General features: G+C 44.9%; 2 protein-coding genes and 2 long non-coding RNA genes across 10 annotated transcripts in view; 2 read left to right on the forward strand and 2 right to left on the reverse strand.

Annotated features, from left to right (window-relative positions):
- Positions 1-398: 398 nt before the first annotated feature.
- Positions 399-32,415, reverse strand: MPP3 (MAGUK p55 scaffold protein 3). 4 transcript variants are annotated; one of them, XM_075036662.1, is made up of 19 exons: positions 32,257-32,415; positions 28,339-28,453; positions 26,992-27,110; positions 26,443-26,520; positions 20,272-20,352; positions 19,600-19,737; positions 18,553-18,634; positions 16,978-17,063; positions 15,471-15,545; positions 14,231-14,427; positions 12,380-12,444; positions 11,199-11,219; positions 9,437-9,478; positions 8,830-8,994; positions 8,050-8,130; positions 6,591-6,684; positions 5,715-5,796; positions 4,683-4,805; positions 399-3,739 (listed from the first exon to the last, which is right to left on the reverse strand). In XM_075036662.1, exons 2-19 carry the CDS (start codon positions 28,361-28,363, stop codon positions 3,557-3,559), a joined length of 1,737 nt encoding a protein of 578 aa, XP_074892763.1. In that variant the 5' UTR covers positions 28,364-28,453; positions 32,257-32,415; the 3' UTR covers positions 399-3,556. The 4 variants fall into 4 exon arrangements, with proteins under 4 accessions (XP_074892763.1, XP_074892761.1, XP_074892760.1 ...); XM_075036660.1 differs by having other exon boundaries at positions 399-3,736; positions 5,688-5,796; XM_075036659.1 differs by having other exon boundaries at positions 5,688-5,796.
- A 6,379-nt stretch (positions 32,416-38,794) lies between these two features.
- On the forward strand, positions 38,795-50,639 carry LOC142034839 (G protein-activated inward rectifier potassium channel 1-like). 2 transcript variants are annotated; one of them, XR_012651755.1, is made up of 4 exons: positions 38,795-39,464; positions 44,123-44,203; positions 45,991-46,207; positions 48,046-48,065. XR_012651755.1 is itself a non-coding variant. In XM_075036664.1 (3 exons), the coding sequence occupies exons 1-3, from the start codon at positions 38,814-38,816 to the stop codon at positions 48,645-48,647; spliced, it is 1,470 nt and encodes a 489-aa protein (XP_074892765.1). In that variant the 5' UTR covers positions 38,795-38,813; the 3' UTR covers positions 48,648-50,639. The 2 variants fall into 2 exon arrangements, 1 of the variants encoding a protein (XP_074892765.1); XM_075036664.1 differs by lacking the exon at positions 44,123-44,203 and having other exon boundaries at positions 48,046-50,639.
- A 2,873-nt stretch (positions 50,640-53,512) lies between these two features.
- LOC142034843 (uncharacterized) lies at positions 53,513-67,113 on the forward strand. 3 transcript variants are annotated; one of them, XR_012651757.1, is made up of 4 exons: positions 53,513-53,593; positions 54,128-54,468; positions 54,551-54,660; positions 63,464-67,113. It is a non-coding gene; the product is annotated as an uncharacterized LOC142034843 (long non-coding RNA). The 3 variants fall into 3 exon arrangements; XR_012651756.1 differs by having other exon boundaries at positions 54,128-54,447; XR_012651758.1 differs by having other exon boundaries at positions 54,128-54,443.
- Positions 67,114-69,589: 2,476 nt separating this feature from the next.
- The window catches only part of LOC142034844 (uncharacterized), a 7,112-nt gene continuing 6,694 nt past the window's right edge, over positions 69,590-70,007 (reverse strand). The window contains exon 2 of the long non-coding RNA XR_012651759.1: positions 69,590-70,007. This exon is cut by the window's right edge and continues 1,201 nt beyond it. This is a non-coding gene — a long non-coding RNA (uncharacterized LOC142034844).

A 70,007-nucleotide genomic window follows, 5' to 3' on the forward strand; every position in this document is an offset into this window, starting at 1 on the left:
CAAAACAAAGCAGTATTTTAGTGCATTCTTAATATCTCAAATATGAGGTACCTGGAATACCTGGTTGTAAAAGTAGCTGATGATGGACACTTTTTGAACTTACATACTTTGTTTCCCATTCTAGACAAACTAAGATATGTTTATTACCAAAAAAAAAACCCAAAAAACCAGCTAATCTTTATTGTTTAGAAAAAGGCAATGATGGCTGATCATTAAAATACTGTGTATTAAAAATCTGTAGGTATCACTAAGATAACCTGTAGCATATTCTCAGGCAGGAGGTGGAAGAAGAATGTACAGTCCATATTAACAAATAGTGTTATGTATTCTCCTACAGAAGACTTCACTGAGAACGCTAGTAAGTCATTGGTGTACAAAAGGAACAGGATGTGTAAGAGTAGGGGAAAAAAGGATGAAGTATACTTTTATTAATTACAGTTTTCTTACAGTGCCTCATTAGCCCTGATGACAAAACCCATAGCAATTTTTTTTTTCATGGCAGAACACCAGGCACTTTAAGCAGACTGCTACAAGATCCCCATCTCCTCACAAGACAATTAGGTATGCTGTTTTAACACAGGTTTCACTTTATAAAAGCAATGTACACATCATAAGAAGCTGGGTTAGATGTATCAGGGTTCTAATCTGTGCGGATCTCGTAGTCGTATCGAAGGTACTGTTATCTTAATCCTATTGCAATTTGGTTGGAGAAATGGATTCTTCAAAACCATCTGAATGTATGTTTGAACTCACTGACTGAAGCATGCCCTGGATGTACTGTACACAACTGATTTTTAGAAAGGGAGGCAGTTTCAGATACAGCCAGCGTATGGAAGACCACCTGAAAACTGTAGATGTTAATCAAGGCTCATCCTTCAGTACTACAAACCATAAAAATATGAAAGACTTCATAAATTTTAGGTGTGAGCAAGATGAAGAGAGGGGTAAGCGGGAGGAGTTTCAGTTTGCTGAAGTACTTTGACTTAGTGTTTTTGGCACTATTTACAAAGCAGGACTTTGAATTAAAGTAAATTTGCATTCTGATTTTCTTTAGAATCTTTTTGTACCTTTTTTCTCCTTACTGGGAGGAGCGTATACCAGGCATGGCTAATGCAGCAGGGACTCAGTATCTTGTTGGAATTGGAGTCTTGTCCTGATAACAAGCACCTGAATGTACCCACTTCCTAGGATTTTAGAATAAATAGGAGCATTGAATGTTTTCAGGGTTTTTTTCCCCCTACAACTGAAGCTCATCTTAGCTACCTGCAAACTTTAGCATATAATACATAGCCTCTCACCATCCTTTACTTCAAACCTTAAAAAATGAAACAACCATTTCTGAGAGTACAGAGTACCTGCATACACTTAAAAAAAGATTATTTAACTCATACTGAATATTTCAGTTCACTTTTAATAGCAATATTGTATCTTAATATCTTAAGTTTTCAGTTATTGTAACTTCAGGTGTACCTGTATGTCATTTGCCTTACTTCTCTTAATGTGTATTTCTACTACTAGACTGCTAGATCCTAAAGCATACAAATTAGTTGATTTACTGCTAGTCATTTGGAATATTCTAAGATGTTAGATAGCAACCCTGCTTTAAGTGAATCCTGGCCTTTAGATAGTATCTTACCTAGTGTTCTTTAAATCTGTATCCTCTAAACATGTTTATGTCTTGCAGACTGTAAAAACCTGCTTGTAATCTGCTATATAGATCTATGGTGAGATCAGTCTGCCCATTTCATATTTTCGTAAAATGACTTCGTTTGAAATGTTGTTACTTAAATAGTTTTTAAAATATTACACTCAGGTTTTCATAGGATGAAGGTACATCTATCAGAAAATTTACTTGGCAATGTGTCTCTCTTGTAAGCCGTATTACTTTTGGTGGCTGTGCTAGGACAAGATCGTAGAGAGTTAATGGCAGAGCTGATGGGCCACTTGCATGCAGGGAGTCCTTGCACATTTGCTGAGGCCACCAGTCTGGCAGTATATCTGCTCTGACAAACCAGAGCAGATATCTGACTGTGGAAATTGCTTATTCTTGTAGGAATGGGAACCTCAATGCCTATAGGCAGGACAGTAGAAGAAAGTTGCCAGGGTACACGTTTGGAGAAGATAGGTAAGGGTGACTGTCCTACACAACTTTTTGGGCTAGAGTTAATGTAGATTCAGTGACACTGGTATGTAAGAAATGTGCTTTTAATATGCAGTGTTGTTAGTTTTGCTAAATGCAGTGGAACAAGAATAACATCATACCGTTAAGATGCAAAGAATGAGACTGGTGCACCAAAAGGTCTTGTTAAAGGGCATAGTACACAGGAAAGATTAGACCTCACCAGGCAACAGAAAACAGGAACTAGTTTCAGCTAACATGCACCTGTACAATACTCAGAATTTTTCAAATAATTATAAAGCATAGGTGCTTCCAGAATCTTCTCTCTGCATTTTCTTATTAACACCCATCTAAAAATCCTGTATATTCAAGTCTCCTGAAATACATACAAAGTCCTCTAACAGTTAAGATTTCTTCTTCAGGACTTGATGTAGCCAATTAGAGGCTCTGGAAGCCTTTACCTGATTTGGAACAAAGGTAGTCATAAATGCTGGAAGGATGAAGATTTGGACCTGTAGCTCAGCTACTTGGTACTTCAGCCTCCTCCTTTTAGCACCCTTTTTGGAGCTGCTATGTTGGTGTCAAGGTAGTATCCCATCAGGTGGCATTTGCAAAGATGTCTTGTAGAAAATAAGCTTCTTAAGTCCTATTTTAAATCAGATGCATTTATTTTCATGTAGACTAAAAAATGTCTCCGGTTATGAGCTGGCTAGTTATGCAGGTGTGTTCACAGGTTGTTTAATGTTTGTCCTGTTGTCAGTAGGAAGAGATTGGGAAAGTGGGCATAAGCTATAGATGAGCAGACTAATACCTGTGCAAGACAACTTGGAGGCATTAAGAAATGTGGGATGGACATAAAAAAAACCCCATCTCTCAGCCACTAAAATATCTACAATTTATATAACTGTCCTAGTTTTAGTGCCTAATTGGAAAGGATTTGCAGCTAATGATCCCTAATGAAGGGAAACATGTTTTGTCCAAAGGAAAGCCCTCCCAGCTAGCTTAAATAGCTTGTTCTTTAGGCATACTGGTTCCTGAAAGGTACCTTGTTCAGCTGCCTTAACTCTAGCCACAAAATCTGTGGCCAAAGGATGAAAATTCCAGTTTTTTAGTGTCCTAGCACTACTTAAGTGCTTTGGAAGTGTGGGACCCTCTGTGAAACTTCACAATATGCACTATTTACACTCTGAAAGTCACTCCAGTCTTTTACTGATCTGTTTAGTCTGAGTATTCACTATTAAATGACAGCTGCTATTCAATATTTTGATTCAGGAAAGCAGTGTCAGCTTCTGACTTTGTTTTTCTCATTCAGTCTTTATGTATTTCCTTCTAGATAGACCAGCAGTTTTGAAGTGAATTTGACATATTTCCCTTTTCTAATCCATGTATTTACAAGACATTTTTATACAATCTTTCCCTTAAACAGATGATAACAAGCTATGACCTAACCCAGTTGACTGGCACCCAAAATGAATCCTTGTTTAGTTTCTCTAACACAGTTTTCAGCTGATTACATGCACTCTGGAGATCTTCTTTCACCAGTACAGTGTCAATTAAATGGCCATACTGCTCTTCAATGAATGCTGCTGAATTAATAATTTCCTGCTGTTCTTCATCCTGCTGATCAACCCAAGAAGATGGTATGAAATTTACAGCATGTCTTTTTAATTACTAGCATTTTAAAGTATATTAGCACAAGTCATTACTTTGAAAGGAAATTAAACGAGCTGCTACCATTAGGAAAAGGTATGTACGATATTACAACTGAGATCAAGGAGCCGTATGCTACTGCTGGAATTTGGTAGGCTGTTTCAAAAATGCAAGAGGTGATAGGGAAGCAGGGAGAAAACATGTTACAGGATGGACATAAGATGGCGACAGTGCATTTTAGGAAGTTAGAATCGCTGCCTAATCTAACACCTAGAAATCATACTCCTCAAAAGTTGAAAAGGAATGCTGTACCCACTGTACCCAAATTCAGTAATTTTAAGGGCTTACATGGAAACTTACCAAGTGAACTAAGTTCTGTTCTGCATAAATTCAAGCTCAGGTTACCCAGCGTAATGAGATTATGCACTCTTAGTACTTTTGTTCACATTTACACATCACCAGTTTGCAGCTGGTCTAGGTTTGGTCCTTGTAAGACATCCACATGCTGCATTTTGTGTGTACCTGATTAATAACCTGCGTGGGTATCACCCTGGAGGTATCAGGAATAGGTGGCTACCCTTACCATTTGGTGGGGCTGCTCATCAGAAATGTAAAATTATTACTAGTTTATCCGAGTTCAGTAGGAGCTTCCCTGCTGCAGCCTTGAGTGATATACAGAGATCCACATGGAAGACCTGCACTTTGCTTGATGTTACTTACATAGTCAAGTTTTAAGGGAGTCAAAAATCTAGTTCTAAAGTTCCAGCTGAAAGGCTCTATGTGCACAGGACCCACTTAGTCCCCCACTCTGACTCTCGCTGTCACAGAAGAGGAGCTCTTCCATATCATAGAAATGCTAGCCCAAATACTTCTTTCATGTCTAAAAGAAAGAGATTAAAGTTAGAATACTTACAAGACTGGCTGAGATTTCTTCTGACATGGGAGATTTTAGGACATGTTTTTTCTTTTCTGGAATGAGAGGCTTCACAAAGATAACATAAGGCTTAAACTCAGGAGTCCTCAGGTGCTTTACTGCCTGTGAACAGATGTTTTTTTGTTACACCATTTAAATTTTTTTTTTGTGTTTGTTACATGTCAATGATCTACTCAAGCTGGGTTCAACAGTTTCACTAGTACACAATGTGGTGTGAAGTCCTGTGTACTATATATCTGACCACAGTAACCTCTTGCTCTTCAAAAGAAAGGTTAATGTCAGTGTCCTGGTTAGCTTACAAGAGTATATAGCTTCATGGAGCATGGTCTTAACCGCACACGTGCCTTGCTATGCATTGTGATACCAGGAACAAAAACATGGCAAAAGATACTGAGAAAAGTATAAAAAAAAAGTTGACAGGCAAGTTATGGTTTGCTTAAGAGGCCAAACACTGGAAATTTTAAACCTGGAATTTATCTGAGGTAGTATAAAAGTCTTCTCCTAGCTCAGTTACAAAATCTGAATCAAAATTTCAAAGATTAACTCCCAGTATAGAGGGATGAAGAGCAGGTATACTGGCACTGGTTACAATGCTAGTAACACTTCAGAGGCAATAGGAAGGAACAAGAATGAAAAACCCATCCATGCTCTTAAGTATTCTCTCTAGGACTTGAGCAGGCTACGACAGTGATGCACATTTCTACAGCAAGAGAAAGATAACCACAGTGAGAACTGATAAGGTGTCATCTAGGCTGTATCAAGTAGACATCTAGGAATTGTAAACACTGCACTGCTTTCTGAAGTGCCCTATTCTGCTTGACTAGCAGTCAGGCCACCAGTTAGAAACACAAGTTCTGAGAGCATCATTGTTCTTTGCAGGGCAAGTAGCCACAAATGGTGAAACAACATCAGTTACTTAGGCTGGCAGCCTAGTAAGAAATAACTTAAATACTTGCTTTCTTTAAAATAAGCTGCAGAACTTACTTCAGGTACCACATCCACCAAACAAACCTTCTTTTTGGCCATCACGGACCGGATTGCCTCAAGACTTGTACCGTACAGGTTTTCTTTGTATTCTCCATGTTCCACAAATCTAAAAAGTCAGTACATTTTTAAGTACCATCCACAAACAATATTTAACTTACAACATTGATAGCTGTTTCCTGAAGTCACAGTAGTCAAAGGAGGGGGGGCAGGGAGGGGGCAACGGTGGTTCTTTTTTCTGATTATTTTTTTCCTTCTGGTTGCTTAGTACCAATAGTTGTCTTTATATGTCAATAATAGCTAATCAGCACTACTGACAAATAGGGGAAGAAGCTGCATTAATTCAGTTGACTGGTGTTCAAGCCTAATAGAAGAAAGAGGATGTTTTTCACAGAAAATAGAACAAAGCTGGCAAGGAAATGGGACTCCAATTCTTCTGTCTTCTGGGAGACTAGCCAAAAATCTGTACTTTCAGGAAGCTCACTCAATCTTACAGAAAGTCCTTTATATCCACGGATTCAGTCTACAACACACTTTAAAGTGGACTTATGAATAAAACTTGTTACCCATCATATTAAATGGAGAATAAGTAGGCCCAACTAAATATCTGTTACTTTCACTAGATTCAGTTCTGACCAGTCATACTACTTACGATATGCAGGCTTAAATTCTAACTTGTGATGCTCCTACTAGTCCTATGTTGTTTCTAAATGGCTTCTTACTAAATTTCTGAGTTCACGCTAACAGTCCAGACTGAATAAAGAGCTTTTTACTTGGGAAGCTGAACCCTTCTAATACAGCTAGTCCAACTTTACACCTGCTTTTGGTATTCATATGATGTAAGATGTAACTAGCAGTATTTTTGAAATAGTCAATTATGCCAGTATTTTAAAATTAACTCACTTGTTTTGCTGCACATCTGTCTCAAATGATTGCTTAGAGACAAAGTTGTATTCTACTCCCTCCTTCTCATGACTTTTCTTTGACCTGGTTGTATCTAGAAGAGAATGGAAGCAGGACATAGGAGACAGATCAGCCTTTGCAAACAACTGTATTTTCTCAGTTTAGTTCCAGTTACGTTTTCATGACCTCAAACAAGGTAGTTAGTTACACACTGGCAAATTCAAATTAACATAAAATAAACTTAATCTCAAAAATTTTAAGACCAAAAATGAAGTTGTTTTGCTCCCAAGCGTGGTATAACTAACACATTATTAGGAGGCATACTTCTCACACCTGGTAGAAGCAGTAGAGTATGTCCTACGGAAAAGAGTATCTCTTAACTCTTTGGAATATTGGACTCTGATTTTCCTTGAAGTTTAGAAAATAAGAATAGGAAATACATAAAGTCCTATTATGTTGCCTCTGAATTTAGAGTAAAAATATCCCTGGCTGTTTTCCCACGCTACTGTGAAACCTACATAATTATGTGTGTCCCTTTTGATGTCGTAATTTCCTCTAATAATTGTTATTATGTAGGACAAGCTTCAGTGATCATTCTACAAATCTATGCCTAGCCATAAAAGTGATGTCTGCAGTTTTCTTGTGTACATGTTTAAATTCAAGTAAAAATTACCCATATGGTTTCTACTGCTAACCGATTAAAGGTCTGCCTGACAGACGTTTATTGAAAGTCTTAAATAATGTATAAACAGTGCCCTCAGTGTTAATTTTTTGGATTGCAAAAGTAGCTTGTTGGGGAAGAATTTTTTTTTGTCTTTTTTTTTTTTTAAGAAAATAATTCAGAAAACAATTTTCAGTGTAACTCTAGCCACAAAACCATGCAGCAGAATCACTAATTTCTCTGTCACTGTGACTGGCTTGTTTGAACAGCCTAGATATGCTAATCAACAATTTAAAATCTTGTAAGAATTTTGACTTGATTTATTGCTGTCTACTTTTTTTCTTTTAACCTTTAGCTGGTATGATATTCCAAAGAAAAATCATCCTCTTTTAAACACACATAATGTTTTGGCTGAATCTTAAGATACTAGTTTTTCGCGCTAGTTCTTTTTGCAATTTACAATCTTATTTTTTTCTTCCTGTATTCAGTTTCTCATTTTTTTAATGGACACTGAGACAATGCAATCTGTTCACTTGGGAAAATACAATTCAAAAAAATCAACTGAGGTGACAGAATTCCACAGTGCATATGTGCCAAGTTACATAGTGATCTATTCAGCTATTAAGGGCAAACGCATTATATTACAATAAGAAAAATAATTAGAAGTACTTCCAAAATATGCATATAATCAATAGTCAAAACACAAATTACCATTCATCAATGCAACTAGCACTATACTATTACACAGCATTTATGGAATACAGTGGCGACACGTGAAAGTCGGTAAATTTTACTCACGTGGAACTGCAACACCGTACTCCTGTGGGTTCTCTGACACAACCTTCTGCTTGAGCTCACTTAATTTGGCCCCCAAACAACCTAATAAAATAGAACTGACTGACAGATTTCTGTGTGGAATGAAATACTGCAAAGAGAATAAATAATATCGATTTCACAGAAATAATAGTGATACAGGAGTGTGCTTGAAGAAACCTGTACATGAGAGACCTCACCACCTGCCACATTCTGCTTTAAAGAACATCATCAGGAGCAAACTGAATCCTTGAACAGCTGTTGGACAAACATTTGTCAGGCACTAAGTCAGAAAATCTGTAATCTTAGCAGTCAGTTTTACGAGATACCCTTGATTTCTAGGACATCCTGTGAAACTGGCTTAACACAAAGCTGTTAAGCACACTGAATTAAAATTGCATGAAAATTTTGTTAGATAATTCTAACATCTACCTTTTCATCAATTGTTCTGACAGTGTAAATGTGCACATGTTTGAGTGAGGACCAATGGAAAGTGAATCAGAAAAATAAGAAACAGTCCTGCATCATTATTTTTAGAAGGATTTGGTGAGTTTGGTTGTTTTGGGGGTTTTTTTTTGGTTTGGTTCTTTTTTAAATGTCATTTAAAAGAAAAGAACAACCTCTGACCAAAATTAGAAAAACCTTTAAAAAAACCACCAGAACCACAAAAACCAAAACCAAGCATCTAAAGAAAGCCTCTTGGAGTGCAGGTGGTAAGGCAAGTGGGAGATATGTGAAAAATTTTGAATCAGTTGTGTATCTTACCAATCAAAACCACCAGCCTCTGCTGTTCGCCAGGCTGCTGCTGATATTTCGTGACTTCTTCATACGTTAGGAACTCTGCTGCGTCTGCCTGCTCTGTTTGCTTTCCTTCGCTCATATTGTTCTCCTTCTCTTTACGACTTAATCTAAAGCTCCTGCGTAAGCCAGCTGTAGAGGAAAACAAAAGATACATTAAACCATGTCGCCACTTACCTAAATTTTCAGGCTTGTTCAGCTAGAGGTTCCTCTGTCTTTGAATACAAGTTACTCTCACAATTTTTTTTTTATAATCAAATCAGTGCATATATGCTAATCTTATAGATTAAAACCTTGCGTATCAGGTAGAAAACCAAGCACCCAATCTATAATAAACCCCACCCCCGTATCACCTTGAGTTGCCAAGTGTTGGCTATGCAAAAGTCCAATTATGCCTCTGCACAGAGATAATCCAGTTTATGAATGTATGGGAAATTAAGTCTAATGTAAATAAGCTAGTTTTTCTTTTTTAATGTGGGGGTGGTTTTTTGGGGTGGGTGTGGTGCAGTTTGGTGTTGGTTTTTTTTTTCCGGGGTGGGGGGTAGGGAAGAGGAAAGGGATTTTGGTTTCTCACCTATGTACTGTCCGTTGAAATATCCTTCACAGTCACAGTCTTCTGTAAATTAAAAAGTGGGGTGGGAGGTGGGGGGACACAGGGAGGGTAAGGGCACAGGGGAAAGGAGAGTGAGAGGGGAGGAGTGAGATATATTAAACAATGCCTGCAGTACCAGTCTGGCTCATTGGTAAAGGAAGGAGTTTTATATCCCGCATTCTATGCACACGCTTTTCTAACACAAATATTAATGATAAAAAAAATTATTTGCCTTGGCTAGTGGTTTATATTTTAAAAAATCCTTGATGTCAATATTGCACAAGAGAATTTTACATCTCAGTATTTACAGTTCCCAGAATTTATGCTCTTTAGCATTCATTACATTTGATCAGTGCTGCTGCTAAAAGTGTAATATTCAGACTTAAGTAAAAAAGAAGACTCTGCAAACACAGAGCTCTTTTTTTAAAGTACAACTTTATAAATGGGTATGATTGTGTAACAATATTGCCTCTTCTGACATTTCAATATCATTTGGGCTTGAAAAAGGGCGTCAGAGATGACTGAAATATGAGCTCTAAACATCTTCATTTTGGCTAAGTTAAATTATCATTGCTTATTAATTCTTTATTAAAGAGGTAAAGATTTGATGCTTTTGTCATACACATGTATGTAAAATAACATGCAAATCTATGTTAAAAAAGCCAATCCACCCCTCCTCAAACTATGACCTCCCCCAAGCCCCCTAAAAGCATGCAAAATAAAGCCATGATACTTGGCTGCAAAACACTATACTGCAATCCTAAGACAAATATCGAGTTCTCATACTTCCTGAAAGAGGGCTACCTGGCTTGTTAAAATTTAGGTACCTGAGCCCTGCAATACCCACAGAACTCTACTCATTTTAAGAAGGAGGTGTATGGTTCTGGGACAAGCCCAGCCATAGGCAAAAATATATGCAGCTTAGATGTTTAACAAAATGCACCAATCCAGAGAAGGAGCTTTGTTTTTTAATGAATAGTTGCATGCAGGTATGTAATCAAGCAATGCCAATGTGCACTTATAAAACATTATGCCTGCATTAACAGAAGATACTAGTAGCAATATATGCCTATCCATAGCTAAGATAAGAGCTATTTTCTGTTGTCAAAGGTAGGCTCAAGTTGCATACTTGTGCTTTGGATAGGGTATACCAGTCACGGCCAGCTAATGATAGAATATGATTAGTACCTTCACCGAAGTTAATGGAATAGCAATACTTCTCAAGAAGCATGTGTAATGTAAAAAAACCACAGCATGCACAACTCAACAGAAAATACCTGGTATTTGGAAAGGTGTGTGGTACAGTGACATAAATTGCATAAGCCCAACACAGTTGCTCATAATGAAAATAACAAAACAGTCCAAATGAACAGTGAAGAAAAATCAATTTGGATTGATACAGGTGCTCTAAAATGTTAAACCCCAATATTTCTTTATTTTTTCTAAAAATACCAGATACAAAGACTGCATTTAACTTGCAACTCTTTCAACCTCACTGAAAAACCTACAGCACATATAAATGCATGTCAGAAGGCACAAATCTTTTCTCTTGAATCGGGAATAAATTTGGAAGTTATCATGACCCAAGTCCAAATTAAATTAGTTTAAATAATAACTCTGAAAGAAACTGCTGTAGGAACGAGCTATATCTGCTATTCCCTTTGCTTGGGGGCTTAGCAAGTATTTTAGAAAAATGCATTGGTTGTTTATATTGAGACAGCAAATGAGTTAGGAGAGTACCTACCTTTATCAGAAGACTGATCATCTGTAGGTAGCATGAAAGGCAGAGTTGGTATGACATTAAAAGACTGGCAAATGATTGAGTAAAATTAGAGGGAATGGAAAGGAAGGTTCTTCTGGTCTGATTTGCTTAACAGGCTTTTCTATCTTAAAAAAAATAATGCAGTAATGTACCCTTATCAACTGGTTAAAGACTTTTTTGCTAAAATTTAGTATTATAACCAGTTATCAGCTCAAGAATGTCTCAGAAAAAGCCTAAGTAGCAATCCTCATTACATGCCTCCTAACATTGAAAGTAATGGAAACTAATTTGGAAAAGCTTAATTTAAATCAGTAATGTTATTTTATAATTTGGTTGATCATCTTCCTTCCTCTTTGTATCAGAAGAATACCTGTATCTCTTCATGAGATATGCCATGCACCATGGATCAGAAGTTCACTTATATCACTGAAGAAGGACAATTTCCAGATTCTGTATGAGAGTGACACTCCTAGCACAATGTCTGGCTTCACACAGTCACAGGGCTGCCCCACGCATCAATAATAGCTGTGCTGCGGTATCCAACAGCAACAGGAACATTATATTCTGGGATAATACAGAATGTCTTCTGCCTTTCATCACTGACTAGCAATTTCATCACAAGTAGCAGTTTTTGTGTGAATAATTCACTGACAGAGGCTTCAGAGCTGTAAACAAGAATCACTTTAAAGTCTACTTAAGACCAGCTCTGTAATGCTAAGCCTGAAATGCAGATGGTATTGCCAGCTCCAGTGGTTTTTATCCTCCTTAAAGCTACCGTTTATTTTCCTCCAAGCTTAGACTCATTTCATGCACTTATGTAAGAATTTCAAGAAGTGTGCATTGGGTTACTTTTGCAGCTTTCAAGTTTCAAACCGTAGAAAAAATCTGAACACTAGCAAATTTTAAAGCATCTGAACAATGTGTAAGGCCTCATGTTCTTGAAAGTAGGAAGAGAGGTACAGCCCTGTTCCTTGAAAATGGGCGCTAGCAACACTGGATAAAGCTTAAACCCAAATCCTCTCATGTGGCAGCTTGTATCCATGCAAATCAATTAATGAGAGATTACGCAAAACACATTCAAACACATCATTATTGAAATAACAGAAAAATACTGAGAAGTTCATATGAACTAAGATGTTACTGAACGAACAGAACAGACTTACATAATGGTTTCTTCATAGTTCTGGGGTTCTGCAGAGTGCCTACTGTTCTTCTGTAAGTCAATCGTCTAAATAGAAAATAATTATATTTTAGCCTTGTAAGCTCAGAATTATAAAGAATTTATAGCAGGTTATATGTATAGCATTGAAAATGAATGAAGTAGTGCTTTTCCTTGAAAAGTTCCTTTCCTTGAAAAATAGAAAATGTCTCTGATTCAACATTTTAAAAGACTTTTTCTTTAAAACTATGATGGTCCCAGATTGCTACTGGTAAGTCACTGAGAGAAGATTCTGAAACATTTTAGGCTTTCATACATCAGAGCACAGAAATCAACAGCACGTTACTTTTATCAATGTAATTTTTTTCTATTTGCCCCCCCCCCAATCTTTTTTGCAAGATTAAGAAAACAACTATTCTAATTCTGCTGAGAATCCAACTTTTATTTGCCATTTTTACAAGGGATGGGCAAAATTCCTGTCTGCTGCAATCCTAAAACTACTAACCTCAAAGAGTACTCAAAAGTAGGTAACAATTGTGCAAAATGATCACTGCAGCTACATATACTTAGAAATTATCCATTGCCTTCCAGATCAGTTTGGAGTTTTCTGTTATTTAGTAGTAAACAAACCAAGTTACCCAGCTTGTGTGAAAATGTAAGAACAGAGAATCAAGCAAAATTTTCTGAACTGTTAAAATCATGACCCAGAGTTCAACTCCTAATCTCCCAGTCTTGAATTTGCTCAACACCCACTGCCCCCCACTGCTGCCTCTAAAAACCCAACACCAACAAACCCCCAAACAACCCAGCACAAAAATCCAACCCCCAAGAAACCCCTCACTGTTGGCAAAGGAAACCACATTTTCTTCCCAAGTGTTTTTTTGCAAGTGACCAACATTCATAACAGACTAAATAAGATGCTCAGGCATGTACACAGTCACTCAGGGGAAACACACTGAAGCACCTTCTTTGTTCTTGCATACATTGAAATGTAGTTTACAACATCTTAAGAAAAAGGACAAAGAAAAAAAAAAGACTGCAGTGCAGCAGCATCTGTTGACATATATGCATTCACAGGAAGAGAGATAGAGCTGTTCAGGCAGAATTTGCCTAGTATTTCAAAAGAGCATTCATATAGTGGAGCGAAGTCCTCTGTTAGAAACCTTATGCAAATCTTGGAAGCCAGCAACAGAATCAGACCTGTTTAATTCTTTGTGACACCTACAATCCAAAGAAGACATATCCAGCAATTTGGAGTAAGAATCACACAATGAGACCAGTGGCCTAAATCAGATTCCTTCTTAAACAGAAGACTTCTGTACTGTAAATACAAGACATGAGGGATATTTTTACTTTAGAAGATATACATATCTTGCTGTGAAAACAGAGAAACTTCAAGCTCTAGAAGGTATCCAGGTTCAAGCTAAATACTCTCTTAGGAGCCAGAATAAAGATCAGATACACTTTTTTTTTACTACTACAACATGCATAAATTAAAAACTGTTACAATAAATCATCATTTCCTCTTATACTATGGAAGTATAAGTCTGTGAAATACTGTGTCTCCATAAGTCAAGAGGGTCAAGAGACTGATCTTCCACATTTCATTTCAGTCATGTTTGTTTAGCAAGTGCTTCTGTCCTCATGCTACAAAGCATAAGTCAATGGCAAACTAGCCAAGGAAAGCTAGGAAGTTTATTATATAATTGGAGAAGATGGAGCTTTTTAGCACTTTCCTCTAAGCATCTGGTATTCAGCCTGGCATGATCCTGCCCTTTTCCTGTGAAAAAAAGCAGCATAAAATCAGTGTGACACTGTATGTGTGAAAAAAAGTCTGTAATCTTCATTGACAAACCTTTCTTGGAACTGTTTTGAGGGGATCAAGCCTGCTCTGAGGTTGGTATCTCCAACACGCTTTGCTTGCCACCATGTGGGATCATCTTGGCTTACAACTTCTAGGACGTGTCGTCTCTTAAATGGCAGCCCAGCCTCCTGGCAAGGAATGGCTCTGTCTTCTTTGGGATTATAGCAGAAAAGCGCCCTCATAAACACCTTTAAAAGAAAGTAACACATCCTTTCTTCTTGTCCTATTTAGAATTTCAAACTACCTTTAAAAGGCTTCCCCAGTACTTACACTGCTATCTATATATAATCTTCATGTCTCCTTTATGCTTTACGGTACTGAAAAATATTGAAAACTAGCAAGCTGCATCTGTATTTTGACTTACAAAAAATAACTTTCAAGCAGATACCCAGTCATTATGTATTGGTATTGTGGAACATGGGACTCAAAGATCAAAGTCACAAGAAACACAGTTCACAGTCTACGTAAGTACAAAATGCAACAAAGGAAAAAAAAATGAAGGGGAGGGAGAAAACAATAAAGAGGGATTTATGGCAAAGTTGCCCAATTATAAAGACTGTCCATAAAATGTTCTTTTAATGCATCAAAATCTACTATTCAACTTTGGATTTGTATCTTACCACTATTTAACAGATCACAGTAGAACTACTTTTAAAAGTGATTTGCAGGGCTTCAAGGAAAAATTTGGCAACTGAGAGCACGGAAGCAGAAATAGAGGTTGACAGAGGAATCCTGTAAGGGACCAGTTGAACAGGAAGTCATTGCTGATCAAGGAGGGCAAATGAAGCACTCGTAGAGGTGTGTTGATGTTTGCAGTGGGCTAATGGGGTCAAATGATGAATGCAGCTCTGTTTGCCAATAGGTCTGTTTTGACTCAAGTGAGTGGCAAAATGCCCAGAGATAATGGAGAGATAGCAGCTGTCATGGTAAGAGGCGACTGGCAGGAGCATCAATTTTAATTACGTGAACAAAAGGAAGAGGCTAGATTTCAGAAACGCTGTGAAAGAACATGTGCCAAGATGATGAAGAAAAGAGAAGTCATCTGAGTAGTTCTACTGAATAAAAGGGCACTGCATTTTACAACAAGAAACTGCTCTACTATCTTTTTAGTTCCATTATGGGTGGGTCTGTGACACTCCTCACTGAAACAACAGGAATCTTGTATTTACAGAGATGCCAGAATTGTGTAAATATGAAAACACGTGCTTCAGTATTTCACTAAGTTGCATACCTTGCTGTCTTTTAGACGATCTTCTTCTTTGATGGCTGGAATTATTTTTAATGTTATTGATCCCTGAGACTGAGCCTAAGAAAGACAGTAATGTTTTTTTACTTTGAAAGCAGGACAAGGACACAATGCAGACTATTCAAGTTCCAATTTAGGAGCTAGCATCTGTCTCCTCAGAACTTTAATAGGCCAAGCTAATCCACTGTCTAACTTCATTACAAAGACTATCATAATGTTCCATGAATCCTTCACAACACTCCCCATGGAAACATCCACAGTAACTACTTGGCTAGAACACATTAAGACCTGCATTAAAATGCCTTCATTTGCTTTTAGCAACTGCATTAATTTCTGGATTACAGTTCACAGGACATTAAATAATTCTGTGGCTTTTAGTATGACATTAAGTTTTTTCAGACTAACCATTTTAAAGTGCTCCTTTGAAAAATACTGCTGTGTTTTCCCACATAGTGACTAACCAGTAAACATCTACAAAGTAAACATCTACTTTCACTCTAAAAATCTTTGCTAGTAAATTTCAGTTATTAGTTAGGTGCTTTGGAAGTCTAGAATAGGTTTATCTAATCTATTTTAGATGCCTTATTTTGGATGAGATGAACTGTGTCCTAGAGAAGCCTGCTGTTCTGCACAGATTAAAAAGGGAACCTGGACAATCAGCTTGGACAAACATTTATAGCTTTTCCTCAAAAAATAAACTGTGAAAAGGAAACTATTACGTTGCAGGCACTTAAAACAGGACAGATGAACAGCATCCCAGAGTCCCCACAAATAAAACTTTACACAGTATTTCAAAATACAATTTTTGATCTTCCCTCCTCCAAGTTAAAAGCAGTCATTCTCCTTATGCAGGATTTTTTTGATCTAAATTTAAATTAGGTGATGGAACCAATGCCAGATACTTCAGTCTCCTAGTGTTGCTGTTCTTGTTACTGTGTCCCTAACTCCACTCCACACCAAGACAAGGGGGAACCAAGCCACAAGAGGGGAGTCAAGAGACAAATAACCGTAAGAACTACGGCACTTTCTACCAAGATTTGTGGGCATTAATGTTAGAGAAGCTTGAAGCAAGAATTTGCTAATGTCACAAGGAATCTGCTGGTAACGAACAGATTGACAGCTCTATTGGACACACAGCCGAGACTTTCCTCAGCTTCCTAACATACCTTGTTATGAATAAACTGCTTATCTTCTAGGAATGCACTTTTAATTTGTAATCCGTTTGTCATAAAGCATGAAAGGAATATTCTTGACAGAGCAACGTGTAACTTTATATTCGTATCTTACTTGTACTGATTCAGTTTGCAGAAGTTTTTGAAGTCAAAAGGCGAACACTAAGCCACTGGGAAAAGAAAAACTTAATGCAAAGACAAGCACGGATTGTATCTTTTAGCTCTACACATATTTTAAACTCATGGTTGAATTTCATCATCTATTTTAATTACTATATCACCCAACAGAAAAAGATCTTGAAATTAAAATCAGTGCAGACCAAAATCTGACTTATTTCTTCTGGTCGTTTGTGAAGCACGGTAATACCATTGACTTCTCTTAGTTCATCTCCAACATGGACAAGACCTGAAAAGATGGTAAGTAAATTAAAATAAGTCTACAGACTGGAAAGCACCACTCCTCTGGTGTCCGACCTAAGTCAATAGCATGTACCTCCTCTCCTCCCTCCCCCAGCTTAATGGATTTCCTACTAGAGTGAAGTGCCTTTGTTGGCAATGTGCTCTGAAGTCTCTCGCCCTTATTCCATCTGGTATTTTTTTTCATGCAGCACAGTCTCATAGGAGACCAGTATGGAGACAGAGAACACATGGCAAGATACTCTGGAAAATCACTGCCTCTATATTTGGATCAGCACTAAGAATGCAAAACTGGAATAGTTTCATGAAGATGATCAAATCTTGTAGTGTCAGGACACACGCTGCTGACTATAAAGGCAGGGATGACATGGCCATCAACTGACAGATCAACACTACGCAGTACCAGAAAGAATGTTGGACTATTTTTTTTTAACAAGCTATGAAGAGGCCCTTACAAGTTTTAGGTTTGTTTATCCAGTTCAGTAAGAAATGTTGTACTTGTGTTATATAACCACTGTTAACTGACATAAAAGAATTTCTCAGGAAAGCAAACAGAATACCACATGATACACTAAATAAACCAAAATAGTGTATTTAAGGTAAAAAAACATTACTTTCTTTTCTTTTTTCTAAAGCTTAGACCTACTTCTCCTATCTCTGTTGGTATTTTTACCTAGTGGCTATTTTAGAGAAAAACGTATCTAATTAAATGAATAGATTACTGATGAAATACAGAAATGCTAAGCGCACATTCTAGTCATTTCACGTGACATTTATCAGATTACACTAATTTGAAGAATGATAATGAAAAAGAAGAAAGCTGTAATTAGCTAATATTTTTTCATCACAGTAATTAATTAATTTGGGGATTGCATTACTTGTGTACTAAAAAACGTGCATGAGGCTCAGAGTCTATAAATCTCATATAAGGCCAATTCAGCTTATTTAATAAAATCTGGATGATCACCTTCTAGAAAATGGAAGGTCAAATACTGCATGAATTAACCCTGTAGATCCTGCAAGCATGCTCAATGACAGCCTACACACGGAAGTCTCTCCTGCCACTAGACACCAGAAATTCAGTTGTCAAGTGAGTTCACCATGTAGGCTCCCTTTATAGTCAATAAGGAAGAAAGGCAATTCCAGCAGTGACCCATCCCATTCTAAATCTCATTGGGATGATTTGTTCTCCAGCAATGTCCATCTCCTTCCACTGACTACACACTGGTTCAGACTTGACATCTAACAGTTGCCTATTAAGATTTCAATAGGCTGTTATCTCTTTTCTACAAAGTAGTGTATACATATATTAAACACCCATGTCCGAAGGACTGGTTTTCGAATTAATAACCATCAGATTTAGTTACAGATTATTGCTCTAGGTGTGTGTATACAGTATGTGTGTGCATGCATAATTTTGGAAATTTTAAAACCGTTTATAAATGCAATTTTAAATCCCTGTTTCTTCAGAAATTTACCACTGCGATCAGCTGCACCACCTCTCATGATCCTTGCTACAATCACAGCTCCTGTATGTTCATCTCTTCTGATGGTAGCTCCCTGAAATAAAACATACCCCCCCCCCCAAGAAACCATTATAAGAAATCTGCTTAGAATACACTGAGCAGTGAAATAACATGTAAGCTGATGTATCTTTTAAACTGGAATTAATTTGTTCTATAATTTTTTCTTCCTCCTCGACAATTTTCACTGTTACTCAACTTTTGCCTGTGCCAATGTCATGTGATTGTGGGAAAACGCACACACCTTCCTTTCTGCTGACTTTGCCAAGTGCTTACACTACCTACATTACCGTGGTGATCAAAGTCACTCAAGTGTGCAAAACAGAATTTCTTACAACAAGCTTTCTCTATGTGTCTTCTGAATCTTTATACAATACAGCCAGCACTTTTACGTACAAAAGCAAGGAAAGCCAAGTAACTAGTTTTGGGGTTTTTTTCTTCTCCCACCTCTGCCAGCAATATAAAGCTTTAATCGGGAATTAAGCAAGTCACTGCCCGCTTCTACTACCTACTGTCATATACAAAAAGCACTTTAGCAGATTTCTTCCCTGATGCAACCGTTTTTTTCTTAGGAAATCAATTCTTCCATTTCCATTTGTATAAAATTAGTACCTTGTCAATATAATGTTTACATACAGCTATCAAACATACTCTTACCATACATCACTGACTTTCATGCAAATGAGAGTATTAATTGGATGTTAGCTACAATATGAAAAGAATTAATATTAATAAAAACATAATTGCTTCAACATATAGTTTCCTCAGAGATCGTGTTCCCTGTGTTAACTGGCGTTATAAACCCATGACTATAAGATGTCTCACACAAAATTGTGAAGGTGTATTTACCAAAGTTTTCTTTTTATGTTACTTTACTAGCTTCAGAACACTCCTAGTTTTTGCAGACTACTTGATGACATCTTCAAGTATCTCCTCCATACTCACAATAACGTTTTTGCATTACAGAGTTTTATGACTAGAGATAGGTTATTTTATATGTACCAAGGGTTCTTTATTTTTCACTAGCCGAACAATTTTCACTGATTCCTCATCAAAATCATCATCAAAGTTATCAGGTAGAGGTGGAAGAACTGGGTCAAAGTTCTTCTGTGCTACCGTGTCATGTACTACAAGCATTGCCTGTGCAAAGGAAATAAGAAACAGTAATGTAATGGGGTAATATTAGTTTCCAGTTCTCGTGTTTCCAACATTACAGCAAGCTTAAACCACCCCCTTCCCACCCTCACCATAAATCCTCCCCCAAAAGATTTACCAATTATCTTACACATCATGTAAATGATTTATTTGTACATGTTGACATTTAAAGTAAATCCAGGCAATAACAAAGCTCAGCCTAAATAAACTTACAGAATGGAGGTCGACTATGGAAAGCAAAAATTTGAGAAATGGTATTCTTCTCTTTTGTGCTCCCTCAGAAAATATTAAGGGGGGACGGGGGACAACATGGTGCATTATACATGAAAGGCCTAATCTGTGTCTTCTCAATCCCCTTTGCATCCTAAAGCCTGTGCAGGAAATCAGTGGAATAGAGCTACAGTTTGTAGGAGGGTTTTCCTGTCTCTTAGGGAGTCTCCAGTATAACTTTTCCATTACAAAAAGTTCTATTGGAATTCTGCAAAGGAATTTTGTTAAGGTCTCTGGTGTGTTTTTTACCCTGAGATGTGGTGTTGACAACAGCTGAAGTAGCTCTTTTTCTTCATTATTCACTGGTGTGGTCTGCAATTCTTCTATTACCTTTAAAATAAAAATTAACAACCTCAAAATTAAAGGAGTCCACCAAACAAGATCATATATTTGCAAGTGAGTGTATCTGGTGAGTGTTTGCAAGCTTCCATCATCCTTCAAAGTAGTGTGAACAGATCAAAAACAATCCCAATCAATAGTGCATGAATCCTAAAAGAAATAGAAGCTTCTTCATCTATTTTATTTTTATTAGATAGTGCAGGAAGACATCATCAGAAATCAGGATCCTAGCCCCTAAACATACATTTTAAGAGTGATTCTGCCAATATAATTTCAGGAATGAGTTCTGAAATTTTAAATTCTATATGGAATCCATAAGTGATATGTGAAACAACACTCTTGTGCTTGTACTATGATAAAGGAGTTTTATCCTCTCCATAACTAGGTAGCATTGTGTGGAACATGCAACAGAAGATCCCTTGTTCCCCTGCAAAGCCTCAATACTAAAATATGCCCTGGAGTCTCAGGCCTTCCAAACAAAAGATTAGAGAAATAACGGAAGCACTTTTGCACTCGACTGGCTGGGTGGGAAGAGAGAGGGAGGAGGAAGAGAGAGGGGATTGAGGCAAGAGGGATTTCCTTTCACTGTAAAGGGTTCTCGATAGGGAATTCATAGAGTCCCATATAGAACTTCTCTGCTGTTTAGAAGATGGTAAATTTTTATGACTTGACAGGCAGCAATGCCAAAACTTTTATGGAGGCAGTAGGCTATTTGTGGGAAAGGGGAGGTGGGGTATGCTGCAGGTTAAGATGGAGCAGTGGGATCTCCTGGCTTTGCAGAGGAAGGAATTCTAGCTCCCAAACCTTCCACAGCCCTTTGCTATGGTTTGGAAGGAAACAGGGGCAAGCTACTTGTAAAGGGCTGTCAAATGCAGTATAAATTTCACTTTTTCAGGCACGTGGCATGTTACAAACACATCTAAGATACAACTTTGCTCTGTGACAGACTGGGTGATAAATTGATTGAGAGCAGCACTGTGGAGAACGACTTGGTGATACCGGTGGATGAAAAATCAGATACATGGTGGCAATGTGCACTTGTAGTCCAGAAAGCCAATCATATCCCAGGCAGCATAAAGAGAAGGATGGCCAGCAGGTCGAGGGAGGTGACTCTCCCCCTCTACTCTGCTCTCATGAGATCCCCCACCTGGAGTATGGCATCCAGTTCCAGGGTTCCCAGTACAAGACAGACATGGACCTGCTAGAGCATGTCTAGAGGAGGACCACGAAAATGATCCGAGGGCTGGAACACCTCTCCTATGAAGAAAGGCTGAGAGAGTTGGAGTTGTTCAGCCTGGAGAAGAAAAGGCTCTGGGGAGACCTTATTGCTGCCTTTCAATATATAAAAGGGGGCTTAAAAGGAAGATGGAGAAAAGCTCTTTACCGAGGCCTGTAGGGACAGGACAAGAGGCAGAGGTTTTAAACTGAAACAGGGCAGATTCAGATTGGACATATGGAATAATTTTTTTACCATGTGTGGCAGTACACTCCTCCCCCCCCACGCCCCATCCCGCCAGCAGGAAATGAAACTTCTCCAGGCAGGGAGAAGGGGAAGGAAAACCCGGAGGCCGCAGGTTGAAATTTGAACTGGCCAATCGAGACGCGGCAGGTACACTGAGGTGACCCTCTTGGCCAATAGGATTAAAGTCCACCGGTCAGATTCGACAGGGGTAGAAACGGGGTCCCGCCGGAGGACATGTTGGAACCAGCCCTCCTCGGAGCAGCGGGCCTCCCCCTCGGGTCGGGGCACCGCCTGAGGTAACTCCTCGAGGGAGAGAGCCCTCAGCTTTCGGGTGAGTGATACGCGCGTTTTGAGCCATCACTTTAAATCTTGGGGATTCTTAAGTCGGCCGTGTAGTATTAATTCTCTTTACATCATTGAGCCTGTGGTTTTATAAAATGTTACCGGACTTCTAACTAACTTTTGCTGAAGAATAAATCTGAGTTTTAACACCTGTTGGATTTGGTTATGCGTGCATCCGTAACATTTTAAATTGGAGTAGTCGGCAGGATGGTCTTACTAGAGGAATTATTACGGAGGCACGGCTGCAGCCCTTCTCCCCCAGGTCTGGACTGGGCGAAGAAGTGGTCCGACCCGGCAGCGGTCGTGGAGAGAGTAGAGCTATGCCGCGGAAGTAGTCGAGCCGGCAACGGCAGCGTGTGTGCCCCCCTGGGCGCCTGCTTGATTCAAGCACAAAACCAAAAGAGTGATTCTGCTAAAAGGCAAGGGGAAATAGATTATCTGAAGGTGGAAATGGAGAGGGACGTGCGATCCCTTATTAAAATAGAAAGGCACGCGGGTCCGCATGGTGGGAGTCCCCGAAACACTATTGGCACAACCCCTTGGTCGGGACCCGAACTCCCGAGCTACAAGCTAAGTTTTCGCGCAAGCCGGGCGAAACCGAAACTGAGTATTTGTGGAGAGTTTCTCTAACGGGGGAGGATCGGATACGGTTGAGTGATGATGAAGCGAGAAATTACTGGGGACCGGGAGCGTTACTGAGTGCTGGACCGGCGTGTGATCAGTCGATAACGTCCCGAGTAGCCTAGTGGGCTGGGGGTGCGGACCCCAAGGAGAGAGAAGAATGTGTTACTATCCGGGTAAGGGGACTGTCGGAGTTAACGGAAGGCAGCAGGGAGGTCCGCCCAGCCGGTTGTCAACCCCGCCCCGAGCAGTCTCGAACTCGCGGTCGGTCGGGTCGAACTGCGATCCCGGATGGGACGATCTCTGGCGGAAGGCACCGGCACTGGGGTCAGCCCGAGCCGTGCTGCAGGGGCAGTCCGCCGGCGGCATCCGGGAGTGGGATTGCTGGAGGGGAAAGCTAGAGACCAAAGGGAAGCGCCAGCAACCCCGCCCCATGGGGAAGAGAAACGGAATCCTTTCGCATCACTGCGAGAGTAACTGGAAGGGCTAAAAACTAGAAGCTGCGGTTTGGGGTTCAGGCCACCCAATCCGCATGGTGAATACCTGCTAATGGTCTGCTGATAAAGAGCCTTATATACACATTCCCCCACTATCGCCCACAATGCTTTAGCCAAGCCCCTTGATGCTGTGGAAGTACCATCAGGCGTTCGCATATATCAATATATAGATGATATCCTAGTCGGTGGGGATAACAAGGAACAGGTAGGGCAAGTGGCTGAGGCCATCTGGAATCTGTTAGTCAAGAATGGGCCAGATGTTCCATTTTCTAAATGTCAGGGTCCTGGACAAGAAGTTGAATTCCTAGGGGCATGGTGGATAGCTGGAGCAGTTGTGGTCCCTGACGATACTCTTAACAGCTATTGAAAAGGGACAGACTCCAGGCAATAAAACAGAATTACAACAGCTGTTAGGTACTTTGGACTGCTGGAGAAAACATATACCAGGGTTTTCAGTGATTGCCCACCCTCTCTATGACTTGCTCTGAAAGAATAGGAAATGGGATTGGACTTTGCAACATATGGAAGCCCTTAACACTCTGAAAGATGAGCTTAAGGCTTATCAGAGACTAGGCCCATTGCACCCACGGGATCAGTTAAGGGTGGAATGGGGATTCGCTGAACATGCCTCATACTGTGGCATGTTTCAAAAGGGACCACAGGGACCAGCTAGACTGTTATTATTCTCTTCCACTGCATTTAAAGAGACTGAGCGACGATATTCAGATTGGGAGAAGGGGATTCTTTCCCTCACTAGAGCAGTTAAGCGAGGCTGAAAAGCTGTGTATTTCACAGTATGTTATAGTACAGGGTCCTTGCCCTCTCTTAAACTCAATCCTCAATGGGTCACCTCCTCTGCAGGGAGTGGCCCAAAAGGCCACAGTTAGGAAATGGTATGCATACCTAGAAGGGCTAAGCCAATTGCTCCCACTAAAGGAGTGTCTGACTAACATTGCTGTAGTTTGAAAACCTGTAAACCCTGACCCAACCTTGTTGGGTCAACTGTATAAACCTTCTCTGATTGAGGAGGCACATGAATTCGTGGCAGGCTCAGATGTGCAGGGAGTGTGGTTCACTGATGCATCTGCCTGTCGAGTGGGATCAATATGGCAATATAAAGCAGTGGCATTGGAGATTGGTACTGGGAAGAAAGTCAAGAAGACGGTGAAGGTAGTGCACAAGTAGGAGAACTACGGGCTTTATTACTGGCTGTAGAGAATGGTGCTACCATTGTCTATACTGACTCTTCCGCAACCTTTAAGGGTGCTACAGAGTGGATATGTCAGTGGGAATCTAGTAAGTGGGAAGTAGGTCATGTGAAAGTGTGGAGGACAGAGGACTGGCAACGTCTCTTGGCAATAGGGAGATCCTGACCTTTTAAAGGTGGGATGGGTGAAGGGACGTGCTCGGAATGGAACCCCAGCTGTGAAATGGAATCAACAGGTGGACCACTTGGCCCAAATCAGGATGGTCATCAGTGAGAAGGAAGATTGGGATAGACTAGCAGAATTGTTGCATATCAAACGAGGCCACTCAGGGAAAGCAGATCTCTATTATGAATGCTGATCTCGGGGTTGGCCAGTGTCTATGAAAACCTGTGAAGTAATTCTTACAGCTTGCCCGCAATGCCAAATAAGGCTTAAGGCTAATCACCCAAACCAACCTCCGGCCCAGCGTATCAGACAAGGCAAGGCTCTTTGCAGCACATGGCAGGTTGATTACATTGTCCTCTGAGACCATCTCATGGGAGTGGAAAGACTCGCCACATCAGTGCACGGTGGATAATCCCGGACTTCTAACCCGGTGACCCGGTTTTAAGACCGAGGCCTAGTTTGTGCTTTCTTTTAGGACAATGAAGAAACGAGCCATTCCAGTGCTTCTGCTGGCAGTGATGATGGTGGCAGGTGTGGATGGTGAAGATCTGGATGATAATGTCGTGGCAAAAATGATGGACATCAATATATTGTGAGTCCTTGAGCTCACATGGGAACAATGCAACAATTATAGTTGGAGGTTCAGATTGGATGGAGGCAAGAGGTGACTGTACCACCACTCCAAGAAAACTAGTCGAATCATGACTGTAGTCACGGGGTGGATTGTGTGGCAGTACACTCCTTCCCCCCCGCCGCCCCGTCCCACCAGCAGGAAATGAAACTTCTCCAGGCAGGGAGAAGGGGAAGGAAAACCCGGAGGCCGCAGGTTGAAATTTGAACTGGCCAATCGAGACCCGGCAGGTACACTGAGGTGACCCTCTTGGCCAATAGGATTAAACGTCCACCAGTCAGATTCGACAGGGGTATAAACGGGGTCCTGCCGGAGGACGTGTTGGAACCAGCCCTCCTCGGAGCAGTGGGCCTCCCCCTCGGGTCGGGGCACCGCCTGAGGTAACTCCTCGAGGGAGAGAGCCCTCAGCTTTCAGGTGAGTGATACGCGCGTTTTGAGCCATCACTTTAAATCTTGGGGATTCTTAAGTCGGCCGTGTAGTATTAATTCTCTTTACATCATTGAGCCTGTGGTTTTATAAAATGTTACCGGACTTCTAACTAACTTTTGCTGAAGAATAAGTCTGAGTTTTAACACCTGTTGGATTTGGTTATGCATGCATCTGTAACACCATGAGGGTGGCAAGATGCTGGAACAGGTTGCCCAGAGAAGTTGTGGATGCCCCACCACTGGAAATGTTCAAAGTCAGATTGGACAGGGCTTTGAGCAACCTGACCTAGTGAAAGGTGGCCCTGCCCATGGCAGGGCAGTGAGACTAGATGATCTTTCAAGGTCCCTTCCAACCCAAACCATTCTATGTGAACAGCAATGCTGCTTGGCTTGTAATGGATTTAAGTCGTTAAGACCGAATGCTTAGCTAGGATAGTCTATTGTCAAGAAAGGACTGAATGCTTTTGCAGCCTCTCTCTTATGAAGGCCACTAATAATATCCTTCTGGTCTACCTGCCTGTGTCTGTCTTCACTGGACACTTAATGACATGGTATGTTTCAGCTCTCATTTCTGTGATCAATCATGAGTGAAACTAGCCAACAGACTCCAAAGACAGTTGGGGAAGATGAGAAATAGTACACATATAGCACACTTGCAAAGCTTTCATTTGTTGGAAAAGCAGGCTTAAATAATAGGAAAATAAGGAGACAAGAATTTTTACTCACATCTTCAACTAATCCTGCTGCACTATGTAAAACAGGAGTTGGACTTTGTCTTTCATAATGACGGAGTTTTTCATGAATCTGAAAAAGACAAAACTTCCTAAATATACCTACACTGGAATATCTTTATATTTAAGGAATATAATTTTTCTGAGAAGTGTCAGAAAAATAATGGGTTTAGGGTTATTTTTGTTTTGGAGTCTTTTAGTTTTCTTTTTGCTCATGCTAGTTTCACAGACAGCCAGAAAATCTATTAAGACTTCAGAAGCATATGGGAAAAAATGAAGCCATTTCACCCTGCTTTTTAGCTGCGGAGCACTGTATCTGCATTTTGGCAATCAAGACAGAAATGTTTTTTCTGAACAAAATATGTTAATTGTCAGCAAATGTCCTTAATGTTTGTGCTTAAATAAATACATGCTTTGGTCAGTATAGAATTCTACCCCCAAAAAACAAAACCCCAAACTTTGGCAAAGTAAACAGTTGATAAATCAAGGGAACAGAAAATAAGTAACCTGTAAGGAAAATGTACTATCATAAATGAACTTTTACCTTCATCAGGTAGCTGAGACTCTTTTCACTGAAGACATCCCTAAGGAATCCCATTTCCTCTTTATGATTTGAATCAGGTCTTAACTGAGATGTCAAAAGGGCCAAAGTTTCATGCAATCCTAAATTTAAATTCAAGACAGAACAAAAGCTTTGTAGACAACATGTCTCATGGGACCTTCTACTGCAGACTTAACATCAACTACATTTACTTGGGTACCATCTTGGTGATCATTAAGTTTGCGGTGAGATTTATGCTTATCTTCCACTCATTTTGTAATGCTCCCTTCTTAAGCGGTTAAGCGGCGAACACAGCTTAAGATATAACATATTAAGCAAAAGCTACCAAAGCAATATACATTTTTAAAGACATTACTTTTGAAGTTTCCCCCTTCATGCTAATTACCCTTTGTTTCTAGAACAGCTAGCTCTCTAACAAACTTTGAGTTATTAAGAGTGCCACAGCAGACTTGCAAAATGGCTGAACTACCTTCTTTGTTGCACAGCTGCCAGCTCTACTTCCTGAGCAACTTTGTTTACAAGTGTTATCCTGCTCTTGCTACCTTTGAGGCACCTGTTAGAAGTCAGGTCTGACCAGAGGAGGAAAGGACTGGTGTAGGTTTCCACTGCAGTGGAAGCAAAGCTTGTGGCTAGTTTTCTAAAAAGTGCTTAAAACATCAATATGCCAATTTTGCAGTGCACAGGGCCAGACAAACGTTAGGTTCTTCCTGGTGGACCATGACTGGGAAAACAAAAACAAAACAAAAGGGCAGGGGGGGCTAAAATCTGCTCCTTTGGCTATTCTCTCTATGAATTTTAGAGTGCATTTGGATCTGGGAGACTCAAACTCACTTCTACTTTAAAAGTCAGTATATGACTTCACCCTGGGTAGCATACTGGAGAAGCTGGTTAGCAAGCCTCAAATGGAATTGCTGTTTTTAAAGTCAAAAGGAAGAATATTAACAAAGCTTACCAACACCTGTTGAGAAAAATATTACAAAGTGGCACAGCAAGCAGCAGAGATACAAGAGCTGAGCTTTAATAAGCATGCATAGAAGCCAGTGTTATACTGAGAGGTCCAAGCTTGTCGATAGGAGCCTGTCTACCAGCATATATTCAGGGGCTCTAGGGTTCTTATGAAACTAGGTGTTTCCTGAAATCTGACTAACTTTATTCATTTCCACCTTTTATACTCTACCTTCCTTGTATTCTTTTAAGGAATTGCTAAGAAATCTAGTTGAACTATCTTAGTTCTATTTTATTTAACTCCAATTTGAATTAATTTCCTCTGTGAAACACATACAGTAAGATTTCAGTCACTGATCTGTTGAAAGCATGCAGATTAGTTACCCGAGTCTTCTGAAAGCACTGGCATGGCTTTGTTCTTAATCCTAAGAGACAAATGTTCAACTTAAATCAACACGATGATAGCTTCTTCTTTCTGGACTGTGATTCAGAGGCAGTCCTGAAATAAGCAAAGATAATACCTAAGCTCAAGCATGCGAAAAAAATGGCAATCATGTAAAAATAGTAAATTCCTAGTACATCTTTCTCTCAAGTGTTCCGTTTGACCTGAATCAGGCAGAGTCCTGCAGTTATTCTGCTATGCAAGTAACAACATGAAAAAGATTGTTATATAATAACCATATGATGTCTTGAATAAAGCTGATGCTGAAGAGAGCAGGTGCTTCCCTATTCTATTCTTAAGATAGACAGTTTTAGAAGGCCTAAGTAACTGTTTGAAAAGACAGAAAAGAAAAAAGCATGCTGCAGAATGGATGTCCAAAAGCACCAACAAACACCATATGCACAGAAATAGAAAGAGCATGCAGGAAGATGCTGTCACGACAAGATGTTCTGGGGCTTCCTAAAAGCACACCCCAAAGGAATTTACATCCCTCTGGCATTCTGATGCAGCACGCTACAATTACATGCAACTCATTAAAGCTAGTATGAGTGTCACTCCATCAACCTTGGTCATGGGTACTAAGGATGCCACAACAAATAAGGTTACTTCCATTGCTCAGAAATTCCATTAGATGCTTTTATTGCAGATTTTTCTGGTCACTGAGAGCAAATGACTCGAGAGCAATTTCATTTCAAACTGCAAAACTAAATCCACGCTTGTAATCACCAGTCCAAGATGAAACACTTTGTGTATTCTAGGGCATTTAAAACCTTGTTCATGGGCATAAAATTCATCAGGCTAATGCTTGCAGAAAAATAAACAGCCATAACAACATGCAAAAAGGATTAGAAAGAAATGTGGGATACTCCAACTCTTTGCTAAATGCAATAAAGGATGCTCCTTGTGTTTCTATTTGTAGATAAACCTCTGATATTGTGATCGCATGACACAAGTTTGATGGTTTTCTGATTAATTTTGATTAGCTGCCTGAAAATACCGTAGTACTGCATGGCAAATTACCATATACCTGTCTAGCATTTTCTAGATTCCTGAGTTTCTCTACAACATACTGAAATGTTAAGCTCAATAGTCACCCATGTTTTGCACCCCATATTTTCTACTGCTATGCTTAATCAGTCCACCTGGGTATCAAAACACAAGTGATTTCTCTAAACAAGTGAACTCAGAGTGTTGAGATTTCACTCTAATCCATGGATCATACTCCAGTGTATTACATATACTATACATTTATTTAATTAACTTTCAGAAGGATTTTTATTGTCTATTGCTTTGAAGAACTAAACATTTCACTCCCCTCTCCCCACTTCATGCCAAAAGAAATGCATAGGCAATTCATTTAACCACTCTGGTTCCTTAACTATTGCATTTCATTTGACATGTATTTAAAATCTTTACTCATCAAGAAAGGGAACTTTAATTGCATGCTCTGTCTTTGTAATAATGTGCGCTTCTGTTCTGGGTTTGTGTGGCAGGGTTTGGGTAGTGGGGAGGGGCTGCAGGGGTGGCTCTTGTGAGAAGCTGCTAGAAGCTTCCCAGGCTCTAATTTGCACCTGCCTCTGGCCAAGGCTGAGCCCATCAGCAACAGTGGTAGTGCCTCTGGGAGAATGTATTTAAGAGGGGACACCTGTAGCAGGGGAGGGGAGTGGGATGTGAGAGAAACCCCTGTGCAGACAGCAAGGCCAGTGAAGAAGCAGGGGATGCCCCTGCAGTCCCTGGTGAAATGGCAGCCTGTCTTCCTACAGCCCATGGAGGTGAGCAGGGGAGCAGATGCCCACCTGCAGCCCGTGGAGGAGCCCACACTGGAGCAGGGGAAGAGTGAGGAGTCCTCCCCCTGAGGAGGAAGGAGCAGCAGAGACAAGGTGGGATGAACTGACCCCAACCCCCATTCCCCGTCCCCCTGCGCCGCTGGGGGGGAGAAGGTGGAGAAAATTGGGAGTGGAGTTGAGCTGGGAAGGAGGGAGGGGTGGGGGGAAGGTGTTCTAAGATTTGGTTTTCCTTCTCATTATCCTTGTTTTGATTTGATTGGTAGTAAATGAAATTGATGTTGTTTTTTCCCCAAGTTGAGTCTTTTGCTCGTGACCATAATTGGTGAGTGATCCCTCCCTGTCCTTGTCTTGACCCATGAGCTTTTCTTTATATTTTCTCCTCCTCGTCCCACAGGGATGGGGAGAGGAGTGAGTGAGCAGCCTTGTGGTGCTTTGTTACCAGCTGGGCTTAAACCATGACAGCTTCCCACAGCCAAACTTATTTAGCACCAAACCCCAAGAAAACCCAAGTTATTTTTCCAGACTCTTAGGGGAAAAAGCATCCCACAGAGGAATCTGGAAAATAGGTGGTTTAACACCTCAAGAACCTGACAGCAAACTCAGGAACACTGGAATTAGATGAGTTATCAGCAATCAAAATGGAGGCTTCCCCTAGAGGCATTTCCCATGCTCTGTAAAAATCCTGTTAGCCAGGACTGATCAGAATGAACACTCAGAATAATGAAAAGCATTCCATATCCAGTAATTTCTCAGCAGCATGCTCCATGTCAATACTCAGGGCTGGCTTCAAAGTACTAAATTCAGCCTTGGCATGTGATGTTTTTTGCAAGGGGGGCTCGAAAGCATAAATCTGTCCTTTCATCACTGTAGTATGAATAGGCTCAAATACACTTTTCATCTTTAAAAAATATCTACCCCAAACCATAATACATTTTTCACACATACTCTTGCCCAGCTGTACCCAAGACAGAATGTTTGAGCCACCTTCCTTGCCTAGGAGAAGGACTATTGATATTTGGAAAGGGTTAAATAAACTGATGTGCTACATGAGTTCAAAGAAGGGGATTAAATAGAAGCATAATACACTTTGTCATATCCCTATTACCTTGGAAAATAAACCTGGTGTGGTTCCCAGCCTAATACAACATAAAGCTTCTGTAATCCAGATGTATCAGTCTAAGTGGTAGATCTCATTTTGGAAAGCAGTTGCATTCTAGCATCTTTCCAGGAGAAGATCCCCCCAGTGATCTGCACGCTAGTAAGATCATAGCCTATAGCTGTGACACACGATTTCTCACCTTGCTTTTGTGTACAAAACCCATCCAGATCTGACTGAAGTAGTCTTTTGCTGGGTCCTCTACCCGCTTTAGCGCTAAAAGAGCTACTGCTGTGATGGGTAAGTGAGGCACGGAGAAAACTGCGCATCGTGCCTAGTTCGGCACTACGGGGACAGGCTCCTCGTCCGAGGACCCGCGCTCGGGGCCGGGCGCGGCTCAGGTGACCTAGGGGCTTGGTGGGAACCCCAGGGGCGGAGCACGGCGAGGCGGACCAGCTTCCCCGGCAGCGCCGGGCAGAAGTCTCCTGCCCCGGAGAGCGCTTTCCATGCGCTCCACCGAGCTGGGGCACCGATGGCTCTGCCGACAGCAAGGCTAGCGTGGCCGAGCCTACTCACGGCCTAGTCGTGAGCCCAACAGGTATGGGGCGAGGTTTTGCCCCGGACCGGGCTTCCTGCACGCCGGCAGCAAGACGTCCTCTTGCACATCTCCTTCTCCAGCCGCGAGGACGGGCTCTGCGAGCACCTCTCTGGCCCTATCTCAGCCACACGGAGGACTCCGCAGGGCTTCCGCCAGGCACGGCCCCGAGTCCTCGACCTCGGCCAGAGCCCGCCAGGTAAACCCCAGCGAACCCGCCGGTTCCCGCCACGCTGGGGCCCGCGCCTCGAAAGCAGCGTCAGAGCCCGGCCCGGCCCCGCCCCGCTCAGCTCCAAAATGGCGCCGCCCTGACCGCCTGTGCAGGTACGGAGCCGAGCCGCGCCGCGCTTCGGGAGCAATGCTGCCGCCGGGCGACCGTTACCTGCGGGTGCGGGTCCGGGCCCGGGCCCGGGCCCGGGTACGGGCCCGTGTGGTGCTGGCTGCCTGCCCCGGCAGGCCGCAGAGCCGCTCCCCGGCGCCGCCGTCCCTGTAGCCCTCTGCGCGCCTCGCTCATGCGCCCTCAGAGCCGTTCTACGCGCCGCCTCCCTCCCTCCCCCAACCTGCTCGGGGCCGGGCGGGCGGCCGCGCCAGCGCCGGGGGCGGCTGCAGCAGCCCGCCTGGCTCGTCGTGCACCGCTGGGGATTCGCCGCGAAACCGCAGCGTAGAGCCCGGGCGGCAGCGCACTGTCAAGCCTAGCGGCTGCGAGCTCCAGTCCCGGGTTTCGCCCCAGAGGTGGCGGCGCCGGGCGCGGCTTTTCCGTGAGGGGCCCCACGCGCCTCCAGGGGAGCTCGGCAGGGCTCCGGGGCGCCGTGCGGAGCTGGGCCGTTGCCGCGACCTAGCCCCGCTCAGCGCCACCCGGGCTCCAGAGTTCCCTTTTCTGAAGCCAGCCTTGGGGAGTGAGTGTCGATGGTGGTTAGCGCAGCCGTCTAGGCCTCTAGCTAGCGAGCAGCTGTCAGGTGTGCTGTGGCATGGGAAGACTTGGGAGGATGCTGCAGTGGCTTTCTGGATTTTTTTTATAGGGGCATTCATCCCAGGAGGGGGGACACGGCATTGGAGCATGCACAAAAATACCTGGGGGCAGATCGTGCTGGTGGATGTTTGGTGGCCAGGCATCGAGGGAGCAGAAGCTCCCAGGCTGATTGCATAGGTCAGCTGGCAGGGCATGCACAAGAAGCAATCCAGGTCTTAAACGTAAAGACAAAAAGCTGTAGTCAGTGAAGTAAAATGGGTAGCCAATGGAGAGACGAAAAGAGTCGGTAAAAATCACAGCAATATGGCAGAAGATCCGCTAGGCTTTATGGAGGTAGCTCCCCCCCCCCCCCCGAACAAATGGTAGTATTTGGGAGCTAGAGAGGCTAGGAACAGATGAATTTTAGTTTGCAGAGTACTCTCTCTAGCTCTTCAATTCTTAAAAGTCCTCAGCAGTAAAGATAGGACAATCTATTAGCCACTTATCAGATGCAATACTAAAAAATAATTTGGGAGTGTAGCTACTTTGGTCAGTCAAGCTCTTAGGAGTGAAACATCCTTATAAAATATATATGCATATGAAGGCTAGTCTGCAGCACAGAACATTACTCTGGAAAGAATAAACAAGCTATTTATCAAAGTATTTACTAAACATTCATGATAATTTTATGCTTTATAATTTCTCCAAAGCTATTCATTAGTGATATGTTGTTACGGTGACAAATGACATTAAGACAAAGTAGAAATTCTTCCCAATATTCTCCTAAGGTTCACCTGAACAAAGAATAATATGAAAGAAAATAACATTTTCCTTCTTCCGAGCCAGGGTACAAACAGCAGTGCTTCCATCTGCAGCAATTACTGCTGTGATTGTAAAAGTATAGGAGACCTAAAATTTGTCCAAATAGAGTGGGAAAGGCATGCGGAGACTTGGCAGCAGGCCACTTTGATAATTGTTAAAAAAATTTTCATTTAACTTGTAAAAATGCATACATGAATAAGTTTCTTTAGTTAAGTCACAGTTACACAAGTAATTGTCAAATGTGTTCTACTTCTTTATAGTTCTTCACTGCAGATGGTTTAAGGATTTACTCGGTGTGGTTTTTCAGATATGATGGCAGCAATATTACTAAATGCAAACAGGATCAGCTGGTATATTCAAATATAAGTTAATCATTGCAAGAACAGCTAATACTACTTTACCAGTCTGCTGCAGTTACCAGGAGAAAAAAAATCAAATTGCTGTTTCTTGTATCTTTGGACGTTTTTTTATTAAAGTAACTTTGATTTACTATTTTTGCAAGAGAAAAGGAAAACAAAAAGAAAGAGAATCCCATGAAATGTGAAAACCTACAAATCAGTTTTCAGTTCAGTTATAGGAGATTTAAACTTACACTACTGTGATGTGATTGCATCATTGAATGCAAACATCATTCTGAAATACTGTAGACTATTGCATGACAGGTCGAGGGTTTTTTTTAAACAACGCTGTATTTTGCAGAGATTTTATGGATTTAGTAACTACTTTTTTTTGGAGGGAAGCATTGTGTAGGGGGATAAGAAACCCCTATTAAAAAACATCTCGCTAGTGGGCTACTGTTTCTGTGATTTGTCCATCACGCAGAATAACTGTCTATTTTCTTACAAAAATGGAGAACTTAAAATTTTGAAGGTGGACGTGTTGCCCTTTTAAAGACTGCTCTTTCTCCCAACAGCTAGCCTTTCAAGCAGAAAGTAAGCAATTATTTCCAAGGTGAAAGTATGTCTTTTGTCTGCTCTTAATAAAATAATGAAGTGACAAATTCCAGTTTCTGAAGAAAAGCCTGCCTAAAATCTAGGAGATAAAAATCTCTGAAGGTCAGATGATTATGTTTTCAAACTACTAGTGTCAGGCTGAAAACAGGCTGAAAAAGATCCAAAGTTTGCAATCAGATTTTCCTTTGGCTAGAATTAGAATAGAAGGGAGGAGGAGATCGGCTATTTTGCTTTTTTCAGCAGCAGCTGAGTCAGATTGGAATGTTGCTATGGAGTCCACAGAACTGGCCTCCATCATACTTGCTTTAGCTGTGGGTAACGTCTTTTCCTATGTGTCCCATCAAAATGCATTCAAAAATCAAAATGACTTGGAAAATGCAGTCAGGGTTGGTTATCCAGTTTGTGAACAGTCATTTGTAGAAATTTGTTTATGTCTAGTCTAGCCTTGAAAGACTTTAAGTTTCTCACTGCTTGTGAAGTATATTGATACACAGTTAACATAAAGGAAGAAAAACATTCTATAAGATTATTTATTTTTTGACAAATGAAGGCTACCAACTGGAATTCTTAGGTGCAGACCATTCTTACTAACACCTGAGGCATAAATCGGTAACTTGGTTGCAGCAGATCAGTGAATGGAAATGATTCTACTGACTGTCAGGAATAGGGTTTGGGTTTTTTTATGTCATGAAAGAGGTATTTCCAGGCAGTGAGGCTCTTCTCAGTTAGACTGAGTTTAGCAAGTTTGGTCTTTCAATAGGAACACTGCTGCCTCTGTTCTGAAAGACCAGCACATTAGTAATGTATACTCAAGCCCCATGGTACGCACCTACATTATTCTAAGACACAACTCTGCACGTCGCTGCTAGCCTTGTATTTTATCTACAAATTCCATCTGCCCTGGCAGTAAGAAACACGGAGTTTGTCCAGGAAGACCCAGACTCCTACTTTCTACCTGGCATTATGAAAAACAGCTAATAAAGTTGAAGGTCAGGATGTGTCCATATGATTAATATGTGCAACCTGCAAGGGGGATCAGGAGGGGGAAATCAGAGGAAGAGGCTCCCATGATGGGCATCACCACACAACTGAAGATGGTGTCTGCAGGCAAACAGTATGGGTCTTCTGCTAATTAACCTCCAACATACCCTGAGGTGCTGACACAGCATTACAGACAGAACTCCTGCTGTTCTGGAATACAGCTTCGCCACTGCAGGCGGCAGTAATGCTACAACCTGTAGTGGTAAACAGAAATTCATAATGAGCATATTACTGTTTGGATAGGCTAAGATGTGCCATGTTTGTATAGCGCAAGTAGCCGGTTTGCTGAACGCTGTACTTCCCTAGCAAGCTGAAGATTTATGTTAAAGGGAATTCTAACTGTACATTTCTGCCCTGGCTGAGCCCTTGGAAGAAACACAGCACTCCTGTTTCATCTTCCCTCCCACACTCCTGTGTGACTGAGACTGTTACATCAGGTTTGGTGAGTGACCATGGGATGTGCAGCCTGCAATGGCAGCACGGCACCTGTCTATTCGGAGGCAAAATGCAGGAGCATTCTTCAGAAACCTGAGAGCCTCCAGAAAGGGCAGGGAGCTATGCAGGAATTTTTAAGGATCCAAGTTTCAACTTTGGTACCTATGGCCTTTTATGAATGTAACCCATAATATCTAGGTAAACCCCATCAGCTCTCTGTTCAGCATGTCTGCAAGAAGTCTAGTTAAGCTGAGGTTCATGCCACTAACAGAGAGCAAGTAAAACCCAAAATATTGTGCCCTCCCCATGTATTTGTACTCCAATTTTAGATGTAGCATGCAAAGAATGAGGAGTTAAAGAATGGATGGCAAGGAAGAGGAGTTACATCAGTAATGTCCAGTGCATACTGATACAGCCAAGTGTATGTCTTAAGAATCATTAAACTGTTAAGGCTGACATGTTTAGTTCTTGCGGATTATTCTGGAAATGATTGGTTGAGGGCATTTGAGAGGTTTTGAGGGTTTTTTTTTTAACTTTAAGGAGATTGGTGAGAACAAGGCAGTGGAAAATGTTGCACAGTTATAGAACAATAAAAGAAATGCAGACATAATTCCCCAGGAGTGGAGTAGGATTTAAAAATCAGGCATATGCTGTGCAACTAGCAAAGTCAGAACTGGCTCCAGAATGGGAGCGTAACTGTGTTAACTGTGGTACTGCATACAGACTAATGAGCCCTGCTGAGAGCCAACAAGCTGCAGCATCTGTACGGTGCTGAAACACTGATGTGAGATGTGTATTTTTTCCACCTTACTGCCCTGTGTAGCATAGATACTTGTGAAATCACATGACGAAAGCCATCAAGCACTTGTCAATTGGTGGTCAGGCTAGGCATCATCCACTTAACCTGCAAGGAAGAAGGAGTGTGGAATTACTAAACCTGGATATTTGTGTCCTGTACAGATAGGTAATCAAGTTTCTCTTCAGTATGTGTTAGATAGCAAACCTCTCTCCAAAAGATACAATATATGCTTAAAATTAATGTAGAGTTAGAAGGTAGACTCTTCAGTTACTGTCTCCCCTTTCTCAATATTAAGAAACTGTCCAACCAGCGGGCACTTGCCCGGAGATAAATGATTATTGTTGGACCGTTGAAAAATAAATGGTTTTATCCACATCTTGGATGATGCCTTCTCACCGACTCCACTGCTGCAGACCTTCTTTTGCAAGAAATATCAAAATTACAATTCTCTTTGGGTAATGGATACTTAGGGACAAGGAAATATTTTTATAATGTTTGGCTGACCAGTGAAATTAATCTCAAATTGTTCAGCCCATCTGATATTTGCATTCCATATTTGTGGTGAAAATGATGTGCTCGATTTGGGAGGAAATCAGAGGGAAGAGAACTGTGATCCTCTTTAGTTCTGCAAAATATGGCTCCTGAAATACCACAAAGCACCTACTGCAGCTAGGCACAGAGACTTCTTGGAAAGTATTAATGAAGTAGTGTCAAGACCGATAGCGTGAACATTTAAAAAAATACTTGCTTATGCTTTAGCATTTGGTGAAAATACTGAAATTAAACATCAGACAGACTAATAGTTTATTCAGTTCCCAGTCTAGAGCTGAAGGAAAATGCAATTGCCAGTTACTACAGACTTACTTTCTAAACACTCAGCAACTGTGGGCTACAGTTTTGTAATGGCAATGCATTGCTGAAAATTAGGTGTTGAAATGACTGACCTGAATGATAATAGTGTTCTTATATAACTGCGAATGAAATTCAAATACAGATTATTTTTGAGAAACAATAGTAAAAATACTAAGGGGGAAGGGAAGTCAGTAGCATAGCCCCACTTTGAGCTTCTAATGCCCTTAGTAATTAACACTGCTGATTTCAGATCTTTTCTGTCCATCAAAAACACGAGAGCTGCATTGAAACTGCTTAACCTTCTAGGGAACTGTCTTTGGAACAGCTTCTCTGCTAGTTTGGTTGTAAGCAGGAATGCATAGACATAATTATGGCCTAACTCCGATGGACTAGGCCTGGTTTACTTGGAATACTTTTCTTTCACATGCGGATTGAGGAGTAGCATCTTCGCATTCCTTTGTCTAAGAGCTGACCTATCTTACGATTTCCTTCTAAAATCTCCAGTGCTGCCGGCAGCACGGCCTCTCAGCTGATGACTTGGTGTCGCTCACGTTATTATTCTAATTTCCGGCAGCCTGAACTCCGCTACCAGCGTGTTACGGTGAAACGACATCTGTAAAGTAATCTTTCGTCCTCGCCCGAGGGTCTCTGAGCGCGGAAGGAGGCGCTGACTGCAAACGGCTTGGAGCAAAAAGACGCCGCCGACTTACCGCCCCGCTCAGGGGCACGACTCGCCGCTCTGCTTCCGCCGCGGTCCGACCCCCTGACCGCCCGCGCAGCCGCCGGCCGCCCCGCGGGGCTCCGCCAGCCGGCTCTGCCCCCGCCCCGGTCCCCGGCGAGCTCCGCCCCGCCCACCGGCCCCGCTCACCCGCCGGCCTGTGCTCGGTCTCCTGCGCGCTGCTCTGCCCGCCAGCGGGCAGCGCTGGCCGGCTCCCTCTCCGCGGCCATCCGGGTGCGCCTCGTTGCCCGGCGGCCAGTGCCGCGCCCGGCGGCTGCTGCTGCGCACACAGAGAGGTGCCGCCGCCCCCCCCCCCCGCCGCCTCGCCGCATCCTCACCTCGCCCGTGGAGGGCCTCGGCTGCGGGCAGCATGTCTGCTGTACGCAGGAAGTTTGGGGACGAGTACCAGGCAGTGGGCCTGGCTCGCAGCAGCGCCCGCAGAGAGCGGCAGCGCTTCGTGGACAAGAACGGGCGCTGCAACGTGCAACACGGGAACCTGGGTGGCGAGAGCAGCCGCTACCTCTCTGACCTCTTCACCACTCTGGTGGACCTCAAGTGGCGCTGGAACCTGCTTATCTTCCTGCTGACCTACACAGTCGCCTGGCTGGTTATGGCCTCGATGTGGTGGGGCATTGCCTACCTGCGAGGTGACCTGCACCAGGTGCATGACGACACCTACAGTCCGTGCGTGGCCAACGTGTACAACTTTCCCTCTGCTTTCCTCTTCTTCATAGAGACAGAGGCCACCATTGGCTATGGGCACCGCTACATTACTGAGCGCTGCCCTGAGGGCATTGTGCTCTTCCTCTTCCAGTCGCTGCTGGGCTCCATCGTTGATGCATTCCTCATCGGCTGCATGTTCATCAAGATGTCCCAGCCCAAGAAGCGAGCTGAGACCCTCATGTTCAGCCGTGCTGCAGTCGTCTCACAGCGGGATGGCAAGCTTTGCCTCATGTTCCGTGTCGGCAACCTCCGCAACAGCCACATGGTGTCTGCCCAGATCCGCTGCAAGCTGATCAAGGTGAGTCCTGGCGTGACAGCGGGTGGGATGGGGCGCCTGGGTTGTGGTGGGCGATGTGGTCAGGGCGCGGACCAAGTGCAACCATGTGCCCATAGTGTGGGGCTTCCCCGGTGCAGTCACTGCTGCTGCCTGCTGGTAGGCTCTGCCCTGCCCTGCCCTGGGGCAACCGCCCTGCCCCGGGGCAGCTGCCCTGTCCCTTGGCGTGTGGGTGAGAGGATGTGACTGGGGTGGTATGAATGGCTTCAGAAAAATTTGCTGCAGCTGCCCATAGTAGGAGCCATGCAAGAGCCAAGCAGGCATAGGGGAGAAGACAGTCTCATCAGAGACCTCCGAGAGGCATTCCAGTGGATTGTGAGGCTGGCAGGAAGCCAGTTTGGTCAGGAAGGATGGATGTGTCAGGATACAGGATAGCTGCAAGGAGGGATACTAAGGCATGCCCCTTAGGAGCTGACAGCTGGGAAAAAGAAATTGATTTCTGATGACATTAAATTAGGGCAAAGATCAACCTTGACCTCCTCCTCCACTTGGGGAAACTTGGGAAGCTTTAACTTGCAGTTTCTTACCCCATGGTTCCAGCCAGTGGCATCCCAGCATTTCAGAGGGATTGTGCAGGTTCTTTAGTGGAAAGGCCCTTTGATTGTCACCAATACCTATTTATTAATCACTGACGATGGTCAGTGTAATTCAGAAGGCAAGAAAACTGGAATCCAAAGGAGATCATAACCAAAAAAATAAAGAAAGCATCAGGAGATAGTAGAGTTTGGCAGGCATGGAAGTCCGGAAGATACATTGGGCAGGAGTAGAATGGAAGGAGAACACTGCATGCAGCGTGCCGAGATGAAGCAACATAGCAGCTCATAGCAGCTACATCTTGTCACGGGAGCATGCTTGATTAGGAGCATCAGAAGCTGGATCCCAGTGATGATGTCAATTTCAGAATACCATATTTGAATGTTGTAAAGGTTCTATATTCTCTACGGTAATCCTCTCTTTGGAGCAACTGTTTGGCCATTTTAATATTCTGCAGAAACAGGCATGATCCAGTAGGTGACAGGACAGTGGTAAATGCTAAAGGCTGTTTTGCTTCTGTTCTGTGCTGAATGCTTGACTGAGCTGTTAATTTTTCTTGCTGCAGAATACCATTTTAAATGGAGAATCTGCTAAGATTCAAAAAGAGGTTGGAGATATATATATATAGGGGAACAAGCTGTCAGGAGTTACAATGGAGCAATTTTTGTAGGAATTGGAGGCAGCTAAACCATTATTTTTATTGATCTCTAACTATTAAAAATTAGCAGAAAGCCTCCTCTAAAATACTTAATTCTGTCTATCATCCGAGATGGAATGTAAGTCAAAGTGGAATAAAAGCAGTGTCACAGTTGTGTTTTTACAGTGATAGTAATTCGCTATAAACTTGCTTTTGAAATAAGACACAAAACACACGACCTGGTGCACTTTCTGCTGATAATTCTACTGCTGCACAATGCTGCGATGCAGGTGATTGGGACAGAAAACACAAGGATATTTGATGGACCTGCTTGACCGATTCATCTTATGATAGCTGTTTCATAGACTAGACGATCAATCAGTGAGTAATATTTGATTTCTTTCAAACAATCATCATGCCCATGACTTCATCTTCAAGCTGCTTTGCGACCATAGCAAATATAAGCTATGGGCACAGCAAAGTTTAAAAGTGAATGTCTGTGTACTAGCTGTCCCTTCAGTCATTGCAAGGCATGGTATTAGTTCCCATGTCTTTCTGTAAGTCCTCAGTTCGTTGAGGTGCCTCTTGAACCAGACACACTGTTCCAGCAGTCATAGCAGCCGTTCCGGCAGTATGTGAATTTACATCAGCTGCTTTGAAGTAGCTTTGTGTGTCCTGTAAACTTACAGTGAATGTGCCAGAACTCGCTTAACATTTATCTTTAGCGAGTTCTGCCTTCTTGTGATTTGTGCTCTTTCCACAATGCTTCATGCAGTGCTGTTGACAGCTGATCTTGCTACACTTCTTCCGCACCGGATTAGATAGGTAGAATTTTTTTTACTGGTGTCACAGTGAAAGAATGTGAAAAAAATATGTCTTATCACACTTTTGAACTTGAGATAGGAGACATATTTAGTAGTGAACATAGTGTTTCGGTTGGACCAATGAAGCCCCGAGGATTTACCTTTGTAAAGAAAGTACACCAATCTAAATCTGTCTGAATGGCATTTACTGAAAGTGTGATATATGCCCTAGGATATTTGGTAGATTGCAGTGGTGTCACCACACTGTGCTGGCGGTTTTTTTGGTCCAGGGGACTGACTGCCTAGCAGTGTGGCGTAGCAATGTAATGAAAAAGTTGGGGGCCCTTTTTGGGCTGAGTTGTGGAGAGTTTGGAAAACAGTTACAAGACTAAGTGTGTATGTTTCAGCAAACACTTTTCCAGAAATCCAAGTCTTTCTAATTTACATTGAGTGCTCTAGAAGCAGGAAAAAGCAAAATTCTGGGCAAGAAATAGAAAGAAGCTGGTTGGACCTAGCTGCTGAAAATGTGCAGTTCCAGGTCCTGGTCTTTTCAGTGTCACAGTGAGCTGTATTTTAATGCCTGTTAATTCCTGAGCCTCACTAGTGTGCCTGAGGGATCTGGTGATAGCAGCAGCAACCAGTGTCCACCATATGGCGATCAGTATTGATTTTTTTAAAATTAGGTACGATACCTATTTTTATCTTCTCTCGATGGGACTACAGGTGTCACTGATAAACATGATGGTGTTGGTGTGTTAAGTGGTCTGTAAAGTGTTTCAGCTAGTAGTGTAAGACGTTTTGGTTCAGAAAGCTGAGGAATGTAACCTTATCGTAGCCTGTTTTCAACACATGCTAAGCAATAGTTAGAAAAATACAATTGTGAAGCATAGTAGCCATAGAGCCAGTGCTCTTTGGGTTATGACCAGCAGGCACCCATTCTTTGAACTGTACTAATTAATGGCTTTGAATAAGCTGAAAGCAAACAAAACTGTAACGAAAAGTTCACAGATGGCAGAGGCAGGCATTGCAAATAAGTAAGAAGACCCATTGTATTGTGATGTCAATAACTTGATAAGGAGGGCACGTGCAGAAAGTGCAAACAATATGTTTTTTTAATGTCACAGAATCATTCAGATTGGATGGGACCTTGGGAGATCTGTGGTCCACCTGCTCAAAGCATGGTGAGCTAGGAGGTCAGACCAGGTTGCTCTGGGCTTTTTCCAATCTGGTTTTAGAAACCTCTAAGGACAAAGACTGCACAGCCCTGCTGGGCAAGCTCTTCCACTGCTTAGTTGTCCTCACGATGGAAAAGTTTTTCTTCAATCCAGTCCAAACTTGTCTTGTTTCACCTCACACCTGTTGTCTCTCTTGCTCCCGCTATGCACTGCTATAAAGAGCCTGGCTCCATCTTCTTGATTATGTTCCTCTCAGATTTTAGAAGGTTGCTATTAGATCCCCCTCTATGCCTTCTCTTTTCCAGTCTGAACAAGCCCAGCTCACTCAGATCATAGTTACAGCTTGGGACAACTAGACTATATTAAAAAGTAGCAGTCACCCTGGGAATTATCCAAGCCAGAGCTCCAGGGATAGTGTCACTATCAAAAAACCATACAATTCTTTAACAGCCGTATCAAAGTAACAAGTTCATACTATTTCAGTAATGTAATATATAATAAATGTTGTTGCAAGCTACTAGTCTAAGGGTGGGGCAGAAGTGCAGATAGGTGAGATCAGGGTTTTTCCTCTCAAATACCAGAACTGAAAATATCATAGTACTGTATGGCAAATTAGCACATACCAGTTTAGCATTTTCTTGATTCCTGAGTTTCTCTACAATGTACTGCAATATTAAGCTCGACAGTCATCTGTCTTTTGTGTCCCGTGTTTTCTACTCCAATGCTTAATTAGTCCACCTGGGTATCAAAACAGAATTATGTGAATTCTGTAAATGAGTGAACTGAAATAGGGTTAATAATAATAAAACTGCATCGTGTCCAGTTAAAGAAGGATGTGCATAAACAACAGGGTTTAGAAAAGTGCCGAGAATAAATAAAGAATAGGAGCGAAGACTCAAAGGGCATAAAATGCTTGGTTAGACACAGAAACAGACTAAGTGATGATGCAATGGAAGTCTACCTAGTAATAAGAAACAAAACAAAGATCCAGTGGCAGAAAGTTAAAGGTGGAAAAATCCAGACGCGGTCTTTTTTTTCTTAGCTGTGAGGCAATTAACCTTCAGTGAAACTCATCTAGACCTTTGGATTCTCCATCTCTGGCCACATTTAAAATGAAAGCTGGGGCATTTCTAAGTAATTGTGCCCTTGTTCAAGCATGTATTAATTTGCAGAATTCATTTGGCTTTGTGTTGTGTGGGTGGTCAAAATAAAGAATGACAAGTGTTCCTTCCAAACTTGCTGCTGACAGTTTATAGTCCTCTGCCATCTTTTGTGATCCTTTGAGTAAAGCTATATATATGCAACAAAGGTCGCTAGCTAGGAGTCTTAATATATTAGAGCTATTAAGCTATCTTCATTCAGGTTAATTTCTTTTTATTTAACAATTTTTAAAAAAAATTCTTCATGCCTTGCATAAATCAGTCCTGTATGTAAGATACCAAATACCTCAAACAACCTTTTGCTTTCTCCCAGATCTGTTACTTCTAATCATCCTCGCTGGATTTGTTTACTATTGAGTGGATTTGATCGAAGACTCTTCCACAGAGAAAAATGGTTTGTAGATGAAACAGTTCTTAAGTCATTTAGGCAGCAGTTTGTGCAAATATGCACATCTTTGTCTAGGTAATTGTATTTGATAAAACTTCGGGAAATTCTGAGGTTTAGATGTTGGTTCATACAGCTCATGTTGAGCCTTGTTACCTTGGAACAAAGATCATATGTTGCCAACCAGTTTGTGCACCCGTTGAAAGAACAGCCAGGTGACAAAAGCAGTGGTGTAGTTTGCAGCTTAGTTCTGCGGGTTCCCTCAGGAAAAGAGAAAGGATGTTTTTGCAGTAGTTTGATTACACCTTTGCATATAACAGAGACTGTCACAATTGCTACGTAGTAGTGATTTTGATTGCTTTTAGTTTATAGCGCTGTCTTTTACCTTTCAAAGCACAAATAATCCATGAGAATGCTTTTACAAGCTATCAGCTGGTATTTTCCCTGTCCTCATCAGTAGTGGATAAACTGACTCTTGTGTAAGGGAGAACTTGGTTATTTAGATAGGAAGATTTTTTTTTTTTCCTCAGCAGAAAAAGACACATAGCACATAAATGAAAAAATGCATTGTATTTAATAAGGAGCTGTACACTACCAGCTACCTAATTGGTTATGTAACCACCAGTAAATACGAGGCAGTTAAAAATTCAGCATTTTTTAGATATAGGTGAAGTGGAGAGACAATATGAAGGTACACTAGTTGCTTAGGGATTTTTTTTAAAGACAGACACTTTCTTAAAAGAGTACCAGTCAGATCCAAGTAAACGGCAAAACTGCTAGCTTTGGCTTGCTCTCAGGACTAATGGATGGAGTTTCCAAGCAATGGAACCAATACATTTGTCAATACAAATGCAACACAGTTAAAACTATTTAGTAACTACAGAATAATCTACCATTTATAATCAATATTCGGCTTCTTAGAGAGTTAAGTGTTTTCTAATAAAGCAATAAGCAGACAGTATTTTAAATCGGCTCTGCAAAGCTTCTTAATTTTAATGGGCAATTTCCACCAGAGACCTTTAAAGCAATCAGCTGAGGAGCTGCCTGGCCAACTGATGTAATTTTCAGTTATAGTTTGAATACCAGGAAAATGGGGGAGACAGTATGCAGTGGGGGGAAGCTATCATATCAGTATTTTTATTGGACCTGTGAAATGACGTGAATAAGAATGGGGCACTTAGCTTAATAATGATTGTAAGTTCATTATTAAGATCAACATACAGTAGGTGGTACACGCACATTGGCAAGGGGTGATAGCATTGTTAATGTCGATTTGGATGGTTTTGTGGAAATGTCACTTAACAGATGTACTGTACAATTACTATGATGCTTATGTTTGAGTAGTACATCACAGTGTCTGTCAAACAAAAATTAGTAACATGTAACAATAATGAAACATGAGTTTAGGCAATGGGTTAAAATGTGCCTGGCTTGTAGATTTTATCCTCATTAATGGGAACTTTTGCCACAGGATATTCTTGGTGAACATCCATTATAAGGCGTGTAGTGTGGTACCTGATGTTTTTGTCAATAAACATATATATATATATATATATATATCTATCTCATAGTAAAGTTTGTAGATGATGATGAGATCTAGTGGCATGATAAGAAAAGTCAAAATTGGTCATATATAGTAGCCTTATAGTATTTAACATTACTTATATCACCATTATGAAGACCTCAGACCTCATATGTAGATGATAGTGTCATGGAAGAGGCAGGTTTAAACTTCATTGCATTGATTTCATGTTTTGTCTCACATGGTGATTACTAAAGCATCTTTTCATCTTTAGTCCCGACAGACACCAGAGGGAGAATTTCTGCCGCTAGACCAGTGTGAACTGGATGTTGGATTTGGAACTGGAGCTGACCAGCTGTTTTTAGTTTCCCCATTAACCATCTGTCATGAAATTAACTCAAAGAGCCCCTTTTTTTGTCTCTCACAAAGATCACTAAGAAGTGAGCAATTTGAAATAGTTGTCATCCTTGAAGGAATCGTTGAGACTACCGGTAAGATTTAGAATAATATGCATGCTCTAATTTTTAGTCTTTGCTTTCAGTCCTGATATTTTTAGCAATGCAGCTGTTAATCCTTTCAGGATGGTAATCCTGGATGCTCCAGAATATCCTGCCATATGCTACAGAGCTTCAGCGGCCTTTACCAGCCAGTAGGAGACATAGGGCTCCCCATAGGGCTCTGCATTACCAATGCCAATACATCCAAGAAGAGATGCACCCTGCCATTCTGAGTATGGCATGTGAAAGAGTACAACACCCTTATGAGACTCCTGTTTTAAGGACCACCATGCTGAAAGAACATTGAACTTTAAAAGTTGCCAGTGTTGCAAAATCACTTTCAGCCTAGCTTGCATTAAATTGAATGCAAAATAACAAATCCAGTTTTGCAGTACAAATACAGACGACATAGTCGCAAATATTGTAGGAACACATGGTTATAGGCAAATATGAGCAGGGCTTTTTTTTCTTTTTTTTTTTTTAAATTCTGTTACGGTGTTGTTCAGATGACAACTGACTTTGTGGCCTTGTCTTTTGAGGACTTAATTATTTTAGGAATCCTGTGACAATGCACTGTGGTTATGTAAGAAGTTCTGCGTCGAGGATCCATGTGCACTGTTAAAGTCCAAATCATTCAGCATTCAGTAGGTTCATCGATATTCTGATCTTCCTCTCCCTTCTTTTGAGTATTTGTTAAACTTTGATTAATCAAGGAGCATTTTCATCCTTCTCTCAACAAGATTACCAGTTGCTTGGTTCCTGCCTTAGAAACAGTGATGTTCTTTTGGCACAGCCAAGTGCAGTCTTCTCATGCTGGACAGGAAACAGAACTGACTGATTCCTATCCATGTGCTGGACTAAGCCCTAAACAAATACACAATCCACCAGGGCAGAACACTCTTTCAGGTCGAGTGCGGCAGTCTTTAGATCCCCACAGAGGCCTCTTCTCATCCTGCAACTGAACCATGTATCTTAGATAAGCGTGCATCATAACTGCACTTAATGCACTTACCTAACCGGGTATCGCAAGGGAAACATTTTACACTTGTCTGAGAGTTAATGTAGCAGTAACGGGAGAGCAAATAACAGTTTGGGCTTACTGACTGCTAATTCTGCCTCTGAAGAGTATCATGACAGGAAGTCTTAAAGTTCTACTCACACGGGATAGCACTCTTGTGCTGAGATTGCAACAGATTTGTTGGCTTGGTTAGAACACATTTTAGCTTGTCAGTTCACGCATGTAAATACCGCCAATGATGTATGTTCGCGCTAAGTGGAATAGATTCTTCTACAAGCTTTACAGCAGTACCTATGTCTTAGCATGGAAGAGAGCTGCAGTGTCTCTGCACAGCTTTTGTCTTGACATACTATTTGGAGAAAAAGTAGGAATGGAAGATCAAATTTTCCATTTAGCTTTGGCTGCCCCCGTGCCCGATCTTTGCCAGAGAATTCTGTAAGCCTCTGCCAAGCGATGGTTCTTTCTCCCAGGGTGACTTCCAAGAAGCAGCATTACATACAAGCTGTAAGATTGTTGTTGCTAGCAAGCTAATCCTGCCTTAATTTTATTTTTTGCTTTTATCAAAAGCTGCTTGCTTAGTGTGACTCTGCAATATTTAATGCAATATTTGCATAAAAATCTAGTCAATCAATTAGAGGGACTCCATGGACTGTTGGGAGATTGACTAGGAACAATTGTTCCATTTTATAATCTATAAATTTGTTAGCTTGCAGGCTACAATAGATTTTTGTCTGTCAGCCTTACCTTGTATTTTTTGTTTCATATGCCAGTCTACTTACACTTGAATGTCATGCTCTTGTCTCTGTTTCCATAGGAATGACATGTCAAGCTAGGACCTCATATACAGAAGATGAAGTTCTTTGGGGTCACAGATTCCTCCCAGTAATGTCCCTAGAAGATGGCTTTTTCCGTGTCGACTATTCGCAGTTTCATGCTACATTTGAAGTCCCCACTCCTCCTTACAGTGTTAAAGAGCAAGAAGAAAACCTGTCCCTGTCATCTCCTTTGAATAGTCCTGTCAATAATAACAAAACCAGAAGAGAACAGGTTTGTTCACTTGACTGTATTGATACTGCAGGAGAGAAAAACAGGCTCCCTTTTAAACTTCAGAAGATTAGCTCAAGAAAGGAAGACCTTCCAACAAGAACCCTCAGAATGATTTCCAGTAACACAGAGAAGACTTGCAGTACTGGAGATCTCTTGAAAATTCAAGAAATAAGTTCCATTTCTGATGGTGAAGACACTGATGAGATGATACAGCTGAAAGCCTTAAAAATAAATGCCAAGGCTTTGACTCAGCCTACTGTCAACCTCAAGTTACAGAAGAACCCTCCAAGTATGTGCACTTTAGAGATGAAATTGGAAGATAATTTTCCTGCCAAACTTCAAAAAATGAACTCTGATCGCCTCTTTTAAGAGCAGAAGCAACAGAAGTTGTTGCTAATGAACTGCGTTCGAGACTGCTGACCTGAAAGAGTTGTCTTACAGTGAAGTGATAATTTGGTTTTGCCACTTTCAGGAACAACGATCCTTTTTGTATAATTGTTCTGTACAGATCCAGCTTAGGTAGCATAATAGGACTTTGAGGCGCAGTAGGGTTAGACTGTTGTGCCAAAGAGATTGCTGCCCTAATGATGTTTATTGGCATGCTCGTTACAAATCTTTGTTGTCTTCCACATATGCAGATGCTTTTTCACAAAGCAAGGACCAGATCCTTAGTTGCAGAGTGAAATGTTCAGACATCAAGCCAAAAAGGGTGTAAAACCAGCTGAAACACAGTTTTGTGCAGCTCAGATCTTGGACTGTTCCTGCTGTATAGAACAGCAGAACACAGGAAGAATCTGTGATGCTTCTTGGTCATAGCCCAGTCCTGTCTCAATGACCTTGTTGGAAGGTGGCCTTCCTGTGCAGTCTAGTGGCATGCATCCTTCTTTCTCAGCGATTGTGGCGTGCCAGCTCTGTGCCCCCAGAATTCCGTTCATTGTCATTCAGGTAAAGGAAGCAATTTGCAATAGCCATTTGTGTCAGTTGACTCAAACGAGCTCTCATAAACATGAGGATCATTTATCCTGTCCAAAATTAGACCCCAGCATTCGATCAGGTGGATCAAATGTTGAATTTTAATGACCGTATCACCACTCACTGTGAAAGGAACTTGAGGTCAGTAGCTCAACTTAATGGTATGTCTCATATCTCAAGTTCATGAAATTTTAGTTTGGAGACATCTCCTAAGTAAATAAAAGCAAAGTGCTAGATAATGCTCAGTCATTACATGAATGGACAATGGTATGTGCACATCTCAGAGTTTTACTAATGAATGATAGGGTCTTTGATATTGCTCTTTTTTTTGGTTACATTTGCCTTCTCCATTTATGTATGATTCTCATTAATTTTGTAGATCTGACATTTATAATATTATGCAGTTTATTGCAGGGTAGAACTCTGTTTTAACATAGATATATTAATACACTGAAAGAAAAAGCAGCACAGGTCTGTAACATGTTAATTGTGCAGCTGGGAGAGGGCTTTCACTTTTTTGAATGTAATGGAGCATTCTTTCAAAGTGCTTCTGCTAATAATGGTGATTTACTTTCAATGCCTGAATGAATATTTTAGAAGATCATCCCTGGAATATGGCAACTGTATCCGTGGAAATGACCAAAAAGATGTCAGTGAAGATTTGCACAGAGGTGTTGGTGTTTTGGTATTCGGTATCTCTTTAAAGTGTCATATAGCTTTTTCTAAGGGTCTGGCCTTGAACAAGAGGGAAAAATGCTTTTCTGGTTTTGAAACAAATCTTGCATAACTGAAACTACTGTTTGCCTTACTGATCATCAGGAAATGGTGAGAACTAGACTTGGACTTTCTTAGATTTCCTGGGGTTCTACACTTCAGAATAACTGTGTTACTATTCAGCTATTCTGCTGTCCATCTCAGTCTGTGAAAGAGGTCATCTTTTTCTGGTTGGTAGTGAGCAAGCATAATGACAACTTGCAATTTTGTAAAATGCAATGTTCAGTACCTTAGCATGTACGGTGCTTATCACTAGCAGAGCACTCCCCAACAGAAGGATCAAATTCTGCTTTTGTTACGGGGACAGAATTCAGTCAAATTTAAAAGGGATTGCTGTGGCCATACCAATTGGCAACGCATGCCTCGATGACTAGAGCAGAGAGGTAAAGTGATATATCCAAGCCAGGGATGGCTTGGCTTGCATAAATCGCTACTTCTTGCTTTTGATTTCCTGCCTACGGTGTGAAACTGGGAAAGTGGTATTTCACACAGGAGTCAGATTTGCTTGTTGTTGTTCTTGTTTGTTTTCAACATTAATTTCAACATTATATGTGTGCTGAAATCTGTATTTTCATTTATTAAATGTATTGGTATGGGCTATTTAGATGACAGCGTTAAGTCTTGATGGATGATGACTCTCCCCACTCTTCAGAACAGCCAAAATTAGTATAAAGTAGAATTACATCCACCTTGGGTCTCAAGCATTCTTGTGAGTCAGTCAGCTCAGAGTGTGTTTCTAACAGACACAGAAACAATGGGCGAAAGTACCCTGTATCTTCTTTTCCAAGTAGTTAAGTGAAAAGCTGTTCTGCACATGTTATGCAACTGTCAGAGATGTAAGGCAGTAGTATTATGTGCTATGCATTCTAGAGGATGGTCCTAAGCTATTTTTAACTTTCCCAGTTCTGGGCTGCTCTCCTATAGCTGCAGAGTAGCTTTAGTTGTGGCCTCCCGTGACTTTCCTGTAGACCAGTCTCAGCGCTAAGCAGAATCTTCATGCTCTAAATGTATTGTATGAGAGCTTGCAAGCTGTATAGGGGTTTTCTGCAGTGCTGTCTGTGACAAAAAATTGTCGAAGTCCTTCTGGGAGCTGTATGGTGATTCTTTTCCTACTGCGTGAAGCAGAAAGATGTATTCCTGAGACTGAGGGCTCCAGAGTGCATCTCTCATAACAGTATTATTATTACTCCTCGAGGAGTGCATTTGCTCTGGAAGAGGGTAAGGATGAAGGAGTAGGAAAGCAAACTCTTACAAGCAAAATGACACAACAGGGTGCCCAGAGATACGGGAGGGCAAGGAGGAAGAACATAGCCAGCTTTGCATGGCCCCAGTGGGACACCAGGGGGCCCATACTGACTGCAGTCTTGTGTGACTGAGGGGTCACTGGTGCCACCAGTGACTCCTTCTCAGGTTGTTAGCGTGGCCCTGTGTACAGGCTGCTGAGGTCATCAACTCTGCACGGCACACAGGCACCCTGGAGAGCTTTACACCGTGTCATTCCTTTCCCCTTGGGCCGCAGCAGTTCTGCCGCTGCTACAGGCAGCTGCTTTCTCAAGGGCAAGGGGCTGGGATAAAAACAGGCTGCTGCATGCTCCAGTCAGAGTAAGATGCTGTTCTCTGGGGACCCAGTGCAGGGAAAGCTGAGGTGCTTTCTGCACTGCCCATGGCTCTTCACAAGGGAACCGTGCTCTGGTTTTAGCAGAAAAAGGTGTTGGTGACAGGCAGCCACGTATCACTGCACAGCTGTTTGGCAGGTGTCTTGTTCAAGTAGAGGCAAATTTCTTGCCTTGCAGTCTTGATGCCAAAACAATCAGGGATTCAAGTTACAAAAGCCTTTTGCCATTAAAGCAAGACAACAGCTAGATTTCTACCAGTGCTGTATTTCAGCTGCGGTGTTAGCTGAAAATGGTTTGCAGGCCAGGAGATCTTTAGAGGGGTCTGAATTAAAGAAACCGAGTGTTGAAGTGTTTGTTTTAAGGAGGCAAATTAGGCAGCCAAAGCAACTGAGATGCTTACCTGACACATTGGCAGAACGGCCCAGCCAGCCTACTAAGTACTGTGTGTTGCAGGCAGGAAAGTGCAACTGTGATGCTTGCTGGCAGAGAACAACAAGGAGTGCAGACCTATGCTCCTGTACAGAGCAAAGATGGAACCTCGAGGGCTCTACGGTCATCTGCTGAGGACTACTAATATCCCGACAGGCCTCTTTGCTATCCCTGCTTCACGGCTGATTACTTTGCGCGCCGGAGGGCGGGGCGGTAACTAACACCATGCAGCGTCTCTTCGATAAGAGACGAGCCCCGCACAAGAAGCCTTGTGTGCGTGCAGGATTGGGAGAGCAGAGTTCTGATGGCTCAGAGGTGAGGAAAGGTGCGCCCACCCCAACCGAGCCCCAGGGTCGCCAGGGTATCGCTCGCTTGCAGGTGGGCCGCTGGCATCTGGTGCGCTGGGACGCGGCGTTTCCTGCTGGACAGAGCTGCCCCTCTGGCACAGAGCAGCTTTGGGTCTCTTGTGGCCTGCCTTCAGGCTGTCACCGGAACCAGGCGTTATTTTTTTTTTTAAATCTGTCGCCAGCATCTGTTGGCTGGCTGCTGTCACTCCCGCAACCCTGATGCCACATGCAGAGGGATACAGCAGTCCCTGGGGCTTGCTCCAGGGGACACCTCCCCCCCTTCCCCCCCCCATTTGCAGGTTCCCTGTGCTGCTTCTCCTCTCTAGATAATGGGGTGGGGAGGGCAGGGGCAGAAGCGACCACCCAAATGGTCTGTTCTTTGCACTTGACTGCTGTAAACGCTCCAGCCACTCGGGTGCTTTTTGGAACGGAGGCGCTGAAGATGACTGCCCGGGCTGCGAGTGGGGAAAGGGCAGGGCAACGTAAGCCCTGTGCCCCCAGTAAGTAGTTGCCGCCTGTGTCTGGTCTCTACTGGTCTGAGCTGTCAGTCGTCCCTCATCCAGCTGATGCTCCGAAGAGGATCGTTACGAGGATGCTGCTGCCCGGCGGCCAAAGGTCTGTACTGCAGCTGGGGAGGTGCGCGTGCGCGGTGGCGGTTTTTTTTCCCCGCGCTCGCTGCTGCCTACCGGCGACCAATGTTCGGTACTGCAGCTCGGAGGCTGCGAGTACGCGGTGCTGTCCCTGTCCTGCACGTGCCGTCACAACGGTAACGGCAATGCGGCACCGGGGAGAGGTGCCGCCGCGCTCGTTGCTTCCTCCCAGTAAGGAAACGCCGCTGCCGCCCCAGGCGCGCGGTGTCGGCGGGCGCTCGGCGCGCAAAGCGCGGAACTGCAGCGCCAGGGCCGCCCCTGGGCACGCGCCTCCCGCCGTCCGCTCGCTGCTGCTGCCGCCTCGTGGCCGAAGCGCGGAACTGCAGCGCCGGCACCGCACAGGTGCGCAGCAGCAGCGCCGCCGCCGCCTCGTGGCCGAAATGTGGAAGTGCAGCCTGGCGTTCGCGCGCCGGCTCTGGCCCCTCCGGCGCGCCGTCAGGGGGCGGCGCATGCGCAGTCCCCGGGAGCAGTGTGGCGGCGCGCAGGGCGCGGGTCTCGGCGGCAGCGGGCGAACGCCGGGACCGCGGGTGAGGCGAGCGATCCCCTCCGGCGGGGGCCGGGGGGTGGCAGTGGCGGGGGGGTGCCTCCTGCCCGCCGGCCGCCCGGGGCTGGCGGGACGGGAAGCTGCGAAGCGGCCGCCGCGGCAGGCTCCCGGTCCGCCGGAGGCGAGCCGGGCCAGGGCAGCGCCGGGCACTTCCCCGAGAGCCGATAGAAGGGAAGAGGGGACGGAGGCGGGCACCCCCCAGGCGCGGCCAGCGGGCGCCTCCCCGAGTCGCCGGAGCTCCCCCGGCGCCTTGCCCCGGCCCCGCTCGGCCCGTGCGGCTGCCCCCAGCTCCAGCCCCTCCCCTGAAGCCTGTGCTGTAGCCGCAGGCAGCCCCCGAGCCCTGTCGTGAGGGCAGCAAGCTGGCCCTCCGATGTTCTCGAGTCTCCCTGAACGTGGGTGCCGTTAGCAGCGGCGCGGGGAACGAGCGGCGTCTGCGGAAGCCCCTGCGGAAGGAGGGGCTCCGGCCAGGGTCGAGCTACAGTAATGACGGTCGCTGCTGCCTCTTTCCCTCTCCCAGAGGCCACGCTGTGAGTGCGGTTGTCCGTTCGTCCCCGGGGATGCCGTTGACTGCAGCAGCCTCAGGCTCGCGTGGGCTGTCTCAGCCTGGCTTCCCTCTCCTTGCGGCGCGGGAGCACAGAGGGCCAGGCGGAGCGCTTACTGGCTGTGGACAGGAGCTGCTGGAGAGGCTAGAGAATGTTAAAGAAGAAGAAACGGAAGGCCATCTGTCTGGCAGCTGCCTCCCGCTGCAGGCAAGAGAGAGCCTGCCTCTCTCGGTGTGGGAGGATCCCTCTTCATAGTCCACAGGAGGTCAGACCACCAACGTGCACCACAGGGTCTGTAAGCATCACCAACAGCGCGGTACGGCCATGTAGTGTGCGAGGCTACGTGTCTAAGAAGCCTCGTCTTATGAGAGCTGTGATACATCCATGTATTCTTTTAGGTGGAGGGCAGTTAAGCGATAGGAGTTACAGAAGAGGAAGGCAGGAGAGAAGGAGAAAGAAACGTCTGAACTGGCAAAGGGTTCTGGCAGTGCTGAGAGCAAGAGCTGTGGTGAGTCCCAGTCCCTCCCTGCCCCTCTCCTGGCCCTTTTTTTCCCAAGCTGCTGTGATTTTTTTTTTTTTTTTTTTTCCGCTTCCCTGTACCTCTCTTCTGCCTATTCTCTTGTCCTGCTCCTTCTTCCTCTCTCCCTTTATTTGTTGTTTGACTGCTCCCTTTTTTTTTTCTCTCTGGGTTCTTGTCCTGCTCCCTCTCCCTCCTTGTTTTCATCCTCTGACTCTCTCCTGCAGCCCATAGGTGTGTTTTTTATCTTTTCCATCTGTCCTGGTTTCAGCTGGGATAGTTAATTGTCTTCCTAGAAGCTGGTATAGTGCTATGTTTTTGAGTTTGGTATGAGAAGAATGTTGATGACACACTGATGTTTTCAGTTGTTGCTAAGTAATGTTTAGTCTAAAGTCAAGGATTTTTCATCTTCTGATGCCCAGCCAACAAGAAGGCTGGAGGGGCACAAGAGGTTGGGAGGGGGGACAGGCAGGGCAGCTGACCCAAAGTGGCCAGCAGGGTATCCCATACCATGTGACATCATGCCCAGTATATAAACTGGGGGGAGTGCAGCAGGGGGAATTGCTGCTCAGGGGCTAACTGGGCGTCGGTCGGTGGGTGGTGAGCAATCGCATTGTGCATCACTTGTATATTCCAATCTTTTTATTATTACTATTGTCATTTTATTAGTGTTATCATTATTAGTTTCTTCTTTTCTGTTCTATTAAACCATTCTTATCTCAACCCACAAGTTTTACTTCTTTTTCCTGATTCTATCCCCCATCCCGCTGTGTGGGGGGGAGTGAGTGAGCAGCTGTGTGGTACTTAGTTGCTGGCTGGGGTTAAACCACGACACCATCTGTTTGTCCTGATCTGCATCCGTCTCTTTTTTCCCCACAATTTCTCTGGCCTGTTCTTTGGCATTCTTTTCCTCTCTGTGCCTGTACATGCTGCTCTGTCCCTGCCTTCCTATCTCTGTCTCCTTCCTTCTTTTTTTCTCTCTATCCCTTTGTCTTGCTCGCTGTTGCTGGGTTTTGTTGGTTGGTTGGTTGTTTTTTTTTAATTTATTTTGTATTTCACTGTCCCTGTCCTCCTTCCTTTTCATCTCTTACTCTCTCTGACCCTTTGTGCTGCTCCCTGGCCCTTTTTTATTCATCCTCTGTCTCTCTGCAGGGCTCCTAATATCCGTCTCTCTTTCTCCAACCCCCTATGCTTCTCACGGTCTCTGTCTTTCTCTATCTCTTGTCATTATTCTTGTCTGTCGCTCTGTCTTGCTTCCTGTCCCGTCATTTCTTGCTGTGTCCCTTTGTCCTGCTCCCTGCCCATATTCATATTCCCCTCTGTCCTGTTGACCATCCCAGTTTATCTCCGTCCTGCCCCTGTCCTGATTCTTCTTTCTCTGCCCAGCTCCCTGTCCCTCCTTCTGTCTCTTTTCCTCTGTCCCTGCTGCCTATTTCTCCATCTCTGTCCACATCCCTGTCCCTTTTTTTCCCCCTTGCTGTCCCTCTGCCCTGCTTCCTCTCACTATCTTTTCTCTCTTTCTCTCTCTGTCCCATTCCCTCTCCTATCCTGTCTAACTGTATCCCCCCGTCCAGCTAGCTGTCCCTTCTCTCCTTTCTGTCTTCCTCATTTTTTTTACTTTCTCCGTATCTCTCTCCTGCTGCCCATCACTGTTGTTTTTTCCCCCTCTAATGCTGGCCTGATCTCTGTCCCTTTTTTCTCTCTCTGTCCTTCTGTCATGCTCCCTGTGTCTTTTTTAATTCCTTCATCTCTGTCCTGCAGCCCATCACTATTTTTTTTCTTCTTCCATCCCTTTGTCCTGCTCCCCGTCCTTGTCTCTCTTTCCGTTGGTTCTGCCTCCCAGCCTTCTTTCCTTTCTTACTCCATCTCTCTGTCCTGCTCCCTATCCCTCTCACTCTCTGTTTCTCTGTCCTCCTCCTTGCCTTTCCCCCCATTCTCTGTCTTGTTCCTTCTTTGGTTTTTTTTGTTTTCTGTCACTGTCCTGCTCCCTGTCACTGTGTTTTCTCAATCCATCTCTGTCCTGCAGCTCAGTGCTTTTTTCCCTTCTCCAGCTGTCTTGCTGCCCATCCTAGGCTTTTTCTCTTCCATCTCTGTCCTAGTCCCCATCTCTTCTTTTTGCCTGTCTTCCACTTTGTCCTGCCTCCCTGTCCTTTTTTTCTCTCTCTGTATCACCTTGTCTTGCTCCCTGTCTTCCTCTGACAATCTGTGTCCTGCTCCTTGTCCTCACCCACCCCTGTCTCCCATCCCTCTTCCTGTCTCTTCTCTCTTTCTATCCTTCTGTCCCAATGCTTCTTTCTCCACCTCTGTCCTGCTCCCTGCCCCTTGTTTCCTCTCACTGTCCCTCTGTTCTGCTTCCTGTCCCCCTGGTTTTTCTGTCTTTATTTCCCTGTCCCACTGCCTCTCTGGTCACTTGTTGCTATACCTCCCTGTCCAACCAGCTCTGACTTTTTCCCTTTATCTCTTCCTCTTTCTTGCTACCTGGCCCTTTATCTTCCTCTGTCTCTGTCCTCTAGCCCATTGTTGGTTTTTTAATTTTCTCTTCTTGGTCTTTTGTACAGATCTGACCCTTTCTTTCTTTCTCAATCCCTTTTTGCTGTTCCCTGTCCTTTTTCTCTCTCTGTCTGTGTGTTCTACACCCTGTCTCTGTCCTCCTTCCTCCCTCCTCTCCTTTCCCCCTCCATCTCTATCCCTCTGTCCTGCTCACTGACCCTATGTTTTCTTGTGCCATCTCTTTGCAGGGCTTCTCGTCCTTATATTTTTTTTTAATTTTTCTACCTTTCTGACCTTATCCTTCTACCTTCCTTTCTCTCTCTGCTCCTCAGTCTTCTCTCTTGTCTTATTTGTCTTTCTAGTTCTCTCTCCAGCTCTCCACCATTATTTTCTTTCTCCATTTCTCTGCTCCACTGCCCATTCCTCTCTTTCTTTTTGCATCCTGCTGTGCTGCTCGCCATCCGTCCTTCCCTCCCTTCTTCCCTCTTTCTCTGTCATTATACTTGCTTCCCTCATTGTCTCTCCAGGACCTGTCTGTCCTGCTCCCCATCCCTAATTTTCCTTTTCCATTTCTCTGTCCTGCTCTTGGTCCCTCTTCTTCCTCTGGCTCCATCTCCCTGTCATTCTCCCTGTTGCTCTTACTTGTTCTCTATCCCAGTGTCCTGCTCCCCATTCCTCTTCTTTTTTTTTTTTCCTCTGTATCCCATTTTCTTGCTCCCTGTCCCTCACTTGTCTTCTATATCCCTCTCTCCTTCTCCCTGTCTTTCCTTCCCCCTGCCCCCCGCTCTGGCCTGCTGCTTGCCACTGTTTTTTTCTTTCTCTTGCTGTCTGTCTGGGTTCTGTCACTCTGTCTTAATCTGTATCCATTGTTCCCCCCTGCCCCGTCCTTCCAGCCTGTGCTTTCCTCTTTCTATCCCTCTGGCCATAATGCTTCTTTCTCCATCTCTCAGTCCTGCTCCCTGGCCCTTTTTTTTTTTCTCCTTACCATCCGTCCTGCTGCTTCTCCCTGTTTTTTCTGCCTTTATGTCTCTGTCGTGCTGCCTGTCTCATTGTTTCTAGTTATAACCCCCTGTCCAGCCAGCTGTCCCTTTTTTCCTTTCTGTCTTCCCTACTCTGGCCCTACTTTTTCTTTGTCTGTCTCTGTCCAGCAGCCCATCATTGTTTTTTCTCCTTCTCCCATCTCTTGTCTTAATCTACATCTGGTTCCACCCTCCCCACCACCCTCAGTCCCTCTGTCCTGTTCCTTATCCAGCTTTTTGTCTTTCCATGTCCCACGCTCTCTCCCCATCTTTTTTTCTCTCTCCCTCCTCCCTTTTCTCTACATCCCTTTGTCCTGTTGCTCATCAGTGTTTTTTCCTTCCACTCCTCTGTCTTGTTCCCTGTCCCTTACTTCTCTGTCAATCCCTCTGTCTTGTTATGGATCATTATTTTTGCTGTCTGCATCCCACTGCCCTGCTTCCCATTCATCTCTTTTGGCTCTCTCCTCCTGTGCTGCTCCCCAGCAGTATTTTGTCCTTCTCCAGCTCTCTGACCTGCTCCCCACCTGCCTCGTTTTCTCTCTGTCATTCTTTCCGCTTCCCTGTACCTCTCTGTGCAATCTCGTGTCCCGCTCCTTGTCCCTCTCTGTGTATGTATTCCCAGCTGTCCTGGTCCCCATCCCTCTCTTTGCCTCTCTCTCCCTGTTTGTTCTTTCTTTCCCTCTGTGTTCCCTTGTTTTATTTTTTGCTTCCCAGCCCTCTGTCCTGCTCCCCATCGCTGTATTGAACACGGGCGGGGCCGGGACGCCTGGGCGGGGCCGGGACGCCTGGGCGGGGCCGGGACGCCTGGGCGGGGCCGGGACGCCTGGGCGGGGCCAGCAGAGCGGCGGCGGCTGCCCCGGCTGCCGGGTTCCGCTCCGGGCCGTGAGGGAGCCGGAGGAGGCGCGGCGGGTGGCGGAGGCGGGATACCCCGGCCGGAGCCTCCGCGGGCGGGGCCGGGCTCTGCTCTCCCGGGGCCGGCGGAGGCGGAGGCTGCCCCGGGGTCGTTGCCGGGGGGGGTTCGGCGCCGAGCACGTGTCCGGCCGGGGGGGAGCTGGGGCAGGGGCGGCCCCATTTCGTACCCGGCTGCTTCTCGCTGGGGCCGGGCGGCCCCTGCCGCTCCCGGCGCGGGTCGGGCGGCGGCGGCCCGGGGTGGGGGGGCTCCTGCAGGGGCGGGGAAGGGCCCCGGCTGCTGCCGGCGGGGGGTCCTGGAGCGGGTCCAGGCTGGGGGTGGCTGGGCCTGGCTCCCTGCGGGGGCGCTTCGGCTGGGGGGTTTCGGGTGCGTGCGCGGTGATGGCGGGGAAATAAAGCCTGAAACGGCAATCGTGAAGCGACGCCCTGCCTGTGCTGGGGCTGCCCGGCAGAGGCGTGGGGCCAGGCCCTCCGCAGGTCCCGAGCACTCCCCGAAACTGCGCGTGGGGCCCCGGGGGTGCAGGGCTGTGGGGTGGCTACGCTCGGCGTCGCCCGTGGGCACTGTAGGGTCAGAAATGGAGAACAAGTTTTCTGTTCCTGGGGCTTGACAACAGGCTCACGTGGCTGATGTGGGGGCTCGGAAACAGGCCGAGCTGCGCGGCTTTGGGCCCAGAAACAGAGGTCCGGCCCTGCGTGTTTGGGCCTTGAGAACAGGCTCAGCAGCCGGGTTTTTTGGCTCCCAAATGGGCCCCGAGTCAGCTGGTGTGCGGGCCAAAAGCGGGAGCCGGCTTGGCTGGTTTTGCAGGCGGGTGGGAGGGTGTTGGGGGCTGTGGGGGGAAGCGGGGGGCGGGCAGGGTGCGTGGTCCCTCCCCGGAGATGGGGGTCTGGTTGTGTCGGACGCCGAAGTTCGGGAGGCCGGCACGCAGCAGGCCGAACTCAACATCTGCGATGGTCTGTGGGGGGGAAACGCACTTTTCAGACCCCACGTGCCCTCTTTGAGTCCAGCTCTTCTCTCTGCGCTGCTCAGAATAGTCATTAAGTAATAAATCGCCCAAACTAACAGATATTTACTTGGCCTGTAACTCTGATGTTTAATCCTAATGCTCCAGTTTTGACAGCAGTTGATATACAACCTTACGGAAAGCCCAGACCGTTGCACGTAGCTGGAGCTTGTAAAGAGAAGCAGCTGAAATCAGCCAGAGCTTCAGTGCGGAGCTGGGGCTTCAAGGAGCCAGAACTGTAGCAAGCGGGAGCTGGAACAAGGCGGGGTGTCCGCTGTCTGGAGCGTGCATTAGCCAGAGGCAAAAGTACCTGCGGCTGTAACGAGCAGGAGGCACGATTAGCTGGAGCGTCTTTTCGCTGGAGCGTCCGTCGGCCAGACCGCGCTCCCAGCACGGCCGAGGAGCAGCTGGGCGCAGGCAGGGCTGTCCGCAGCAAGCAGCTCCGAGCAGCAGGGAGGTGAGTTGTCCTTCTGCCAGCGGGGAGCCTGGCCTCTTCCCTCGGGCATGCAATCCACGCCACGCTCCTCTCTCTGCGTGGAGTGTCTCTCCCGGTCTGTTCCCGCGGGCAGAAGCGAGGTGGGGGTCCCCCGTCACTCCTGGGGCAGCCCCGCCCCCCGCGAGGGGGCACGGGCGAGGTGTCGTCGTCTCCTCAGTACCGGGCAAAGGGGAGAGAAACCGGCCGGCGGGAGCTCCTGGGGTGCAGAGCCCTTCCGGCAGAATCCTCCCCTGTCTTTTCACAGTTGGCTGGGTGTGACAAGCAGGTTCATTTCTTTGTCTCCTCTTCTCCCAGCGTCACCTTCCGCGTCACACGAAGAAAATCCTGCGTGGTTAATTCTGCTTGCTGCTCAGGTAATCGCACGTATCGGGCTGGGGGAGAGGAGAGAAACACTTGCGAGTTCGAGGGCACTACAGATGCTCCACGTTAAACCCACAGGGAAGGCAAATCTGCTGCTAGTGCAGAAAAGCTGATGGAAAAATTGCTGTTAACAGATCGCGCCCTGTTCCTGAACTGGTCCGTTGATGTGTTTTTGTTTCAGGGGAAAGAATGAAATTTCCTGTCTGGTAAATTCAGAGCTGCCTGTTAGCTTCTTTCGGGGGTCGAGTGTTTCTCTTCTCTCTGTTCATACTGATTTTTATGGGCAAGTTGGAAATAGCCTTTTATTTTTTTATGTATAACTGAATTTTTAGGAATATGTGGTGTCCCTGTAGTTTGTTTTTGAGCACCTAGATGCCAGTAGAAATGTAATGAGTGAAACATGATGGGAACTGGTACTTAAACTTGATTTTTATTTGGTTTTTTTTTTTTTTTTCCTTCCCCATTAAGAGTGTTGGGGATGTTGTCCCGTGGGACAATCCCCATTCCGTTCAGCGGAGTCTTCAGTCTAGGGCTCTTAAGTGAAAAAGTTTGTCCTTCCAAAAAGGGACTAGTCATTCCTAGGACCGAGGCATAGACTTGGAGAGTCGCTTAAGTACGTGATCGGAATGAAAGCCAACTTCCAGTTGATGTTGCTGCTGTTGGTCTTTGCTTTCATTGATTTCTCCACCACTCCCTCGTGGTTGGGAGCTCTGAATCGTAATGTTTTTCAGTCTCTAACACATTTCTACACCCCCCCCCCCCCCCCAAAAAAAAAGGAGAGGCAGTGTCTAAAAGTTAATTAGTTTCCTCACAAATGCGTGAGTAAATAAAATGTGAGTTATGATGATTAAAACCATAGAAATGACACCAGTCTTGCAGGTCTGGACTATTTCTGAACAGGCATTCATCACACGCAGAAGTCGTCAGGGTACGGATCACCTGTGCTTCTTGCTCTGACAAGGCAAAATGCTGAGGCAGGGATGAGCTCTGAAAGAAGAAGGAGAAAAAAAAAAAAAAAGAAGGATACAGGGTCATGGTTTTCTTTTGTTGTTGTTTGTTTTTAGAGAGTGCAATATTGACTGGTGCCAGCCTGCAGAGCTCTTCTGCTGCCTGACCTCTCCTTCTCTTTCATGGCTGTAATTGTCGTTTGGATAATTGTAGAAGAGCAATTAAGTTACTTGCCTCTGTGAATGTGCTGGTAATACCAGGAAGGCAAATGCTTGAACCAGTAGTGAGTAACTTGGCGACAAGTAGAATTTCTGAAGGAAGAACAGCAGCAGCAACAGGAAGCAAATAGCAAGTGACCAAAAACTTGCGTGTGTCAAACGCATCAAAGCTTTATTGCTGAATGTTGTTTGGCAGTATGTTCCAAATGGCTTTTTTTGGTAAACGTAAATTTTCAGGAAGTTCAGGGTTGCGTGTGGCAAAACGTGTCCCTCTGCGTATGCGTCCTGCTACGTAAATAGCATGGGTCAATGGCAAGTCCGGTGGCAGGGCTGCTGTTCCCTACTCTCGACGTTGCTGTAGTAGTGTTGCAGTATTTAGACCTTCACGGACGGGCTGAGGAACGGAAGGAGAATGCCCGTTTTCTGTAAGGGCTCAGAATGCCGACCCTTTTCTCTGCCTGCCGCTCCCCTGTGCGTGAGATGAAGCTGTTTTGTTTTTCTCCCTTGTTCCTGGTCTAAATATTTCTGGAGCTGTTGCTGCTGTGGGTTTGCAATTGGTGTTACTGTGTTTTTGTAGCGTTCTGGCGATGGGTCGTTTCTGCTGTGGCGAAGCGTCGAGATACAGTTTTCGGTTTGAAGCATCAGAAACTACGTTCACCGAAACCGGTAACTCGTGGCGTAGGGGAAACCAATCTGGCGCGTGCAGCTGTGCTTGCAGGGATGCTCGGTGGCTCCTCATCAAAACGGCAGGGTGTGTGTGTGCACATCCGTAGGGTTGCGCTCTGGGTCCGAGAGCGTTAGCGTATTTTTGCTGTTGGAAGATGGAATGGAGCGTGTGCCTGTTAAATCTCAGGGTGGTCAAAAGCTAGGAGGGACCCTGAGCGGGTTAGGTGGCACAACTGCGGTTTTAAAAGATCTTGCCCGTTTGGAGCAACGGCCTGGAAAAAATGATTCCTTTTTTGCAACGAGGCAGTTCACAAGGACAGATGTGTTGCTGTGCTCTTCAGCAAAAATACTCCACTTGGGACGTATAGGGTGATGGAGCCTTGGCTATACTAAGGCTTGAGAAAATGTAGGTAGGTCCCTATGTGTGTCACCTCCGTGTATCTAGGAAAGTGAGTTCTAGTGAAAGTAAAGCTGCCAATGAGTCAAAAAAGAAAGAAAAAAAAAAGGCACGGTTGTCTGAAAAATGCAAAAGCGCTAGTGGCCTGTGTCAACAACTGTACCGAAGATGACGCAAAAATACTTTTTCCTCCGCTCAGTCGTACTGTCTTCACAAACCTTCACAAAAAAAAAAGGCAGCTTTGGATTCCTACCCAGCTTTGTGCTAATGTTTTTTTTTTCTTCTCTCAGCTGGATGTCAGCTGGCACTGTTTCGCCGTGGTTGCCCTTTCTTCTGCCATGACGGTACGAGACAGATGGAAAGATCCCGTAGTGGCCTGCAAGTACAAGGTACGCCTACGATGTGTGTCTGCATTTTTGCAAAGGTACTTGCGGTATGGACTTTAACATTGAGAGTGTGCCAACTCTCCTTCTACTTTTTTTTACATGAAATATTTTAACACAAATACTAAAAATAAGTTCTGTTCTGGAGCATGTTACACCTATACAAAGTTTACTTCCCTCAGTTTATTTTCTCTTCCTGAAAGCATAATCTTCTGTTGCTGTGTGCTTGCTAGTAAATGATACTGTGAAAATAATTTTGTACTAAAAGAGGGAAGAAACTGTTCGTAAAAGTTCAGCTGTTCAGAAGAAACAGCCTTTGTTTTCATGATAAAAGCTTTATGCTTTTACAGTCAATGATTTTTTTTTTAAATATCTTCTAGTAATACTCAAAAACGTTACGGAGATAATTAGCATCTGTACTAAAAGCAGTCAAGGTCAAAGAAGAGACGTGGACAAAACAGGACAAAACGGGCGTCGCATCTGTGTGTTTTCCAGGCTTTCCCAGGAAGCATTAGCAGCCTTGTAACTAGTGACAGTGAGTCCTGAGGTGTTTTTGATGAGTTACTGCTTCAGTAATGTATTTTGTCCTTTAACCTACAGTGTGTAATTTTGACTTCAGTTGGAAAGAGATTTTCCAAAAATGGAAGTCTTTCTCACTCAAAGAAATTTTGTTTTATGAACTTCCCATCAGAGTGGATCTTCAGAGGTGATCGACTTGACAGTAGAAGTCATCAGTAACGAGACTTTTCACTCTCTTTTAAAAAAAGAAAAAAAAAAAAAAAGTCAGTTTCCTTCCAAAGACCCAAGCACAGCCTGTCTTCCTAAAGTTGATGGCATCACTGGTCTTTGGTTTCTCAGTTGTAACAGTCGAGATAACATGAAAACGTGTTGCTCTGCATGCTTCAGTACTGCCAAAAGCATTAGGAAACCCGCCAGTCCTTTTTGGTAGTCTGAGGTATTGCAGCAGTGGGGATTTTACAAATTGACTTGCATTGTTTAAACTAACTGCCAAATAGCTGTAGTATATGATTTGTTAGGTGTATGTAAGCAGTTTAGGTATTTTTCTAAACATTTAAAAAGAGAGGCAACTGAATGTTATGGGTTTTTTTTCCTGATGTTTTGACGGAGTGCTCTGAAGTACTTTCTTGCTGTCTGGCTTTCAGTGGTGCGTTTCCCTGGCAGTTCAGTAGCACCTCTCTTGGGCAGCTCAGCTGGCCAGGTGTCCCTCCGCGTTATGCAACACGCACAAAAACCCCTAGTCCCGTTATAACTGTGTACTTTGGAGAGAGATAATTTAATGCTATGAATTCAGAGCTGTGCAAGTTAAGGTAATGGAAAAGGAAAATCAAATACTTTTACAGTATAAGTATTTTTATTGGACATATATAAACATGGGCATGCCTTTTTAGTGTAAAGTGAATGATTGAGATTTATTCTTTATTTTTCATTTTGCTCTTTGGAGTTTTCCACTTCACTTTCAGCTTTATTCACCAAACGAGCAAGATGCAAAGCAGCAGCAGCAGCAACGCAAGGGCTGTAGCTGTTGTGGCGGATCCGTAAGCGTAGATTCTGATTGCGTACGACCTCATCCCGCAGCCTCCCAGGGTTATCTCCCTGCAGCGGTGCTGTAAGGAAGGGAGGAGACGTTTTCCAACACCGGCGAGAGTGTTTACTCGTATGCTAAGAAGGTGTTCAAAATGGTATCAATTATCCTCAATGCTGATTTTAAGTGTTCAAATCGCTCTTAACTTTTAAAGGAGGTGGTGTATTTCGAGCTGACCTGTTTACCTGGAATCCTTCTTTAGCTCAGCGACTCTTCTTGTGCGCCCCCAGCCTCTGCTGGCAGGGAGGTATGAGAAGCTGGAAGGTCCTTGACTTAGTCTAAACACTGCTTAGCAACAACTACAGCATCGGGGTGTTGTCAACATTATTCTCATCCTATATCCAAAATATCCCTGTACCAGCTACTCAGAAGAAAATGAACTTTATTCCAGCTGAAGCCAGGACAACCCCAAACCCCCTGATTCTGGGTCTGCAATGGAAAAAACCAAATGAATTTGGGACTCCTGGGAAAGCCAAATCGGCCTGGATTGGTGCAGCTGGAAAGCAAAAAACCCACCCCATTTTCATGCACAAACCACACCCAAAAGATCACCCCTTTTTATGTTGTGGAAAAGCACTGAAACACACCCCAAACTGAGTATTTTGAAAAAGCAAAAAACTCCCCAGTTTGGGGAAGATTGGGGGTGAAGCACAGGCAGTTTGAGGGGCATTGCTGGGGGTCCTCCCAGTGTGGATGATCTGGTGTGGATGCTCTGTTGCAGGTTATCCCAGGTGAGTTACCTGCTGTGGATCATCCTGGGTGGACTCCCTGGGGTAGGTCATCCCCCCCCGTGTCCCCCCATGCACCTCTCTACCCTCACCTACCCTCTTCCCGGCGTGTGTTTCTCCCCCATATATGCCCCCTGCTGTTCCAGCCTGCCCCCTTCACCCATTTGAGTTTTTAAACCCACACGAGTTGTTTCCCCCCGCATCCCCTGCTCTCCTATCTCCTGCCCCCCCCCGCTTCCTTTCCCTCCTCCATATTCCACACACCCCCCCCCCCATCATCCGTCAGGCTCCAGACCCCTGGCATGCTGCCTGCACCCCATTCTCTGTCATTTTTTTTCTTCTTTTCCTTACAAGTTGTTGTTGTTGTTTCTTTTAAATGATTAAACTGTTTACGTTTCAAGCCACGAGTTTTCTCACTTTCGCCCTTCCGATTGTCTCCCCGTCCCACTGGGGGCGGGGGAGCGAGCGAGCGGTCGCGTGGGGCTTTGTTGCTGGCTGGTGTTAAACCACGACACGAGGTGAGTTGCAAGCCCTGCCTGGCTAATGCTGGAGGCTCTCTATGTTCGTCCTGCCATCTTGACGGGCCGTCCTTGTTCTTCATTGCCGCTTTATAGCGAGCGCCTCTCGCTCTGTAAGCGGCAGTACTGGGGCCGTGCAGGTACTGCGCGTTGCAGGCAGCAAAGGGCAATTGTGTCGCTTGCCGGCGGGAGCGGCAAGGAGTGCGGAGCCACGCTCCTGTAGGGAGCAAAGATGGAACCTCGAGGGCTCTACGGTCATCTGCTGAGGACTACTAATATCCCGACAGGCCTCTTTGCTATCCCTGCTTCACGGCTGATTCCTTTGCACGCCAGAGGGCGGGGCGGTAAGTAACACCGTGCAGCGTCTCTTCGATAAGAGACGAGCCCCGCACAAGAAGCCTTGCGTGCGTGCAGGATTGGGAGAGCAGAGTTCTGATGGCTCAGAGGTGAGGAAAGGTGCACCCACCCCAACCGAGCCCCAGGGTCGCCAGGGTATCGCTCGCTTGCAGGTGGGCCGCTGGCATCTGGTGCGCTGGGACGCGGCGTTTCCTGCTGGACAGAGCTGCCCCTCTGGCACAGAGCAGCTTTGGGTCTCTTGTGGCCTGCCTTCAGGCTGTCACCGGAACCAGGCGTTATTTTTTTTTTTAAATCTGTCGCCAGCATCTGTTGGCTGGCTGCTGTCACTCCCGCAACCCTGATGCCACATGCAGAGGGATACAGCAGTCCCTGGGGCTTGCTCCAGGGGACCCCCCCCCTTCCCCCCCCCATTTGCAGGTTCCCTGTGCTGCTTCTCCTCTCTAGATAATGGGGTGGGGAGGGCAGGGGCAGAAGCGACCACCCGAATTGTCTGTTCTTTGCACTTGACTGCTGTAAACGCTCCAGCCACTCGGGTGCTTTTTGGAACGGAGGCGCTGAAGATGACTGCCCGGGCTGCGAGTGGGGAAAGGGCAGGGCAACGTAAGCCCTGTGCCCCCAGTAAGTAGTTGCCGCCTGTGTCTGGTCTCTACTGGTCTGAGCTGTCAGTCGTCCCTCATCCAGCTGATGCTCCGAAGAGGATCGTTACGGGGATGCGGATGCTGCTGCCCGGTGACCGAAGGTGGGAAGTGGCGTTGGGGAGGGGCGCATGCGCGGTGGCGTGCGTCGGGGGGGGTGTGTGTGTGTGTGTGTGTCCAGCTGTTGCCGGGCAGCCGAGGCGCTTTACGGCTGCTCAGCAACCGCGCAGGCGTGGTTCGACTTTTACGGTGCTGGCCCCTGTTGCCTGGCAACCGAGGCGCGACACGACGCCTCGGCAATCGCGCATGCGCGGCGGCGCGGTTTACGGCCCGCTCCTGTTGCCTAGCAACCGAAACGCGTTACGGCAGTTCGGCAAGGGCGCATGCGCGCTGCGCCTTTTACGGCGCTCGCCGCTGTTGCCTGGCAACCAAAACGCGACACGACGCCTCGGCTATCGCGCATGCGCGGCGGCGCGGTTTACGGCGCTCCTGCTGTTGCCTAGCAACCAAATCGCTTTACGGCTGCTCGGCAACAGGGCATGCGTGGTTCGGCTTTTACGGTTGCTGGCCCCTGTTGCCTGGCAACCGAGGCGCGACACGACGCCTCGGCAATCGCGCATGCGCGGCGGCGCGGTTTACGGCCCGCTCCTGTTGCCTAGCAACCGAAACGCGTTACGGCAGTTCGGCAAGGGCGCATGCGCGCTGCGCCTTTTACGGCGCTCGCCGCTGTTGCCTGGCAACCAAAACGCGACACGACGCCTCGGCTATCGCGCATGCGCGGCGGCGCGGTTTACGGCGTTCCGGCTGTTGCCTAGCAACCAAAGCGCTTTACGGCTGCTCGGCCACCGCGCATGCGTGGTTCGGCTTTTACTGTTGCTGGCCCCTGTTGCCTGGCAACCAAAACGCGACACGACGCCTCGGCTATTGCGCATGCGCGGCGGCGCGGTTTACGGCCCGCTCCTGTTGCCTAGCAACCGAAACGCGTTACGGCAGCTCGGCACGGGCGCATGCGCGCTGCGCCTTTTACGGCGCTCGCCGCTGTTGCCTGGCAACGAAAGCACGACACGGCGCCTCGGCAACCGCGCATGCGCGGCGGCGCGGTTTGCGGCCCTCCTGCTGTTGCCTGGCAACCAAAACGCGGCCCTGGCGGTCGGGAGCAGCGCATGCGCGGTGGCGCCTTTTGCCGCCCTCCTGCTGTTGCCTAGCAACCGAAACGCGGTACAGCAGCGCGGAGCCGCGCATGCGCGGTGGCGGCGCGTTTCGCCAGCGCTCTCTTCCGCCACCTGTTGAACAGACTTCGGTACTGCAGCTGGGGTGCCGCCCATGCGCGCTGGCGCGTTGTGCCAAGCGCTCGCCGCTGCCACCCCGCGACCAATGTTCGGTACTGCAGCTCGGAGGCTGCGAGTGCGCGCGGCTGCCGCGGTCCTGCCCGTGCCGTCCGACGGTAACGGCAATGCGGCACCGGCGGGAGGTGCCGCCGCGCTCGTTGCTTCCTCCCGGTAAGGAAACGCCGCCGGTAAGGAACGCTCGCACGGGCTGTCTCTGCCCGGCCTCCCTCTCCTCGCGGCGCGGGAGCACAAAGGGACAGGCGGGGCGCTTACCGGCTGCGGGCAGGAGCTGCTGCGGCTGAAGCTGGAGAGGCCAGAGAAAGGTAGAGAAGAAAAAAATTGAAGGCTGGCCGGCCGGCAGCTGCCTCCCGCCGCAGGCAAGAGAGAGCCTGCCTCTCCGCGTGTGGAAGGATCCCTCTTCGTAGTCCGCAGCAGGTCAGACCGCCGAGGTGCACCGCAGGGTCCGGATGCGGCACCGACGGTGCGGTACGGCCACGTAGTGTGCGAGCGAGCGAGGCTCCGTGCCTAGGAGGCCTCGTCTTGCAAGACCTATGAGACGCGTGTTCTCCTACGGGGAGGACGGCCGCGCCGCCGGAGTTACAGAAGAGGAGGGGAGCGGGAGAGGAGCAGAAAGAAGCGTCTGAACTGGCAAATTCTCCTGGCAGTGCCAAGAGCTGTGGTGAGCCCCGGGCCCTCGGGGCCCTGTCTCCCCTCTTCTGCGTTCTGGTCCCTCCCTGCCCCTCCCCTGGTCCCCTCTCTTTCCCACACCGCTGCCTGTTTTTTTTTCTTTTTTTTTTTTCTTTTTCTTTCCTCCCTTGTACCTCTGATACTGAAAAGCCGGTCGAAGAAACTCCCTAAGACTCGTTTTGGAGTTTTAGAAAGCAGGCATTCTTCATTGCAGCGCTGGATGCACGGGGGATAGTTCCACCTAGCGTGCATGCCACAGCTTTAGCACAAACAGGTTATACAGAATAACTAATTGCATGTTAATCAGATTAGTATACATATACATAAAAACGACAGCAACCGATTATCATAGTACTGCCTACGTCCGATCACGTGCAATGAAGGATCCATTTGAGACGAAGGGCTGCTTTTGCAACCACCGACCCATCTGAAGTTCTTGCTGGCTGTCCTCGAAGTCTTTAGTCTTGTCCTTGTTCTTTGATCTTGAAGCTTAACGCAGGTTCAATCACACGTGGTCAGTTTCAGCATTGTTCTCATCCAGCGTACAGGAACATCTAGTCATAAGAGCAAAGAACTGCAAAACTTAGGAGTACCT

Source organism: Buteo buteo, chromosome 9, assembly GCF_964188355.1.
Source record: "Buteo buteo chromosome 9, bButBut1.hap1.1, whole genome shotgun sequence".
Lineage (NCBI taxonomy): Eukaryota > Metazoa > Chordata > Aves > Accipitriformes > Accipitridae > Buteo > Buteo buteo.

Bases quoted from the DNA above. Each gene is read 5' to 3' on its own strand.
- MPP3 (XM_075036659.1), bottom strand. From the start codon at position 28,363: ATGCCAGTGCTTTCAGAAGACTCGG. The intron at 14,428-15,470 runs GTATGCAACTTA...TTTCTTTTAAAG, and splicing joins ATCGTCTAAAAGACAGCAAG to GTGTTTATGAGGGCGCTTTT. The intron at 8,131-8,829 runs GTAAGATACACA...CTATTTTATTAG, and splicing joins GAGGCTGGTGGTTTTGATTG to GTTGTTTGGGGGCCAAATTA.
- LOC142034839 (XM_075036664.1), top strand. From the start codon at position 38,814: ATGTCTGCTGTACGCAGGAAGTTTGGGGACGAGTACCAGGCAGTGGGC. The intron at 39,465-45,990 runs GTGAGTCCTGGC...TTTCATCTTTAG, and splicing joins TCCGCTGCAAGCTGATCAAG to TCCCGACAGACACCAGAGGG. The intron at 46,208-48,045 runs GTAAGATTTAGA...CTGTTTCCATAG, and splicing joins AGGAATCGTTGAGACTACCG to GAATGACATGTCAAGCTAGG.